We start from the raw sequence: 72,089 nt of genomic DNA, 5'->3' as shown, positions 1-72,089 counted from the left end.
ATATGTGTCCCTTCTCTGTACTGAGGCCAGTATACAGCTGGACTCCAGCAGTTCCTGATGGTCAAAGCACTTAAAGACATTCTGATTCACACAGGATCCCACACACAAATCACTTGCCATCAAGTTGATAGAGCTTGGGTGACGAATGCAGCACAGCTCTGGCAGTCTTATGTAACCCAAATTTGCAAAGTGATTGGACAGTGAGTCATAACAGAATGGAGTAAACCTTGGCCAGCTGGAAACCTGATGAAGTCATAATATTTGCTATACCCACTGACCCCAAATCCCTTTGCATTCTTTCATTTTTTTAATTTATTACTTTTGTTGAGACAGGGTCTCATGTAGCCTAGACTGGTCTCAATTTCGCTATGTTTCGGAGGAAGACCTTGGACTCCTGATCCTCCTGCCTCTGTTTCTGGATGCTGGGATTATAGGCGTGCACCGTAACCCTAGGATTCTTGAAGTGCTGGGACTCAAACCCAGGCAAGCACTCTACCAACTCATCTATATCCCCAGTACCTTTATTTCATGTTATAACAAGCTAACTATGATGGAGTGCTTGCTACCACTCTGCTCTCTGAGTTAAGTATTAATGTGATTGCCTTTTACAGGGAGGGGGCTGGTGTGAAACTAAGTTAAGAAAGCTGCCCATGTCCGAAAAGCTATCTAGTGATGAATTTAGGTTCAAGCCATTTAGTTCCAGAATCCACGTGCTATGACTGAGGCAATATATTTTATAGAAAGAAACAACAAAAAGTTGGTCAGTGGTTTAAGATTAGTTTACTCCATCTATTTTCCTTCCCCAGCTGTGGAATCACCAATACCAGCAGTGGTTAAATGCTGTTATTTAGCCAGTGTCTTCTTCCTGCTTGGCTGCTATATCCTAGCCAGCATTGGTGGGTCCCTTTCTATGTGTGAAGGCTTAAGTCATTTCCCATGCACTCGCTCACGTCACCACACCTCAACTGCAGTTATCATTTTCTATACCAGTTTTACAGTTGTGAAGATCGAGACTGCATTGTTTTAGAGTGAATCTGGGTCATGCATGTAAATTCTGTGAGGCCAAAGGAAAACGTGGCTCTCCTGTGCTTTCTTGCAGAATATGGTCTAAAAAATGAGAAATGTTAGGGAGAGGGACTATCAGTCCCCACAGAGGCACTAGGGATGATGTCTGAAAGAAGCAAGCTTCGCTTCCCTGACAAACAGGTGCTGGCTATATAGAAGGTCTAAATCTCCAGTGGAACATTGGTCCATGGGTGGAATGGACAATGGTGGAACATTGGTCCATGGGTGGATTGGACAATGGCTACTGTTTGTGTAGATCACCCCCTGCATTCTTTGCTGATGAGACCAGCAATAGCACATTCAGTCATTCATTTGCCCATTCATTCTTTAATTTGACTCCTGAAATTCTGGCTGCTGCATTTACTGGAGTCCTTGACTCTGCCCTTCCCAGGGCAATGCTGCTCTGTCCATCTTTGGTCCTGCAGGCTCCAGGGAGTTCTCTAGGTACCCCAACCCCTGGTTTCGTAGGTGGCTTAGAATCAGATTCTTTGTTGGCCGCCACTATAGACTTTATAATTATGCCTTGCTGAATTATAAATTTGGAGGGATATTTACATTTAAAAAAGCCCGCTAAAGCAACTCTTTACCCTGGCTAAGAAACACTGCCCAGAAAGATGGAGAAAAAAAACTACCTTATGTATATTTAAAGATTCCCAATCAAAATATGACAGTTCTGCATGCATAGAGTTCAATAAATTATTTGCAATGAAAATGAATTGGTCTCCTTTACATCAGGCACAGAAATAATTTCATTTACATGATTCTGCTCTTCTTAGAAGGAAATGCTCTGAATAAATAGACTTATCCTGGCTGTGGCCTGTCCACTAAAGCTCATAGTCAACACAAGGTCAAAGCAGGCCTCAGAGATACTTGCTCGTAGGTATACATTATTGGCTACAGGAGGAATGCTATATCAAATTAATTTTGAAGGCTAAAAAAATTGAAAATAAAACTGGCCAGAGGATGTAGTTTAGTTGGTAGAGTACTTACCTAGCATGCACAAAGCCCTGGACTCCATTCCCAGCACTGTGTAAGCCAGGTGTGCTAGGCTGGGTCAGTAATCTCAGCACTTGGGAAGCAGAGGAAGGGAATCAGAAGTTCAAGGTCATCCTTAGTTACATAGTGAGTCTGAGGGTAGCCTGGGCTATGAAACCCTGTCTCAAAATGTCAAAACAAGGCCATTGAGGTGGTTCAATGGGTAAATATGCTTGCCACCATGTCTGATGACCTGAATATGATCCCTGAGACCTTCCCAGAAGGAGGGACCTGACTCCTACAAGTTGTCCTTTGATCCACACACACATGCCATGGCACACTTGCCTCCCACCATAAGTTAAAGTTAAAAAAAATTAAAACCAGGAAATATACCTAGGTTCTAGATGATAACAGCAATGCACCGTATCGAACATATTCAGGTATTGGGCATGCAATTGGGTACAAACAGCAGCACTGTGGCAGGGTCACTTGCTATTGCATAGCCATTGAATCGCCAAGACAGGCCATGAGTGATAACTGGCAGGTGTCTCTTCAGATCTGGAGCATTTAAAAGCTTGGTCTGTCATTTCTCTTCTGCTCTCTCTGACTACCTGGAAGTGATGTGCTAAGAACGCCAACATGGTGATGTCATGTCCTCAAGCAATCTTGATGGCTGAACCACTATGGAAAGGAGGGTCTCCAGTCCACAGACAACTTGGAATCAGCTAACAATCCTTAGATGGGATTAATGTTTTTCTTCTTTCTCTCCATTTTTTATTTAAATTAGAAACATGATTATTTTACATGTCAATCCCAGTTCCCTCTGCCTCCCCTTCTCCCCTGCCCCCCCCTACTAACACCCTGCCTATCCCATACCCTTTCTGCTTCTCAGGGAGGGTGAGGCTCTCCATAGAGGGTCTTCAGAGTCTGTCATGTCCTTTGGGATAGGGCCTAGACCCACCCCCTTGTGTCTAGGCTCAGGGAGTATCCCTCTATGTGGAATGGACTCCCAAAGTCCATTCCTGTGCTAGGGATAAGTACTGATCTACTACAAAAGGCCCCATAGGTTTCCAAGGTCTCCTCCCTGACACCCACATTCATGGGATCTGGATCAGTCCCATGCTGGTTTCCCAGCTATCAGTCTGGGAACCAAGAGCTCCCTTTTGTTCAGGTCAGCTGTTTCTGTGGGTTTCACCAGCCTGGTCTGGATCCTTTTGTTCATCACTCGTCCTTCTCTGCAACTGGATTCCAGTTCAGTTCAGTGATTAGTTGTGGGTGTCTGCTTCTTCCACCAGCTGCTGGATGAGAGCTATCAGGTGGCATATAAATCAGTCATCAATCTCATTATCAGGGGAGGGCATTTAAGGTAGCCTTTCCTCTGTTGCTTAGATTGTTAGTTGGTGTCATCGTTGTAGCTCTACAGACATTTCCCTAGTGCCTGATTTCTCTTTAAACCTATAATGGCTCCCTGTATTATGGTATCTCTTATCTTGCTCTCCTCTATTCTTCCCTCAACTCAAACTTCCTGCTCCCTCATGTTCTCCTCACCCCTCCTCTTCTTCCCTCCCCTTAAGCTCTCAATTTTCTCAGGAGGGAGATCTTGTTTCTTTCCCCTTCTCCGGGGGACCATGTATGTCTCCCTTAGAGTCCTCCTTGTTTACTAGCTTCTCTGGTGGTGTGGATTGTGGGCTGATAATCCTTTGCTCTATGTCTTAAATTTATATATGAATGAGTACATACCCTGTTTTTCTTTTTGTGACTGGGTTACCTCGTTCAGAATGGTTTCTTCTAGTTCCATCCATTTGCCTGCAAATTTCAAGATTCCATTGTTTTGTTTTGTTTTCCTGAGGAGTAGGACTCCATTGTGTAAATGTAAAGATGGCATTAATGTAAACCATTGAGAATTTTTAAATGTTTACCTTTTAGACCACTGCCTGGTGTTATCTTGAATACCCGGTAGATCACCCAATTTTCTGGCCTGTGACATTATTGACATTTGGGGACAAATAATTCATTGTTGGTGGGGTCTTTCCTGTACATTGTGAGATATCTTTGGATTCTGTCCACTAGATACACATCACATGTCCCTCAATTATTAGCTGTGTAAAGAGAAAATGGCTCTAGACATTTCCACATGTCCCTTGGTGAGGGGCCGAGGGGGGATGTCAAAGTCACTCCTAGTTCATGAATGAGCTTTGTAGTCATTCTTTTATTTCTACCATCTTCTTTATTTTGGGTAAGACATTAATATCACTTAGACCTCCTACCATGGCATCCCATAAATGCTAGAGTAGACTAAGATACTACTGAATGCTTGGACAGATTATAAGCTGGTTGTAGGCCTTTTTTACTGCAAGCAACAGAAACCATCTCCCATTGATTTATGCAAGGGGAAAAAAGATTTTTAAAAAGTGATGTAGGACTATTATAGAAAAAGAGGGCACAGAGCTACCAAGGCTCACAGCAGTAGACTTTGAGGTTTGTCCCTTGCTTTCAGTAGCCTTTTGCTTTAGGCTTCTGTGCTTGAGTTAATTATTTGGGAGGCAGAGAGATCAGTTTCCTCAGTCGGACACTCTAAGTTTATAGAGGCTGTGACAGCAGTGGCAGAAGTAGTGCCTGAGATCAACAGCAACATCAACAGCAGATGGGTGCAGGATGGTACTGTCCTGTACAGAAAGGAGATGGTAGCATCTGAGAAGGATGGATGGAAAGGGAGGTGGGGCAAGCAGAAGAATACACCTGCTCAAGGCATGGTTTCTGAGGCTCTGAATCGTGGTGCGGATGCCTGCTCTGTTTTCTGCATGTATTTTGAGGACCAAATGAGATAGCTATGAAAGCAGTAAATACTAAAAACAAGCCTGGAGATACCAGAAAGGAATGTGCCATGGGCTTGTAATAAGCAGGTTGTTGCCATATGATGGCAAGAGGCAGGACTCTGGGCCACATTAGAAATTTCCTTCCAATGTGGTTCTCACCACAAGTGTCCATTTGGATGGAGTTTTGTGAGACCCAGGCTCTCTGAGACATCTCCAGGAGCAGTGAAGAACATAAGAAACTGTCATCTGCCTTCCCATTGTTAGGACCCCCAACATTAGACTCAAGTACCAGGCCGTGGAGAGGTCAGGCCACATAGAACAGTTCCATTTCCTCTCAGCTCTGAAGCCCCCTCACCTGTTTCTTCTTCCCTCCCTGTTATGACACAAAGCACATAAGTGTGAGAAGAAAAGGAGAGAAAGGCACGGGCTAGTCCCTTGGGACAAAAAAAGAGTAGAAAGAAAAGCACAGAAGCCAACAAAGGAAGCTAATTTAAACTTGACTCTGAATCCTGAAAGCTGCTGCAACTAGATGAACTGTCAAGAACATCGAGCTCTTTGGGAGAGAGGAAAAATGGCCCAATGAAAGATGAGAGAGGCAATAGTATGTGGCGCCTCGCCTATCGCTCACCTTACCCCAGGGCAGAAAGACTGGACACCCTCTGTGAAGCCTGGCTCGTGAGAAGTGCAGAGCATATTTGAGATATATATACCTGAGATATATTTGGCTCACGATCTATTATTTCTTGATGATGGTATAATTAGATAAATGAAAGTGCCTCTCATTTTCTTCAATATAGGCAAAGCATAAATCAAGCAGGCACCGCTTTTTCCAATTCTGAAATGTATTTACATTTGTTTGCAATGACCACTTCAATTCAATTGTGCTCTGTCACTCATCTGTAATTCTATCAGTCCAATTTCAGGTACATAAATCTCCAGCCCTGGGGAGGACTTGCTTTGTGACTCTGCTTAGTTGCAGAGGCAGATGAGACCATCGCCTGAAACTGCATCAGGGGAACAGCAGCAGACATCACATGGGCAGTATTGGATCTATTTCTCATGGAGGCAAAGAACAATTGTTAAAAGAAATCACAATCAAAATACATGAGGGACTGGGCCTTTGGGAACTGGGATTGGAAGATGCGGCCTCAGGCCTTCAGTCCCTCAGACTCACACAGGAGAGAAGAAAAACAGCCCAGTGAAAGATGAGAAAGATAATAACATTCGATCCATAGCCTCACACTCATCTTACACTGGGGACGCTGAACTTCTGCAGCGACTCATTGCATGGACGAATATTGAAGACCAACTTCGATCTACATACTCAGATATGAAGGTAGATAGGGTGTGTTCCCAAAGAGTTCAGGGTTCAATGGAGCAGACTAACTTTAACAATTCTATGTCTGTGGAGGCAAAGGAACGTTCAGATTTGGGAAATTACACTGGGGAGGGACATAGAATCATTAGGATTATTGGGGATGACCCTAGAGGAAGAGAGGGTTTAGCTCACCAGGAGAGGGATTTGTGGGTGGGGTAGAGAGAGTTGTATGTCTGGGCCTCAGATGGTATTGAATATTCTGTGAGATGGAGTGAGGGGCAGGTAGACTGGGCAGAGTCTTAGAGGTCAAGTGCAGAGTTTTCACCTGTATCCCATCACAGAGATTTAAGCAGGAAGTGGTACAATGGTACAAGCTTTCATTTGGAAAAAGTCATTTTGTGTTATGGGAAGTGCCATGGTGGCCTGATACAACAGCTATTGTGGGAGGATATAAAACTGCTGATCATTTGGAATTCAGGGGACAGGAGAATTCAGCAGCAGCAGCCCTGGCCTGGCCTGGGTTGGGCAGGTGAACCAGACAGGGTAAGACTGGAGGTAAACCTACTTCCAAAGCAGCAGTGAGTCCCATTATGGGCTTCACAGGCTTACCTGCCCAGGAGGTACCCAGGGGAGACCCAGGAAGTTGCTTCATCTAGTGGAAAAAGTCCTAAGAACCGTGTACTATCTGGATGACAGGGTTCTAGACTTTGTATTCTACAGGGATATATTGATATGTAGCTTTCCCAGAATTACTTACTAAAAGATGGCGTTTTCTCTGATGTATGTTCTTGGCATCTTTATCCCTAACTGCATGAATTTGTCTCTGTTATTTGTTCTATTTGTTCTAGTACATTGATTTGTTTGTCTGTTCTATGGAAATCCCATGTGTTTGGGCCACTAAGCTCTGTAGTTGAGGCTTTAAGTCACTGTGACACCTCTAGCATTGTTCCTTTTGCTCAAGATTGCTTTGACTATTTGGTTTTTTTGGGGGAGGGAGTCCCTAGTTTTATCCTACTTCTAGGTATTTATTCAAAGGAAATAAACACAATATGTCAAAGAAACATCCACACTATGCACCATTGCCAAGAACCTGACACAGCTTATGTTCCCAGCAGAGCTGAGTAAATAAAGAAAATGTGCACTATATCCACAGTGGAATACTATCCAGCTATGAAAAGAGTGAATTCTGCCATTGTGAATGAATCCAGAAGATATGGTATTTGGAATAAGCCAGACCCAGATAAATAAATACCCAACAGTTTCACTCAAATTTGTGTAGCCTAAAGTTGCTGATGTAGAAGTACCAAAAATAGTGGTTTCCAGGACTGGGAAAAGGTGAAGGAGGAGAAGGTGATGGCTAGAGATTGCCTACTGGGAAGAAAACTTCGGTTAGACAGGAGGAATAAGTCCTGGTGTTGTGCTGGACAGTGGGGTGACTGCAGCTCTCACTTTCACTTTGCACTTTGAAGTGGCTGGAAGAGTGGACTTTGACAAGGTCTTCACCACAAAGAAATGCTAAATGCATGAGTTAGTCAATATGCTAATTGCCCTGATCGGATCTGTATACAACATGCACTTGTGTAGAAACATCCTTCACTCTGTAAATAACTGGAACACTGCCTGTGTCTGGAAAACGGGAGAGAACAGGGAAGAAAGGAGCCTAGTTTTGTCAATCTCTGTTTTGCGTCTCAGAGAAGCCAGGGCCTGCCCTCCACTGCCTTGCTTCTGATCCACTAATTCTTTTGTTTCATTGTAGACAATGCCAGTGATGGCTACTGTTGAAGGGTGTTCCAAAGAGAAATCATCTCATTCCTATGTGTGGTGGGCACTCATGAGGAACGAAATCCAGGTGACTTCTGAGCTGACCATTTAGAAATGCCTAAAGGGAGTTTAGACTCAGAGCCTGTGTGAAACTACCCAGAAAAAGTAAGAGAAAAACACTGGGAGGAGGAAGCATCTTGAGCAAAGACACACAGAGAGGAGCATGGCTTGTCTCTGAAATAGCTGTGTGGCTGAGAGGTTGGGGGTAGGACGTGAGAATACTGACCCGTGAAACTCAACCCTAACACTCCCTAGCATTGTGATCCAGGTGAATTCCCATCTTTCACCATGGCTCTGTTTCTTTACTAATAAAATGAGACTAGGATCACCTACATTGTAGAGACATTATGAATATTAAATCCAGCACACAGTTGGCAACATTACAGCAACCAAACATCATGATGCAAACAGATGATGAGCCCACGTGATCAAGGTGTCAAACAGCAAGCTTCAGAGCTGCCAAACGCTAGAGACTTTCCAGAGAATATGTTTTCAATATTGAATGTCATTTCCTGCTGTATATTTGAGTGGCTTGAATCCTTTTCAACTTGCTAGGACATTAGAAAATGCTCTAGGTACTTTGTTCTGCCATGAGTGGAGAGTCCTAGAGATGTTAATCAAGTCATATGGGTTGCTAGTGTTTTTCAGGTTTTCTATGTTTTACTGATTGCCTGGTAGGTTATAGAGAGAACAGAATTGAAGTCTCCAACAGTTATGGATGTGTCCACAGTTTTTATCACTCCGGACCTGAGATGATTAGGATTGTCAACTTGACAGAGTCTAGAACCACCGAGGAGACCTCTAGTCACATCTATGAAGTTAACTGAATGGGAGGACTCACTCTAAAGGTGGGTGGTACCATTTCGTGGGCTTGAGTCTAGGACTACATGAAAAGCAGGATGTGAACCTGAGAGATAGGTAGCTCAGTGGGTAACAGTGCTTGCATACAGGCCCAATGACTGGAGTCTGATCCCAGATCCCCCATGGTAGCATGAAGGAACCAACCCTCAAAAGTTGTTTTCTGACCTTGACACACATGCCCTGCCCAAAATGCATTCATATGCAAATCCACAAATTTTTAAAGGGAGAAATTGAACTTAATACTAGTAGCTCTCTCTGCTTCCTGATTATGGCTATCATTCAACCAGCTCTTCTTCACAATCCTACATCCATGGCATCTCCACTTCGATGGGCTACACCCTCAGTGAGTCCAAATAAACTCTTCTTTCCTTAAGTTGCTTTTATTGGGCATTTAATTGCAACAACGAGCACAGTAACTAGTAAGATTTCTACCAGGGTTTAAGTCTTGTGTTATCTCTGATTTTTTGTGGCAATAGTGCTAAGATTTTATTTTTATTTAAAAATTTAAGAATTGACTGATGGGGAATGTACTTCTGTGTATGTTTATATTATTGATTGTTGAATAAAGTACTGTTTGGCCAATGAGGCAGCAAGTTAGATGGGACTAGGAGTCAAAGAGGATTCTGGGAAATGTAGTAAAGAAGTGGTGATCCAGGCAGGGGGTGACATAGCAGGGAGACTCATATTTAAGGAAGGACAAGCAGGAAGTGGCCCTTTTCCCCTCTGCTCTTCCTCCAGATTTGCCATGTGATCCACCAGCAAGGGAGGATGCCAGTGGAAGGCGTCCGATAAGATAAGTCTTATATATAGATTTATAATAATTAAGACTGAGCTAACAGATGAAAATCCTACTCATTGGCCAAGCAGCATTTATACCTAATCTAAGTCTCTATGTATTAATTGGGCCCTAACTTGGCGAGCAGAACTCAGGCGGCTGGCAGAGACCACCCACGCGGCGGTAGGGCTCCAGCGGCTTTTGGTGGAAAGATTTATCGTAACAATTGACTTTGAGAGCTTCAAAAATTGATTTGGAATTCTACATGAGTATGGTATTTACATCACTTCTACTCCCCTCTCCTCTTACAACTCCTTCTATGTCCCCTTCCCCCTCTCATGACTTCTTTAATTATTGTTATTTATATATGAATACAAGTCATTTAGTCCATTTAGTGTTGCTTGCATGTGTATGTGTTTAGGGCTCACAATTTGAGATTAGGTAACCTCTGGGGGAGCTCATCCCTGGAGAAGACCGAGTTGCAGGCAATGACTGGCTACCATGAGAGGGAGAATGGTGTTCCACAGAGAGTTACTATCTTTTTGATGGATTAGTCCAGATGTCACTATAAAATTACTTTTTAATACGTGGCACTATCCTTTGCTCTAAAATCTACTTTGACATTAATAATGCCAGTCTAGCTTTCTTTGGTTAGCATTAACCTGCTATACATTTGTCCTATTCTTTTATTATTAACCATTTGGTGTCTCAATAGTTAAACATTTTTTGTGTATATATTACCTAGTTACATTTTACTTTTTATCTTTGGGGGCCTGGGTGTTGAGACAGGGTTTCTCTGGGTAGTGCTGGCTATCCTAGAACTTGCTCCATAGACTAAGCTGGGCTCAAACTCAGAAATCCACCTGCCTCTGCCTCCTGAGTGCTGGGATTAAAAGCATGTGTTACCACTGCCTGGCTATGTTTTACTTTTTAAAATCCAGATTTGTAACCTATACCTTTTCATTGAGTATTTAGGCCATTTATCTTTAAGTGGTCACTCAACTGGCTGGGTTTGTCCTTTTGTTCCAACTGTTCCTTGTTTATTTGTTTCTGTTCCTGTTCCTTCATTTCCTGACCATCTAAAAAGTCACTCCAATATTATCAGTATCTACTTTGTTAGCTTAGTAGAATTGTTTTGTTTTCCTAGTGAGTATTTTAAAGTTTATGGCATACAGATTTAGTGCCATGCCTGACTGCCATTGTTAATCCCACCGATACAGAATATGGCCACTACCATAGTTTAAAGTTAAATTTGAAGCAAGCTTTAATTAAATACTGGCCAGGTAGATGGGCTCTGGTCAGGTCGCTCTCTGATTCCCCAGAAAAATGGCTTCATGTCACCGTTTACAGCTTAAATATTTCCTATCAAGTCCAATCAGGGGCAAGCATACATCCTGACATACCTCTAGCCTATAACCAATCAGACTGAAGCATACATCCTTATGTATTTCCTGCCTGTCAACCTCCCTCCCACATATGATCAAGCACATCCTGTGCAGACAGGTCAAACGAACTTGTTTAAGGGAGTGAAAACATGTGGCTTGTTATCTCCCCAAAACAATAGTTTCCAGAATTTCAGGAACTGTCTTTGGGCAAAGGGCTTACAGATCAGAGGCATTTTTGTTTCATGGATCTCTAAGGCATAGTAATTAGAACTTAAAATGTGACTCTGGCTCTTAAACCTTGCTGCTCATCATGATAGTCATGGACTTAATCCTCTGAAACAGTAGGTCCCAAATAAACAACCCTCCTCCTCTGGGTGTGGCTTTCCCCTCTCTCCTCCACCCTTCTCTGGGCAGTTGTTGAGGTTCACAACTGATCTGCCCTGGAGATTTTTTTCTTTTAAACTCTATTAAAATTGTCCTTACATGTCAAAAATTATTAATTAATTAAAAATAAAGTTTACATTATACATACTGCTAGTTTGTCATGTATTTTAATTTTACTTATTACAGTATTATTTTTGGATAAGTCACCAATGGTGTTGAAGATAAATTAAACAAGTCTCTCTCTCTCTCTCTCTCTCTCTCTCTCTCTCTCTCTCTCTCTCGACATGACTCCTTCTGATGCCCTGTACTTGTTTGTAAATTCTTTCTCCTCATTCCTGAAGGACTTCTTGTAATATTTCTTACACAGTGTGCGTTTGCTGGCTACATGTTCAAGCTTTTGTATGTCTGAAAATTTATTTCATCTTTGCTTTTGAAAGGAATTGGTTGAATTTTTAAATTTTATTTGATGTATTTTATTTTATACTTTAAATGTGTTGCTTTACTATTAAGAATTTGCTTACATTGTTTCCTACAATAAAAACTTATCTATTTTTATCTTTAATATTTTATATTTCATCTATCTTTTCTTCTCTGGCCACATTTGGGTCTGTCTTTATTTCTAGTTAGGATCAGTTCAATTATGATATACATCGTCCTTTTGTCCTACTTTCGTGTTTGAGATTTATTGAAGTTTCTGGACAGTCTTTATATGTTGAAAAATTTTAGTCATTATGGTTTTGAATGTATTTTCTGCCTTTCTTTCTTCCTTTCAAGGTCCCGAATGACACACATCATAAACTTTTCCCTGTCCACTGATGCTTTGTCATCTGAGTTCTCTGTTCTTTTTGGATAGGTTTTTACTGTGGTGGCTTCACTCTCATTGATCTTTGCTCCAGCAGTTTCTAGTCTGCTCTTTACCCATCTGGTGTATTTTCATTCCAGATGTTTCAGTATGCCCACCCCAGCAGAGTTCCATTTGTGTGTTTCTTAAATGTCTTCACTATTTCTTGGCAGCATTTGAACATGTAGCTACTGTTTGACAATTCTAACATCTGTTCCAGTCATAGGCTGGTTTCCATGTATTTTTCCTCACATACATACAACGTATTTGGGTTTCTATAAACTTTGCTGCATGTTTATGGCATGATGAAGTTAACTGACTTGGAAAGAGTTTCATGTTTGCATGTCTTACTTCTGGGATATTTTTAGGTGAGCCATGCTCACTCTAGGGTTACACTTCTGTTGCTAAGGTAAAGCCTTCTGTGTACTCAGAATGATTTGAATACTGGGGTTTTACATTCTAACAAAGGGGGACAGATATATCCCTAAGCCCTGCAAGCACTGTTATCTCTCATTTTCTCTGCTGGCTCTTTCCTCAGCCTCAGAGGGTTTCTGCATGCACAGGTCCTCATCCGTGCCCAGCTGGCTGCATGCAGGAAACAACCAGAATGTTTGGACTTACCTCTGTGTGAAACTCTATCCCTGTCACTCTGTCGTTTGAACTCTGTCTGCTTTAACATTTATGGACTCTGGGCTCCATCTCCTCCAGTCATGGACTCTACTAGGCCCCATACCCATTCCTATGCAGTAGTTGAGGGACAGACACCCCAAGCAGTAAAAGGCAACAAGGTGAGGCTCCTTCTATCTTTGTACTGTCTGTCTGAGCTCAGTGTCCTTTACTGTCTGGTGGCCAGTGACTTGAAAACCATTATTTCCCAACTCTTATCCAATTTTTTATTGGTGTAGATAGGAGAGTAAATCTTCCGGCTAATAAATGTTGGCCCTAGTGGAGAATCTAGCCTGTGGAATTTAATCTCCATCTATAGAGAGAACAGAAACACCTAAAAAGGGAACAATGCTCAATCCCATGTATTGAGAAGTTTAACCCAAGAATATATTGTGAAGGGCCGAAGGTAGAGAGACAAGGAAACTCCTGAAGGCATTGAGGACCTGGAGGAGACATATGAGAAACTCTTAAACCTGAGTGTGGAAAGTTTCCTAAAACAAAATGCAAAGGGCTGGGGCTTCCCCAGTAGAAGTACCATGCCATGGTGAATTGTGGCATTCTGTGTGTGCCTGGCAAGGCCAAATGAAGGCTGAGTCAAGGCAGAGGTTGTGTTTCCTCTGGTGTACCCTGAACAATTTCGCCCTCAGAACAGGGAACTGTGAGACCCCTAGGACATCCCAGAGCCCCATGTTGAGTCTCCTGGCCAGCGAAGCTGTGGACTCACATAACCCCAGAGACTTCCCAACGGCTCTTCTTGTCTGGACAACATGTGCGCATGGCTCCCATGAGAAAACATGATGTTTTATTCATGTGCACTCAGAAACTTGGTGAATAGCAGAGGATATTTTAGGATTTTAGAAGGCAAAGCTCCCCATGTGCTTATCATAAAGCCTTTGAGTTCTTAAGTCACTTTGGAATGAGAATTTTTTTTTTTGTCTCAATCCAGCTGAGAACTTTACATTTGGACGTTATGTTCCCCCAAGTTACTGGCACTCTTAATGCTGAGATAATACATTTAGGATAATAAAGTAAAGTAGGGACTGAAAAGGCACAAGGCAGGGTCCACTGAATGAGGCTCAAGAAAATGTACTATTGCTACTTGGAATGTATTGAGCTTAAACAGAATCTTTGTAAACAAAACATGGGGAATGAATGCCTGCTCAGAACAAAGGTCAAAGAATATTAACGAGTTTGTATCAGAGAATGGTTACTAGCATGCCCTGGAGGAGAAGCTCCAGTACTAAAAGATGCTCTTTGTGATGAGAGATGAGGATGGTAGGGCATGATGGAAAGTAGCACTCTACGGTTGTGCTCAGGGACGGGTGACTGAGACTAAAGTCACCTGGAATTCCTTCAGGTTTCAGAATGACTTATCCTCTCTAGGAGACTTCTAGAGAAGTAGAAGGAGTTGAACACTCTTTGACAGAATGACCTTTGACCAACAAAGCATAGTAGCCTTTTGAAAAAGCTTGAATGGGGATCGGAAAATAACCTGACATTCCTTGAGCAGTCAAACTGCTGGATAACTGGATCCATTGTAAGGACACAGAATCAGGTGGGTGAGCAGGAGGAAGAGCAGAGGACCAGACAAGGCATGAAACAGTCAAAACCAACCCCTCCAAATCTCCATGATATAGAAAATGAGCTCTAGTTTTTCTCTGAGGGCATGGCATCATTGTCTGGCTTCCAGTGACTAGAAAACCACTTAGCACTTGTGAGGCATCTTGTTGACATCACTATGATGAGCTGGCTCCATCCCATCTTGTTTTACTAGAAGGATACTGACTCCCCTTCCTACACCTAATGATACTCTTGGAAGAATCTTGTTTGAAAGTTGGCATGGCAATGATGGTAGTGACAGCCCTGGCTGCTCAAAGAGCCCTCTGTTCCTTGGGGAGCTTGTTCTACTGCTTATCATCCTAGTGAAGTATCACCCAGAATCATTTGCTCCACCCCTGTCTCATGCGGTGATACATGCTGGGCAGTCAGGGCTCATTTCTAATGTGGGTTGGAGCAAGGATGCTCGGAATCTTCTCTGGGATGGAAAAGCAATAGGAGCAGGGAGAATTCTGCTTCCTGATGAAGGTTTTTGCTATTCAGCTGCTAGTTGAATAAAGTTGAATGGAAGAAGCCACCAGGGCAACATGAACAGTAGCATTAGATCCTAGTTGTGATTTTGTTAAATACTCACTGAGGCCTGTTTCATGATTGATGCAGGGTTTGGGGATTAATGGTTTGTTTGTTTGTTTTTAAAGTAGCTTAGTAATTACAGACACTTGTTTTTTATTCAAACACATTCTTGGTCATATGAATTAGAGCTATTATCCAATTCTGTTTTAGCAGTTCTATAGAAATGACAAATGACCCATATCAGAAAAGCATCAGCTGATGGAAACTGTCCACTCACAATTTCACCAAGACAAGAATGGCAGGGGTAATGGCCGTAGCTGTTTCCTCCTGCCCCTCTTGCTCCTTGCATTGCTTTGTAAGCAAGCATTCCCTTGCATCCTGGGTATAAGGGTGTAGTTCTCTTAAACAGTAGGAGAAATATAACAGAAATAGTTCACTCCTCCCATGGCAGGTTATTCTTTGTGAATTGCATTTCTTGGGGAGACTAGAGATCTCTAATTTTGGAGTGGTCAGCTGGAAATAGTCCTGTAAAGGCAGGATTGGTCAAACTTGTGACTGAGCAAAACAAAAGTGTAGTGATTATTTACATCATGGTCTTAGCTTAAGATCTGTGTGGAGATGCAGGGACTATGGGCCCAGGATTTTTTTTTTTTTTTGATACTCAAGGAAACACAAACCTTCTTAGGTGTCCCCAGAAAGGATATGTATAACGGAGGAAAGCCACAGATTCATTTTCCCCCTGGGATCACCAAAGACCATGAAGTTGGCCATATTTCCCAGGTCTCATCATTTCCTGAAGTTGGCTCCAAGCCAATTGTTTATAAACAATGACTATGAGTGAGAAAGATAGGTCTTTTTCTTCACACACACACACACATGAATATACTTGCCCTGGAAGCATTTAAGTAGTATTTAGCATGTAGACAAGTCAGAAAGTTTGGGAGATGTCATAATACTGAGCACAGGAGTTGGCCAACCTGTTCTGTGAATAGCCAGGAAGAATTTCTTTAGTGTTTGTAGGAAATACAGACTCCTGTAACTGCTCAACTTGGCCACTGAAGTGCAAAAGTGGCTTTAGACCACATGTTAATATGTGACTGTGTTCCAATAAAACTTTATTAACAAAAGCGGGTAGCAGCTGGATTTAGCCTGTGAACCCTAATTTTCTGAGTTCTGATCTAGTTCTATGTCTTCAGTAAGAAAACTGACTGTCCTAAACATCTCTGTGGGCAGATTAATTCTTTCAAAAGAGCATGCTAATTTGCATTTAACTCCCACATGTTCCAAGTGTGGAGAGAGAGCCAGGTATGATGATGACATAGGTTTCCAGGAGACCTGCACTCTGACATCATCGCTCCCAATAACTGATAACCAGTGTTCCACATATATCTTGTTTCTGCCCACCTAGCTGAACTCCAGAAACTAAAGAGAATGTTGGAAATTCCCAGAGACAATTGTGACTTCTAGTAGAATTAGGGAGCTTGGAGACATTTTCCTGAGCCTTACGACCGTCTTCTTGTTTATGTCAATCTCACTTCTCTCTACACCTTAGTCACTGTTTATCTTGACTGTAACATTATTTTAATGTCCTCTCATGAATCACATTCTTTTGTCTTTGAACCACATCTTTTATTGATTGATTGATTTCATTTTATTTTATGTGTCAGGGTGTTTCACCTGCAGGTACATGTGTATACCATGGGTATGCCTGGTGCCCACAGAGGCCAGAAGAGAGTGTCATATTTCCTGAAACTGGAGTTATAGATGATTGTAAACCTCCATGTAGGTCCTGGAAATCCAGCCTAGGTCTTCTGAAAGAGCAGCCAGTGCTCTGAACCACTGAGCCATCTGTCAAGCCCCTTCAACCACAATCTCAATGCTGAATATTCTCCAGTTCACCTTTGTTCTGGTGGTAGAAAGTGAGCTATGAATAACTGTAGGCAATCTATAAAAGCTAAAGCCCTACTCTTTCCACGTACTTGAGTTTGGTCTTATGAAAGATAGTATTTTATTCACTTGGCTATTATAATATAATATAATATATATTATAAGCTCCAATATAATATAATATAAGCTCCACTCCAATATAATATAATAGAAGCTGAAATTATACTGCAGGATTCCTTTGGCTCATTTGATGTCTCTTTCATCACAAACTACACAGAACCAAAATGTTATTAAACCCAATTCTGCTGTTGATTTGTTTAGGGATTGTCTGGTCACAGGAACAGAAACACCGCTGAGCTAACGTGAGCAGGAAACATCTTGAAATTTGTTGGAGGAAAACTGGACAGAAACCATAGAAGGCCAACTGGGATCTGCAGGGACCCAAATGAGGAGCTGGTACACTGGGTCCAAATTACTTTATGCATCTTCTTGGGGCTCTATGTTAGGCTGGTTTTTATCCCTGCATTTCCAAAGAGTCCAGATGTGGTTCTCGGCTCCAATTTTGAGGCTGCTTTCCATGCCCCAAACCAGAGCTTCTTAACTAGGTCCTGGGCTGTGTAGGCACCAGGCACTTCCAAATGCTCAAGTACTCATTCAAGCACCCAGAGAACTCCTGTGTCCCTTCTCTGGGCTTTGCACCAGCTTCTCTGAGAGTGGCATTTAAGTAGGTCCTTTACTCTCTGCTCCCATATAATTGGTACTGAGAAGAAATAATCAAAACAAGCAACAAAACAGCAAGGTCCATACACTGTGGGGCAAAATTATGGATAATTATACTTTACTTAGTCCTAGTGACCTAGACTATGTTTTCTGTAGAATGAGTTCAGGGCAATAAATCTTTTGGTCTTCCTCCTTTCTAAATTTGGGACAAACAGAAACCTCAAGCTGGAGTTGATAAATTATGTCCCTGGTGCTGATTCCTTAAGTGCCTGATTGTCAATAAACTTTTACCATGATATAACCATGCTCATTCGTTTATATATTGATTATAGCTACCTATTTTCTTTTATTGCTTTTGGTTTGTTTCTTCTATGTTTTCACATGACCACAGCCATGTTGGGTAGTTCTATTAAAGACTGTGTGTCTCACAAAGCCTGAAATAGCTACTGTCTGACCCTTTCAAAGTATTTGTATGCACATGCACTAAAGAGGTGAGATGGTAACAAATTTTACCTGAATAGGTCCCATGATCGTGTCTGATGGATCTAGGATCAGCAGACACGCAGTGGAAGAATTGACATTGAAGAAATCATTTAGCACCTCACGCCCAGACCCTCAATGTCTACACTTACTGAGTGAAAACCAGTACATGAGAGTCCACCCAGCTATGTGACAGATAAAATGCTTTCAAGACAAACTGTTCAAACCGTCTGGCAAGAAAAAACTATGCAGCTCGGGAGGATAAATTATGACCAAGCTGTAGGTGTAGGTAGTAACAATGTTCACTGTGGGCTGAGCAATTGCTTCTTGAGCTAGCTGCAACCGCAGAGGAGTTCTAAGCTGCACTCTGACAAGAAGCGAGACAGAAAATGTTCATGACAAGCGGTAGGAATATAAAGCTTAGGTGGCAAAATCAATGGTTCAGAAAAGGGTTTTAAAATGCTGTTAATTTTATGTCTAAAACTGTTTTCCCTATATGTATGTTGGTACCATGTGCTTGCAGTACTGCCAGAGGCCCAAAGAGGTGATTGGATTCCCTGGAACTAGAGTTACAGATGGTTGTGAGTCATCTTAATCCCTGAGCCGTCTCTCTAGCCCTCTGAAAAAGACTTTGGTACTTTCGTGGGATTTCCAGTTTTAAGGAGCAGTCCCTTGAGACTTGCAGGGAGAGGCCAGCTGGACTTCCACGAAGTATAGCCACTGCTTTCCTTCTTTGCACTTTGTTGTCGTTGTTTGTTTTTGTTTTATTTTTGAGACTGATGGTCTTGAACTCTAGTTAGCCCAGTTCTATCTTTGGAATGTCCTGCAGACATGCACCACTGCACCCCATTTCTACGAAGTACTAAGGATCAAAGCCAAAGCTTTGCACATGTTCTGGCAGTCACCTTACCAGCTAAGCTGCATCACCAGCCCCTTATATTGCCCTTTGGAGAGGAGTCAAAGGAAGCGGGGTATCTAGGAGAGTGTTATCTTATCCACCACCTCCAATAATTTATCATTTTTGAATTTTAATTTAGTTAAATTTTATTTTATTTGCATTGGTGTTTTGCCTGCATGTGTATCTATGTGAGGGTGTCAGATCTTGGAGTTATACACAGTTGTTGGCTACTTTGTGGGTGCTGGGAATTGAACCCAGGTCCTCTGGAAGAGCTGTCAGTGCTCTTAACCACTGAGCCATCTCTCCAGCCCCATGACTTTTCTTTCCATGCTCTTCCCCTAACCAAAGGGAAGTGCCCCATATCCAATTTTTCAAGCTTTCATTTCAATTTGACTGGCTTCCACCATACTAGTCAAATTTTCCAAATGTCTCTATACAGTAGTTTGTCTTTTAAATGGTGTTCTACCATTTAATTTAACATTTGAGGGATAATGTTCTCAGTAATATCACTGATAATGATGTTAACCATAAACTGGTAGCATCATCTGCTGAAGACCCCCTGTAAACATTTGAAATGCCTTGTCTCATTTATCCCTATATTAGCTCTAGAAAATACAGCTATGAATTCAGTTTTTACTTGTAAAGAAGCCAACAATTAAAGCGATTAAACAGACAACTTAGTATCCACTCTCTGGGTATACCTGCCTCTGTGCTGGCTGCGCTGTGATGAGCAAACTGTTATGAAGTGTGAGCCTGTGACTCGAGTATAGCAGGCCAATGATGAGCACACAGCTACGTAAGTGTACATATTCAGTGTGGGGAGAGCGCTTGCAAGGCGGTGTTCAGGGTGCTGTGAAGGAAAGTGAAAGGCCCAGGGAGCGCTTGGCTGTCTGGCCTCTGATGTGGTCTGAATGTGTGTCTCTGAGGTCTGTATTCTTATGTGCCTTACCTGTATGTTTTTTCTCCCCCAGAGGAACAGCATACCCCGAAGTTCGATGGGACTTTGGGAGCTCCAGGCTAGCCCAGTGCATATTATGAGGTACCTTTGTCAGTTATATCTAGGTTAACGTCCTAGCCTGCCTCAGGCATAGAGACCCTACAGTCTTTCCCAGAAGCCTTTTCTATTATTGTTTTGTTCTTGTTTTTAGCATATCCTTCCCTCTTTTCCTCCCCCCTTCGTCTCTCTCTTCCTTTCCCCTCCTTTCCTTTTCCCTCCTCCCTCCTTCCTTCCTGTAGTTGTCCCAACCCTCGGGACAGCAACCTAGAGCAAGAAGTCCAGGGAGGGGAATGGAGACAAGAGACTCGAGAGAATGACCACAAGACAGGATCCTGATCAAGTGGCCAAGTTTATTTTTTCCAGGCTAGCTTATATAGTCAGTAGTATGGGGTAAAGGGAGAAGAGGCCAAGAGCCAGGTGTTAGTTTAAGCAGAATGTTAGAAAACTATAGAAAGAGGATGTTGGCAGGGTAAAAAGTTCATGGGTGGTGGGGAGAGGGAGGGCTACCTAGGTGAGTGGTGGGAAGAAGGAGGGTTACCTAAGTAAGTGGTGGGGTGAGAGAGGGTTGCTTAGGTAAGTGGGCCTGAGGTTGGAACAAAGGATTGATGTATGGGTCATGTTGTTCTTTCTGAGTGCTCATGCTTCTAGAAGCCATTTATAATCAAAAGGCAGATCTATAATTATGTGGCTTGCCAAGTTTGGCCTAAAGGTTCATACCAAGCTGTCTCGCTCCCAACACCTTCCTCTCCTCCTCCCTACCTCTGTCCCTCCCTCCCTTTCTTCCCCCTTCCTTTTGTTGTTTCTTCCTTATGATTTGCATTCTTTTATTCCCACCAGTGGATAGCATATGATCAACTCAACTGAGCAAATATTTATAAAGATGCTCCAAGCTTAGCTGGGTGGTATGAATATACTTGGTTTAAAATCAATTTAAACTGGACAGAATCCATGTCCTGAAGAAGCTGGCCCCCTGGCTGAGCTGAGAGCCACGTAAATGACTCCCATAGTCCACAGCTAGGAGAAGCAGACAAAGAAGGGTCCCTTCCTTCAGGTGACTCTCTGAATGCCCAACACCCCAAAGCTTCTAAGGGATTAGATTATTGATTCTGTTGATTCCCTGTAAAGCTCACCCTGACGCCTGACCCAAACTCTCCCCCTGAACGAGTAATAACTAGATCCTGACTCACTGGAGCTTTGCCCAAAGGTCAGGTGAGTTTCTGCAAGTCACAGTCCTGGAATGATTTATTAGCACTGTTTCCAGTGTCAGGAATATCAGGTTGGTGAGCAGGAAGGTGATGGAGGGAAAGTTCATGGTCGTGTGTGGTCGACTTGGTCACACCATCAATAGCCCCAATATCAAAGACTGCCATTCACCCCATTGGTGCTACAACAGGGACTCGGATGGTTATCTTGGAGGAGGAAGTGATTTGTGGCCGCCTGCACAGACAGACTCATTCCATCACCAAAATGTGCACCTTTTCACTCTCCTGCTCTAAATCTCCATGCTGTTCTGACATCCCATGCTCTCTCTTCCTTGTGATATTGGAACAAATGAACACAGACGGGGTGGCTTAAAGCAATAGATCCTTATGTTCATGTTGTTGTAGAGTTGGGGGTCTAAATCAAGGGCTTAACAGTGGCATAACTCTCTGAGGCCCAAGGAAAATTCCTCTTTACCAGTTTCTACCAGTTGCTGGGCATCGTTTCTTGACTTCACCTACATTACTCCAGTCTCTGTTGCATGCTGGTGTCTTCATATTGTTCTCTTGTCATTATGAGGACTCTGTTCACTGGATTTAGGAACCATCTAAAAATCTATTACAGCCTCAACTTCACTTGGTCACATCTATACATATCTGATTTCTAAGGTAAAATCACATTTGCAGGTATTTTGGGGTAGGTTAGATATAGGTTTTGTCAACACAAAAATTACAGCTCTTGTCTTAAAGAAAATAAGAGTTTATTTCTGGAGCCATATTGTGTGGCCATGGTCCAGGAACATGGATTTAGGTTAGCCCAAATTCCATGTTCCAACGTGGAAGCACTCTCATAGTTTTACAGAAAAAGAACATCATAAACCAAGGCAGGTTTAAAATACATTGCTTTGTATATTAGAGAGGCAGTTACAGAGGGGCAAGCTTTTCTACAGATCTAAGGTTCTGTGTGATGGTGATCTTAGCTTCTGGGTTGGTGGAAGCTGGGAGTCTGCTAAGTTAAGAGTTTCTAAAATATTTTTACCTATTAGTTAGTTCTGACACAGAGGTGGGTAAGGGGTGTGTGTGTGTGTGTGTGTGTGTGTGTGTAGGATGGGGAAAGGAGACTAATACTAGCCCAGGATAAAATCATCAGCCTCTGGACTTGCAACATCCCAAAGAGTTCTGCTCACAGTTTCTAAGGAACACATTCCTACCCAGTACAAACCTCTGCTCCCCACATGTGTCTAGAATCCTCACATTCGCTGTCATCTCAATACGACCACTCTGGCCCAGACTATCATGTTCTCACTACTAGGTGACTTCAGACCTCCACAGCCCCACCCCCAGACTCCTTTCCTGCCTTCCATATCACTTTCCACCTGCAGCCAGACTAACAGGTTGTATATTATGGTGCAACAACAGTGCAGAAACAGCACAAGGGCTCTCCCATGGCTTCATGCAGCATTCTCCATGGCTTTCCTGCAGCTACATAAGACATGCTTCCATCTTCAAATGCCCAGTTTTCCCTCCGGTCTCCATTTTTGGTATTTGCTATGGCCCTTGCCTAGGACGCTCTGATCTTTGCAAAGCAGTCCTCTTCTGTTATCAGGGATCATTGAAACAAAATGTCACCTTTCCCATTCCTAATCTAAAACTTCTAATCGGTCTCCAATTCCCCTCCTCCTCCTCCTCCTCTTGTTTGAGAATTTCATACCTCCATACAATATGTTTTAGTTAAGACAATTACCCATCTTTTAGTTTGTTTTTTAAATATTTTCTCTAGATAGTCCATTCTAGTCTCAATCTAATGGCAGTGCCCTTGCCTCAGATTCCCAAGTGCTAGAATTAAAGTTGTGTGTTGCCACTTCTGGCTTCTCCCACCACACTGCTACTCCTTGCTGTCTGCATCATCACTGTGGTCCCTGGATCACCTTGGTCATGTATCTTTTATAACTATACCTGTCCATCTCCACATCCCACTCAAATATAAATTCAATCAGAGAAAGACCCCATCTTTCTTTATCCTTTGTGTCCCCAGTACTTGAGCAGTGAATACTTACAGTACATGCTTGAAAGTATCTAGATGGGCTGGGCATTGGTGGTGCTCACCTTTAATCCCAGCACTCAGGAGGCAGAGGCAGGCGGATCTCTGTGAGTTCAAGACCAGCCTGGTCTCCAGAGCGAGTGCCAGGACAGGCTCCAAAGCTACACAGAGAAACCCTGTCTCCAAAAACCAAAAAAAAAAAAAAAAGTATCTAGATGGAAGTATGAAATGAGGACATGCTCTTAACTCGGGGAAGACAGCTTTAAGCAGGTAGGTAAAGCTTGGTTATCTGATCTTGTAGCCTACAGGAGATTAAAATAAAGTAATTACAAGAAAAGATACTGTTAGCAGTGAGCAGATAGTCCTTATTGGTAGGAAGAAACCTGAGAACAGAAACAAATATAACCAGAGTGACAGACAGAAAGTAATGAAGGGGCTCTATGGAGGGGCAAAACGCCTCACAGCAAGAAAGCAGGTACAATAATGGTGTAGAAATGGCATTTGCCGATGTACAGCCTTGGTCTTATCAGCCTATGTGTACAAATGGAGCTAACTGAGGGGAGAAGACTCAGACCTCTTGCCCATGTCCTCCCTTGGCTTGGGCAGTCCTGCCTGGTTTATCTTCATCTGACCTCTATTTCTGCTTTCTATTGCTGTCTCCATCTGCAGGTAGCACTGAGATCAGTGGGCTCTATGCCAGTGTGCTCCCTCTTGATACCACACACACCACTCTGTTAGATCCCCAAAGTCCTTCTTTCTAGCTCCCAATTCCTTCTCTTCCAGGCAGCATTCTGTTGGTTAGATAGTGGTGGGCATAGCTGCCTTACATTCTGACTACACATGCAAATTCACTACTTTTCAAGAATTCTGAGTCCTACGCAGGTTAACATCTGATGCATCTTATATACACTAGTGGCACACAGACCTGTGACACAGATACCATTTTGTCCTTCTTTGTGAGGGATGTGGGCTTTTGACCCAGCCTAACCCCTTTATAGCTATGCTTCATGCTCAGCTTTGTCACCTAGATGCTGAATCACACCATCATCCATCTGTCCTTCCCATCCCATCACCTGTCTGTCCTTCCCATCCCATCACCTGTGTGTCCTTCCCATCCCATTACCTGTCTGTCCTTCTCATCCCTTCACCTGTCTGTCCTTCCTATCCTTCATCTTTTTGATACGGGATCCTGTGCACAGAAGCACTTCCATTCTTTTCTGCCCCATGAAAGACCTTCTTTGTTGTTGCTGTTGTTTCAAGATGTGGATTACAAGTGTACACCACCATACCCGGCTTGTGCAGCACTGGGAGCTGAGCTCAGGGTCTAGTGCATGCTTGACAAGCACTCTACCACTTGAGCTACACCCCATCTTTCAAGGTCTTCTTCAGATCACCTCATGCCATTACACATTCAGAAGCATCGTCAGGTGACCGGTTCCATAGACTGAACCCCAATTTGGAGTTTGAAGGGGTCCTTTCACCTGTGAATGGACAATATCTTAACTAGGGTGACTTTACAAGAGGACACTTGATTTCTATTCCTGTGGAAGTTTAGGGGGAGAGAGGTGTGTATGTGCTTCCTGCCTAGGTTTAACTTAGCTAGTGACACCAGAGATCCAGACACTTGCAGTCATCAGACACTATCATGGTTTCCCTCCTAGTGAGTATTGTCATTTTGACTCAGCAGTGGATGCGGCTCTATCCAGAGTAGAAAATGAGAAGCCACCATCCCCTTCTCATCTCTTCTTAATTAGTTTGGATTAAAAGCAAAATACTATCGCCACCCCAACCCCTGTCAAAACCACCCAATCCTATGTCAAACTGACCAAATTTGGGTCATATGTGCAGACCATAGCAGCAAGACCCTCTGGGACAGCTAGTGCCAGGCTTTCTCACTGGGGGCAGAGGAGGCAACCTCATAGCAAGGAGGCAAGAGAGCGGGGAGAGAGGCCACACTTACAGTGTTTCTGACTCTTGTTGCCTGCTGGTACCACATTAAACCATTGTGGATGCTCAAGAATGTTGAACCTGAATGGCAGATGTTGTGATTGAGCCTCTTATGCATAGTATAAGCAGCTGGAAAACAGCTATTGTGTTTTAGAAACTCTTCTAACTTATTAGTAACCCTTAGTAATTTATTCTAGACGTTTCTAAGTTGTTTCTAGATGTACAACTAAGAATACATGAACAATGCTTAATATTGAAGCAATCTTTAACATTTCTTTCTTTAGAGGATCTGAGGCTCAGATGAATGTTTCAAAGTCATATGTGGCTTTTCACAAAATGCCAGTAAGTGATGATGGAAACACACTCTATGGCTCCAACTTCCTCCCTGGAGCAGCTATAACAGACCCCTGTTACAGTAAGAGTACCTCCTCTGCCCTTTCCCTGTGTGTTCTACCAGGAGTTTCATCTGAGAAATGGAAACATTGACCCCAATAACATTTCATTATAACCAGGAGGAGTCATCGTGGCCAGTTAGAGAGCTTTGTGTTTAACCTTTATGAACACCCGGCCAAGTAAAGCGAAGCTCTGCATGGGGCCGTACAGTCTCGTTTAATGTCTTGAGACCCAAGGCTTTTCTGACCTTATCCTGAAACATTATAAAGGCATGTTTTCTAAATGTTGTGTACAGGGTATGCAGAGGATATCAGATTCCTGTCAAAAAGCCTCAGATCATCTTCAAACAATTGGTGTTCAGTATGAGCTCCCTAGAATCATAAATATTTACAAGGATGACATTTGATTTTTTTTTATGAAGTTAGAGAAGATATTTTAGCTGCCACTTAAGGCTTTAGAAAGAAATTTGCTGATGCTTTTGGTGATAAATGTGTTTGTGGAACTCCTTTTGTCTGATTGCCCTGTTGGTAACTTTTAGGGAAGGTCCTTCCTGTGGCAAACACAAATGTCAATAGCCTCTTAGGAAATTCTCATTTTTTTTTTAGACCATGATCAGAGGCAATTTACATTTCAGTAGCTGGGCTAATGCCACAGTGCTAGTGAGTGGAGGAACTGATTAACTCCAAGGGGTCTGATTTCTGAATCTTTGTTCTGAATTGCCACATTGACTTAACTATTTGACTAAGTATATGCAAATTCCATTGTGTTCTTCCCCCCCCCCCCCTGTGTGTTGTGGTTCAATGCTCAGGTGCTGAGAAGTTAGGAGAAGGTGGACAGGGGATGTCCAAGAGTCACAGGACCTTTTCTTGTTCACAGTGGGGGCTTGGCTTAGTGGGACACAGCGCTTTTAAAGGGGCATTGTTATGAAGAATGAAGAGCCAGCCCTATGCCTTACCTGATGTCTACTGAGTATTTCCCAACTTGTCATTTAGCAACTCCATGTGGTCATATTCTAGTGAATATTACACCAGAGGCATGGTGAAATCTGTAGATCAAGTATCTTCCCCACCCACTGGGCAGCAAATATTTACTAGTCTATCGCTGGAAAAGAATGCAAATCATCAAAAATCAGTTTTGACTTGACTTTCAGTCCTATCAGATGCTGGCACAGTCAACACCTAGCACCTAACGGACTTCCTCCTCACTAGTCAACTCTGCTCCATGCTGTTTCTGGAGACCCTGCTCTTTGAACTCACCTGAGTCTGAAGTAGATGAAGGGAACCTACTTTCCCCTGGTACCAAACAGGTTTAAACATTTTTAAAGTCTATTCAAAATCACTGTTAGTATTAATGACTAATTCTTTGTGTTTCCTGTAACTAAGCTAAGATGTGGGGGAGGAGACATTGTGAGGTTCCATTTGGCAGCCTTTGAACCCTCTCTTCTTGTCCTAACTGCCTTAAGCAAAAAAGAACATCAGTTTCAGCCAACTGAGCCACCCTCAAGCCTGCACCCGCCACCTTGAACCCTGCATGGATGCTTTGAGACAATTATCCAAAGATTGCAGTCATTGGCTCTGGCTCCTGAAGACACTGCCTCCATCATGTGTGTTTGAATCAGTTTGCACTATAATTTTGTCTATCATAAACACCTTAGCAAGAGGGGAGCACTTCCCCAGTTGGAAGAACTACTGAGACTGATGCCGAGGGACAGGGCTCTAATTAATTTTAAACACAAGTCTTAATGATGTGATTGGCACTAAGAGGCAAGGCCCTGATGGCCCGAAGACCTTTCTTCAGGCCCTGTAAGCAGACTGTTTGGCTTGGAGGTGCTCTCCCAGGCTGCCTCTACTGATTTGCAACATCAAACCAGATAAAAGCTTCTTGGAAGAATCGATCCTTGTCACTCGGTAGGGCAGACAGCACTAGAAGAAAGAAAGCAATGGCAGAAATGACAGAGAGCTGCAGAGGCAGCTGCTAGGGCAAGAACAAGGGTGAGGGTGGTGACTATGGTTTGACAGCTGAACAAGCACCAGTCTTTTGGGGGAGGCTTGACATCCAATGATGATGCAGTTTCCGTGAGCAATGCCAGTGCAACCTGGAGACCTGATGTTTCCCAGCCTCCAGCCTGCAATCCTTAGCTCCTGAACAGTCTAACTTGTGTTCCCAGCCACCAAGCCTCAGCCTCTAAGCATAGAGCATCCACAGCTCCTGTTTGACAGATAACCTAAGATGTACTGTCCTGTTGACCTTCCAGGAGGTCCCCAGAGATGATTCTGGCCTTGGATTCTAGTGCTGAACTCATAAACAGCCTGTCTTGTCTTTAACAGCAAGTTTCCAAGCCCCACATTCCTAGACTGCCAGTGCAGAGCATCCACAACTTCTGATAGATAGCTATGATCGGTACATAGCCTGTCCTCTGTCATTCCCAGCAATGCACTGGAGACCCTGTGTGCCTGCTGGGATCCCACCTACTGGCAGCAATCCCAACAGAGGCAAGTCATCCCAGCAGTGGCCATTAAGTTCTGGAAGGGGTCAGGATAACAACTGGCCAGTCTGTGTGGTGTGTGTCCCCCCATACCATGTGTGTATGTGTACAAGAATATACAAATATACATAAACATATGTGCAGGTCAGAGGACAACTGCAGGTGTGTTTTCTGATCCTGTGATGCTGTTCACCATTTATTTATTGAGACACAGTCTCTTACAGGCTTTGAGCTTATTAAATAGGTAAGGCTGGCCAATCAGCCAGTGAGTCCCAAGGATGTGTCCATCTCCACCTTCCCAGCTCTGGGATTATAAGCATGTATTGTAACAACTGGCTTCCTATGTGGGTTCTGGGGTTTGAATGTCAGTACTTTACCAATTGAGCCATCTCTCCAGCTCCCTGGCACTGTGAACTTTGTATATTAGAACATCATATTGTAATGCCAAAGGTTGGGCATGCTTATTTGGTAGGCAGAAAATGCTTCTGCCCAAGATACCTACTACATGCTGATCCTTGAATCCCATGAGCACATTACAAATCATAGCAAAGAAGTAAAGGTAGGAAGTAGAGACAAAATTACCAGTTATTTGATCTTAAGAAACATGTTTCCAGGGCTATCTGCTTAGACACAATACAATAGCAAGTTTCTTATCTTAGAAGTGGAGAAGGGTGTATCTTAGTTGTTATGATAAAATGCCCTGGGAAAGGTAACTTAGGGAGAAAGGGCTTATTTTGGCTCAGAGTGCAAGGTCTGTCACAGTTAGGGACTTCAAGGCAGCAAGGGCTGTAAACATCTGGTTGTATCTAATGCCCAATCAGGAGGCAGAGAGATGGATGCATGCGGAGCTTCTCCCTCTCCATTTTATGCATCCTGGAATTGAATCCTGTACCATGGGGAATGGTCCTGCCAGACATCAAGATGGCTCTTCCCATATCAAACAGAAGCAGGATAATCCCCCACACGCATGGCCAGAGGCCCACCTCCTAGCTGATACAGATCCTGTCAAGTTGATGTGATACTATCCATCACAGGGAGTCAGCAAGAGACATCGGATGATATGACCTGATGTTGAGGATGAAGACGGTCCACTGGGCAAGCAGGCAATCCCCAGAAGCTGAAACAGGCCAGAAAGCAGGCTTCCCTGTGGAGCCTCCAGGAAGGACCAGCCCTGCACTCCTCATGCCACCATGGTAGATTTCTGTTCTAGAGAACTGGCAGATAACGACTACGTGTTACATCATTTGGGTTGTCACAGCAGCAGTCACCAACTCATACGTGCTAATCACCTTGCACTCATGAAGAGCAACTCTGCTTTCTTTTTTAACAACTCAGAGTTTAAGATTCCCTTCTCCAAACATTTCTCCATTTTTGCTCTTCTGTCTTAATGAGCTGCTTAAGTATTCATTATGTTCTTCAGTCTCTGGCTTCCCACACGCATATTTCATTTCCTTCTAATTATGTGAATTTTCTAGCAGAGTTGCTGGCACACGAAAGGTACCCTCTAGAGCAGTGGTAGTGGCTCTGATTGCCAGCACGCCAAAGGGCAATGTTTATTTATCTATGTTTTTAACCCTCACACAACCTGAAGCAATACGTCTCTCAAGAGCAGTCTCCTATGAATCGTTTGTGAACTGAAGGCACATGGACAAAACCAAAAAGAGAATTCTTTCAAAAACTCGGTGAGTTTTAATTAAGGAAGTCTTTAAATTATCAATGAAAATGACTCAAACCACCCTTCTTCTTCTTCTTCTTCTTCTTCTTCTTCTTCTTCTTCTTCTTCTTCTTCTTCTTAAAATGTTAAGACATCATTACATATGCCTTGTATACCCTGCTTATTTCTTTGGAGAACTCAAGTGTTTGATCTCTGCTCTTTTTCTGAGTTTTCATTTCAATAAAAAGGAATCCATTTCCATCAATTGTGTTTCAAAGCAAACTGAAAACTGCCCCTATCCTTTAGAAGATGAAATGAATCCATCACTACATACAAATTGTTTAATTAATAACGGCTTCTAATTTACATTCGGCAGCTCGAGTTTGTATTTCTTAAGATGGTATTGATTTTAATTTTCTTTTCTTCAATATTTTAAAGGAACAAAATGTCCTCATAACTCCAGCTGTAATAGCTATTCCTTCTCTAGAGTCTTTGTTGCCTCTTGAACTTTATTTGTAAGATCTTTGTCATTAACATGGGAACCTGTCATATTAAGAGCTTTCGAGAACTCAGAATGTAATTAAACCTTGTAAATAGCAACTCAAGCTTTAGAGTAGAGTGAGCGTTTGCCTGCAGGCTCCCTGGGAGTGGACCCAGGTTCACTTTCTGCTTAGTCTGCTCTGGGCTCTTCCCTGTACTGCCCCTGTATGCTGATGCCCAGTTAGAAGTCATATGCACACCCTCTCCTGGTGAGTCAGCTGGGGGTCCTTCCCCTAAACTGTCCTTCTGCTGTGAAGATACATGGACCTGGGCTTTGTTTATAGTTCGAAGTCTATTCCTGTTTCAATCTCTATTTGTTGTGGGTCTGTTTCAGTTGCTGGTTTCTTTTTCCTTCAACTTTAGTGATTCAGATGTATCTAGAATTTCATTTATTTCTTTTCCATTTCCCAAATTATTTGAACATAGGTTTTTAAAAGTATTCCTTCATTTTTTTTTCTGAATTTCTTTGTAGTGTTTTTCTCTTCACCTCTAATTTTATTAATTTGGGTCTCCTCTTTCTTTCTTTTGGTTAATTTGACCAAGGGTTTATGTGCCTGTTAGTATTTATATCAATTTGAAATAAGCTGGAGTCATCTGAGAGGAGGAAATCTTAATTGAAAAACTGTCTCCATAAGATAAGCAAATCTGTAGGGCATTTTCTTAATTAGTGATTGATGGGGGCGGGCCCAGCCCATGGTGAGTGAGGCCACTCCTGTGTTGGTGGTTCCGGATGCTGTAAGAAAGCTCACTGAGCAGCCCATGAGGAGCAAGCCAGTAAGTGGCAATCCTCCATGGCCCTTGCATCAGCTCCCACCTCTAGATTAATCCCAGTTTTTATTCCTGCATTGGCTTCCCTCAGTGGACTCTGGCTTGGGGTACGTAAGCCAAATAAGCCCTTTCCTTCCCCAGTTGCTTTTGGTCATGGTATTTCATCACAGTATGGTCTGCTGAACATATGCACATTTGTTGGCATTTGGGTGGAATATTGTAGATATTTGTTAGGTCCATTTAATGTATGAAGTAATTTGATTCATATATATATATATATGTATGTATATTTTTGATCAGATGAGCCCTCTACTTTCAAAAGTTGGGTATTTAAATCATCTACTATTATAGAATTGGGGTTAATTTGTGTTTTGAAGTCCAGGACTATGCTTTTTTTAAATCAGATACATCAGGGATTGATGCATGTATGTCTAGGATAGAAATGTGTTTGGAAGGTGCTATGCAAGCTCCCCAGTGAGAAAAGTAATCAATAGTCCCATGAAACTGTAAAGCCTGTGAACTACAATAACCAGCCCAGCAAAATATCACCAACGGTGTAATAATGACACTAATATCATGGGGTAACCAAGAGCTGTCTAACTGGATTTAAGGTTGATTCAAAATGAGGGAATTCATATCTGGTACTCCAAAACTAGTAAGAACAACCTCCAGCTAAAGAGGTTCTAGACCCTAGAAGAAACATGCTACTGTCACTTTGCTAAATTAGCATACCTCCCAAGTACATTCTCACTACTCATTTTTCTTAATTTTTAAGATTTTTTTTTGATGTATATGAGTGTTTTCCCTGAATGTCTGTGAAACTCTTGCATGTCTGGTGCTTGCAGATACCAGAAGAGGGAGTCAGATCTCCTGGAATTGGAGTTATAGATGGTTATGAGCACCATTGTGGGTGCTGGGAATTAGATCTGTGTCTTCTGAAGATCAGCAAGCATTCTTAACTACTGAGACATCTAGGATTATATTCCTTGTGCTCTCCTGAGTATGTTACCAAGGTCTTTACACACATCCCACAAGCTCCTGAAATCTGGTCTTAAATCATCTCTATTTGATAGATTACTAATGTTTGGAGAAAAGAAAGAACTTTCCAGGGGTTGCAGATGTATATGTATATGTATATGTATATGTATAAAATTCTTATGTTTATTTCCTTAATTTGATCAATCCACAGGCTCACTAGAGAGAAGCTGGCAGAAATTTCAGTCTCTCAGAAAAAGAGATTGCAAACCTGTACATTGTCTTGGAGCCATTTCACTGAGCTGCAATCTGTTCCAATGGTGGCTAGAACATCATGTCACCTGCTGGGGTGAGTGGTCATGATTTTATTGATCACTATTTATGCTGGGTCACTCACCATGTAGAGCCCTGTCACACAAGGTTGCCCACCTGACCTTGGCATCTATGCCAAAGAAATATAGTCTATTGTATATCTGAAGTACAAGTTCAGGCTGTTTATCCTCAGTTGTCATTTCCCTATTGAAAAAAAAATAGGCAAAGAGTCAATGAAAATAGCATGCTGTTAAACAACATGAGAGAAGAAGACTCTAAGACACTTAACTTTGTTAGAAATTAGACACATAAAACATGACAGTTTGACATATGAGCAACACAAATTGGACTTGGTGAGTTTTGCTTTGTAGTTTTTTTCTTTTGGGGGATGGCACAACAGTGGGAAGGTCGACCTGGGGGAATGGGAAGCAAGTGTGATCAGGGTACATTATAGTAAATTCCCAAATAATTAATAAAAATATTGTGTTGGGGAAAAACAAAACAAAACACGACAATGTCTATGTTTGTGCTGCCTGCTGCAGAGGTCACCAGACACCCTCTATAGTCTAAAGAAAGGAAGGCTGATTAATGGGTCTTGCTAGCCAGAGTAATTGGTGTTACAAAAGCCACAGCTTCAGTCCCATGAGCATAACAGATTCCAAACCTGAAAAACTTGCTACTCATTCCTGTCACTAATGAAGGTCATAAAAGTTTTGAGTGACTTTCCAAAATTTATATCTTACCTCTTCTTTGGGTTGGTTAAAGAAGTGAAAATAAATCAAATTGCTAGTTTGGCAAGTCCTTGAAAAAGATGTAGAAAATATGAAAGACAGGAACTCAGCTACAGAAAGGTTATTTTTATTAATATTTTAATTTTATTAATTCTTTGAGAATTTAATATAATGTATTTTGATCATATTCATCCCAACACCCCTTTCAAATCTTTTGAGATCCACTCCTACTTCCTTGATCCCCAATTTTTTTTTAACTAACCCATTGACTCAGATTTATACTGTTCAGATACTTCCATGTGTGAGACTGTTCACTGAAGTATGATTGACCTACCTGAAGCCATACCCTTAAAGAAAACTGACTGTTCTTCCTCCAGAGGCCATCATCTGTTGGTAGTTCCTCAGTTAGGTTGGAGCCTCATGAACCACATCCTATTTCATGGCAAAGTACTGGTTGGCTTGATCTTGTACCAGTCTTGTGCTCGCTGTGTGAGTTCACGAGGTCAGCAGTCCTATCATGTCCAGGATGACAGGAGAGAGAGAGAGAGAGAGAGAGAGAGAGAGAGAGAGAGAGAGAGAGAGAGAGAGAGACTGGGCCTGAAATGGGATTTTAATACTTCAAAGCCCACCCCCAGTGACACAACAGGGATCCCTGGGGATTTCTAGCTAGCCAGCATAGTCTGTTTGGTGAGTTCCAGGCAAGTGGGAGACTCTACCTCACATCCATAAAATGGATGGAAGCTGAGGACCTGGGGCTACTCTCTGTCTTCCACACGTATGTGTAAATGTGGTGCATGTGACCTCTTACACACATGCACTTGCACCCCACACACACAAATCATGTATAAAAGACAGAACGGAGGAGAACTTAATGTGGAGATAGATTTACAAATAATAAAAAAAGACAATAAAGAGGACTGTCTTAGAAGCATACCTCATACCCCGGAGCCATTTCCAGCTCATTGGAATATTCTGACTCTAACCACCTTCACCCAGGGCCCCATGTTCTTATTTTTAATCTACATCTTGCTCAATCCCTCCATTCCCACCATCCAGTCTCCTGCCTCAAGTAATATCTGTCTGTCCCTCTGTCATACTAGTAACTCTCCCATTCTTTTGCTCTTGTGTTGAAATGGCACATGTTCCGTGAGTTCTACTGATCTCTTGTTTCAAACAGGAAGCTTCTTCTTTACCTTGCTCCAGGTTCATCTTCCCCTGTCCTGGTTTTCCTTGTGATGGTTCTCATTATCCAGTAGCCTAGATTCCATTTACGTGCTGTGCTTGGTGGTTGCCGTTCCTAGTTGACATGTAGCCTCTCACATCGCAGGGATTTTTATCTGCTGATTCTCAGACGTATCACAAATGGCTCCTGAATATGGAAGGCCCAGTATGCATTTTCTGGATGAATGAGTATATGAATGGATGCATGGACATGCACGTTGCCACGGAAGCAGGCACTATTTTTATTACTGAAATTTGACTTTAGGTTAGGAATTTTCCAGACAGATGGAGGATGAAGAGGAGGAGGAACTGGGCTGCTTTTCTGGTAGAGGGGGCAGTGATTATGAAAGCACAGAATTCCAGAAGAGTGAATTTAAGAAAGCATGCTTGTTTCAATGACTCTTTTATGACATCTTCGTGTCTGTCCTCAGACTCCTTATCTTAAATGACTCATTATATTCTTACAAAGTTTGTTTTGTAGAAATTGTGAAATCGGAGTCATGGATGCTCTGTCAACCACATTCCTATCAGAACTTTGAGGTGTGAAAGCTGAAAATGCAGGTTATCCTCATACAGGTAGTTGGAAACATGACATAAATACGCTGCTGTAAGTGCTAAGCTGGGAAGTTTGGGATAGAGAGTTCCAGATGTGTTGACACTAATGGCACTGCACAGGAAGAGGAGATAAAAATGGCATGGAGGGTTTCTCCACCCTCAACTGAGATGTCTTGTAGAGTTGAACAACATCCACTCTGAATCTCAGAGTCATGTGAGGGGATGTCACATTGTATGCTATATTGACCTTCTACACCAGGGATCCAAATGTACAGATAGTATAGTACAGTCTAAGTTTCTTATACAACAGTAAGTGAAGATTCAAGGATTCTTATGCCTGAAGGTTAAATGGGGGCAGAAATAAATAAAAGGTGTGATGTGGTATGGTAGAGAAAGCACTATATTCTGAGTTCTGAGTCCAGAGAACCATCCAATGATCGTGACCAAATGGCTTCCCTTTCCTGAGCTTAGGTTGTTTTCGTAATAAACAATAGATTTCTCAGGCTAAGAGGACGGCTTAGTGGGTACAGCACTTAACTTGCAAGAGTAAAGGCCCTCGTTGGGATTCCTAGAATCCACATAAAGAGCCAAGTATGCTGGCACACACCTGTAAGCCAGTGCTTTGTGATGGGGCAGAGTCAGGAAAATCTCTGGAAGCTCATGGGCTGACTGGCACAGTCTCAATGGCCAAAGTTTCAGGCTAAAGAGAAACCCTGTCTAAAACAAAAGGTAGAAGATGCCTGAGGATCAATACTTGAGGTTGTCCTGGGATCTCCATGCACGTGCCGTGCATTCATGTACATACCCACCCCCACCCTCACCCCCATGCACATGCACCCCCCCAAAAACACAGAAAATAAATAAAACTGCAAAAGGTCTGTTGTACCAATAAGGCCCAACAGAGGTGTACAAAACTTGTTGACAACACAGAAACCTGGAAGTTATGATTCAGGCAGTCACGCACATTTTGTAAATTAAAAAAGAAACTAAATCTAGGAAATATTAGTCAAAATGATAGACCATGAAGATTACATAAAGAGATGGTGGTGCCCCGAGAACACCATTTTATATTCTCTAAGTTATTGATGAAGTTGGTATTCTTTACAACAACACTGGTTCACTTGGGATAGAAGAAGGATGCCATATGCCTTGCTGTGGAATGGAGTCATAATTCATTACCGTTAAAATGAGATCATTAAGATGACAGATTGCCAACATAAGGAACGCAGTCACAGGGCTCTAGAAAAATCAACAGTTCATGGGACAGCCCCCATGGGTAGGAACGGTTGACTGATAATGTTTTTCTGTGTTCTTTATGCCTACCCTTTCCAAAGATATTGGCTGAGGAAAAATAAGAACAGCAGTGTTTAGGAGAAAGAAAGAATGTTTCCTCAAATGACCTGTTATTGACACTCTTTTGGCTAGATACCTTGTCATTATCTCTTGCCAGCTGTCGCCCAGGTTTCTACCTTCTGGGGCTCTGAGGGAAGTAGAGTCTATTGAGAGAGGATGGCAGAGCCTGATTCACTCTTTTTTTTTTTTTTTTAGTTTCTCGAGACAGGGTTTCTCTCTGTGTAGCTTTGGAGTCTACTCTGGCACTCACTCTGGAGATCAGGCTGGCCTCAAACTCACAGAGATCCCCCTGCCTCTGCCTCCCGAGTGCTGGGATTAAAGGTGTGTGCCACCAACGCCCAGCCTGATTCACCCTTTTAAGGATCCAAATAACAACTCTGACATCATCAATCACTCCTGTTTTTATTGCCTTTCTAGTTGATGCCATACTATATGACAAAAGCCACTTAGGAAAGGAAGAACTTACCTTGGCTCACAGTTGTTGGAGGGTGCAGTCCATTATGGTGAAGTCACGGCAGCAGCAGCAGCAACAGCTTGAGGCAGCTGACCACATTGTGCCCCACGCTCAGGAAGCAGAGAGTGATAAATGCCAATGTACTTGGCTTCCTTCCTTCTTTTTATTCAGTCCAGGCCTCCCCGGCATGGCATGGTGCTGTTTAAATTCAGAGTGGTTTTCCCACCTCAACTAACCAAATCACAAGCCTCATGGATGTGCCCAAAGGTTTGCTTCTATGATGATGCTAAATCCCATTAAATTGATAATCAAAACTAACCATCACACACATGTCCACCCCTAACCATGCATGAACAAGATTTAGGAAATGTTTTTACAGGTACTCAAGGAGGAGTATATTAACAAACAAATGCGAAGCATTCCTTTGGAGTCCAAGAATAAAGTACACTGGGTTTTAATCATGTGCGTCTCGCAAGGCAGTGACTGACAAGATTTGTGCATGAAAGATTCCTTTGGAGTCCAAGAATAAAGTACACTGGGTTTTAATCATGTGCGTCTCGCAAGGCAGTGACTGACAAGATTTGTGCATGAAAGAGACAAATCACAAATGGAAGTGCTTTGTAAATTGTAAGGTACCAGAAAAAGTTGGTCATTTTTAATTTTCCCATTCCAGAAGTATTTATAGACCGAGGGAGACAGTGTATGTCTAAAGTTGTTCCGTGGATGGTACCAAGAACTAGTAATTGTGCAGAATGAATGGAGAGTGTCATCGGTTTCCAGGAGAATCAGAAATTGGTGCTGTTTTGTCTCTCCTTAGGGAAACTGAATACACATGTGCTTTAAGGCCCAGCACTCCAATTTCAATGGGGATGTCTGACGTCCTCAGAGCCTGGGCAAAGATATTTATCATAACATGGCTGACAACAACAAAGGGCTGGAGATGTGTGAAGCAGCCAGGGCAGTAAGAGGAATGGGTAAATGTGGCAAGCAGACAGCCTGGAATGCCTCACAGCAGGCACATGTATTCTCCTAGCTACTAGCCAAGTGAAGGGCAAAAAGCCCAATAGGAAACAACTTTGAGGTTTCAAACTGTCCATGCTGGATGCACCCTCCTCCCTTCCTCCACCTCCATTAAACCCCCTCTGCCTGCCAATCAGGATGTAGGGTCTCAGCTACTGCTCTAGTGCCATGCTTGCCTGCCTGCCTGCCTGCCTGCCAGCTGCCATGTTTCCTGCCATGATGATTGCTCATGGATTCACCGTCTGAATCTGTAAGGTAGCCCCCAATTAAATCCTTTCTTTTATGAGTTGCTTTAGTCATGGTCTCTTCAGAGCAATAGAACAGTAACCAAGACACATACTTTGTGTTAAATTGTCAAAATTTGCATGTATTTACATTTATGGGAAGTTTAAAAACACAAGTCTAAGAGATTTAACCTGAGTATTGATGTACATAATAAAATTAAGAAGTAGATTAAGATGGAAGGGTAAAGGTAAGAACACAGTAAGCATTTGAGATATTGGCTGCTTGCTAGGGGGTGGGGTGAGTAAATGTTGAGGCACCTTGGGGATGCCATGATATTAGTTATCTACAGTGGGTAGTAGGCTACCTAGTATTCATAATTTGTTAGCCCTAATACTCTTTATATTTGAGAACTGATAAATCTCCAGCAAGTAATACTGAATGGAAAAAAGTCAAACAAGACACTCATCACATCCCATTTGTGGAAAAACATCCCTGAGTGAGTGGCATATTGTAAAGGGATGCCCCTATTGTTGATGATGTCATACAGGTAGGAATGGGTGTGCAGACAGTGCCTCTAATGTCAGTAACATCATGTAGGTGGAACATGCATACAGACGGTATAAAGGGGATAGGGTAGGGGTTGGGTGAAGGGAATAACAAAAGAATAGCTTATTGAAACAGTTGATAAAAATGGTCTGCTTGTGGCTGTTTAATGTTCCCTGGACTGACTCAAGGTAGCTAATCATATCATTCTGTGAAGTTCCAAAGAGGAAAAGAAATTTCCCTGGAAGCTTGAGTGCTGAAAACAGGACAGTTGGCTTCCCTGGGAGAAGTGTGTGTGTGTGTGTGTGTGTGTGTGTGTGTGTGTGTGTGTGTAGGTAATGAGGAAGCTACAGTGTTTTTAATAATGTAATTTCAAAAGACAGGTAAGACACCATCATTTCTGCCACGTTCTATTTGTTTTAAGCAAGTAAGAAGAACAGCCCACACCCAAAGAAAGGAGAATCGGGTGCACTCTTAGAGAAGAGGAGACAAGACTGTGTGGACACACTTTAAAACCTACATGAGGTCTCATATCACACACACACACACACACACACACACACACACACACACACACACGCATGAACACACACAGAGTGACACAAAGTCAAGAGGCAGAGAATTAGAAGAAATTTACCTACACCTTAGACTCAACTTTCTGCGGTTGTGACATGCCCCCATCATCTACTAAATGCACACTGGAGAATCACACAGTCAAATTACAAACAAAAAAAATCACAAAAGTCTCATAATCGTTTAAAGTACATTTATGATTCTGTGTTGCACTATATAGCTATTCTGGGTCATGTTTGGACAGCCCTGGTTTAAAGTAAAATAAATATATGAATTAACTAACTTTGGAGTATTTTTCCTATTACTTTTAAAATTAAAGTTAGTAACTCTCAGTATATATTTTTGAGATTTATTTTATAAGTGTGAGTATTCAGCCTGCATATATGTATGTGCATCGTATGAGTGCCTGGTGTCCTCAGAGGTCAGTAGAAGATGTTGGGTCCCCTGGAACTAGAGTTACAGATGGTTGGGAGCTTGTTGGGGGAGGTCCTTCTGTCTATATGTTTGTCTTATTGGTTGATAAATAAAGCACTGTTAGCCAATAGGGAAGCAAGTTAGGTGGAACTAGGAGAGAAGGAGGATTCTGGGAAATGTAGGAAAGGGAGAGAATTGCCAAGAGAGAATGCATAAGGCCATCATCCTCGGTAAGATAAGTCCTTATAAAAAATATATGGATTAATAGTTATGGTTGATAATTCAGACTGAGCTAACAAATAAGAAATCCTAGCATTGGCCAGCAGCATTGTAACTAATATAAGACTCTGTATGTTGTTTGGGGGCCCTAAAGCAGTGGCAGAACCCAGGAAGCTGGCAGAAAGAATTATTGTTATAAGAGCTGCCATGTAGGCACTAAGAACCACACTTGTGCCCTTTTAAAGCACAAGTGCTCTTAACCACTGATCTGTCTCTCCAGTTTCAAGTCACTGTATTATTAAAAGCGTTTTGAGTAACATTTCTTTACTCACAGTTCAAAAATGCTGGGCCTATCCTGAAAATGAGTAAAAACCTTGTGCTCAGGAATACCAGGTCAGGATACCCCTCCTCCTTCCCCCTCCTCCTCTCCCTTTCTCCCTTCCTTCCCCCTCCTCCTCCCCCTCTTCTTCTTCCTTTATCCTCTCCTTCTCCCCTCCTTCTGTCTCTTTTGCCCTCCTCCTCCCCCTCCACCTCTTTCTTTCTCCCCTCCTCCTCTCCCCTCTTTCTCCCCCTTCTCTCCCTTCCTCCCCCCTCCCCCATTTTGCCCTCCTCCTCTCCCACCTCCTCCTCCCCCACCCTTCTTTGGTGACGGAGACCCTTCATTTAGACACATTTACATCTTAGAGAGGTCCTCATTGAGAGGATGCCATTAACCAGCAGATCACTGGGAAGCAGAATCAGTCATTTCCCATAGGCTAGAAACTGCTGCTCACCTTTCTCCATGCCCTCTACCATCATCAGCATTCTCTCCTTTTCTTATTCTTTCTCAGGGGCTTTCTTCTGTTCTCCAGACCTGCTGCCCCTGTGCACTCCTCTTCTGTGACCTGTCACGAGAGGAGCTCATTTCCTTTCACAGTGTTAACTATCACACACGAACTAATATCAGCCAAGTGCACTCTACAAAGCCTAGCTCTTCCCAGGGGCTCTGGCTCTACACACATAGATGCCAGAACTTTCTCTTCCACCGAACACATCTAAAGTGTAATTTTTACCTTCTCTGCTGTTCCTCTTTGTCCCTATCTTGCCAAGCTATTCTACCAACTAGTCCAACAAGGGAACAGAGTATCACCCAAGCTTTTCTGTGGCTAATTTCAAATGACAGATTTTATTTAGAAGAGGAGAAGAGAACCCCTGGAGGCTGAGCATGGTGGCTAGCAGTAGCCTCTGGGCATCTTGAAACACACGAGCAGAGGCTGCTGGGCTCAGTCTGGTGTCCAGCAGAGGCACAACCATGAAGAGCTGTTGGGCTCAGACATTGTACCCCAGAAGCACTAGGCATTTTTACTTTTTTAATATTTTAATTTTGGGATCCCTACTTTAAATCTTTTTTATAGTTATTTCAAGTTGCTTTAGCTCTTTTGTGGAGCCAGAGAGATTTAAAATATGACTGATGCTTCCCAGGTTCCTATACAGCAACAAGCCACCTTCAGTCAGTGTCACCATGCTCTCCCCGGCTCACTAGATATTCCTAGACATTTACTGGGCACTTGCTATGGACTCGGTGTTGTGCAAAGCTCGTTTGATAAGGGCTCTCTCATGGAGTTCAGTCTAGTGGTGAATTACTGAGTAAACTGAGGCGTAGAGAGGTAATGACTTCCCGCCACGGTAGAAATAGTGCTTGGGAAGGTGTGATGGGGCTGGAGAATGGGCAGGGTACAATGCACAGGGTAAACCCTCCACTGAGGAGCAAGGCTACACATAGAAACACAATACAAAATTGGCTTACAAAAAGAGTAACAATGCCATTAGTTTCACCAGGACCAAATCCACATCTCAGTGAACTGATCTATTCCCAGACAGCATTTTTCTACTTGTCCCCAAAGCCCTGAGGCATGCCACAAATCTACTGAGACATAGTGACTCTGTAGGAAGCTGAAAAATCAAGAAATACCTAATCCCAATTTTAGTACTGGGAATCATAATAAAGTATTTTAAGTACATGAACCTAACTCTACAGCATATCTGTGAAACTTATACATATGGAACTTTAGAAAACTCCCTAGTCCCTGACCCAGAGAGTTTTAATGAGGTATGGATACCAAGGAAATAGACATTTGTCTTTCATTTTACCTGTATACATTATTTTGACTGTTCTAGGGAGAAGTGTCACTTGGGCATATTTCATAAGCAATCTAAACATGCTAGAGATATTGACAAAGGAAGCATGTGTGGTCCTGTGTGCACATCTAACCACAAACACAAACTTGTGTAATGTCTGCAAAGCAAACACCATCCTTTAGACAAGATCAGAGCCCATGTCCCACAATTCCAGGAGGCAAGGGGTTCTTTTTGCTGACCAAAGGCAGTGAATATTATCAAAGGAACTGAGTTTGAATGCGGAAATGGTAATTTCCCAGCAAGCTAAGTAGGAAGCCACTCAAGGATACTACTGGCCTTTATGCTGCTACATATCTAGACTGAGAGGAGAGCCCTCCATGGAAGACGTACTGCTGAGGACCAAACCAGTGCAAACTTCATCCACATATAGGATGCTGCAAACAACTCCATCACTTTGCATTGTTAATCGGCTGCTCATTTTGAGTGGTTCTTCACCTCACTGAGGAGGCTTTTCTCCTTCCTCTGGGCATTCCGCATGCTTCCTTTTGGATGAAGAGGCCCCTACTCCATCATTTGTTTACCCATTTGAGTGGTAGTGGTTCTGTTTTACATGAATATACATCAGTAGGTCCTTGGATGCTCCTTATATGTTAGACTCCATTGGGAGCCAGAGCATCTAGTCTGGTTTCTTCTGGAGCCTTCCCTACAATAACTATCCATTCATGGAGGGCTTGAATGGTGTGCATAGTTTACACTAATCTTTCACTTTTGTTGTCATCTGTTAACTCCAACAACTGCTGAGCCCAACCCTTAATTAACTGCCGTGAAGCATCTTTGATTGCTGATGAGTCTGAAGCTTCCCTGCAGCTGAAACGCTGGGTCACAGCTCCCATTTGTTCAGGTCCGATCCTATCCACCAAATGTTGTTCTCGGGCTTCTTTTCAACCAGCTCGATGCCATTCCCAAAGAGGTAGTGGTGTTTGTTTGCTTGCTTTTGGATATTGATCCGTGCAAGTGTGCTTCTGAGAGGAGGGTGAGCCCACACACTAATGTTGGCAAAGCAGGCAGAGACCTTGGAGAATGTCACCAAGTTTCTGAATCCACCAGCCCTGGAGCTTTGTGAGCCACTTTTATCTCGTAAGATAATGAATTTCTTTATTGATCAAGTCATTAGGAATTAAGTTTTCTATCTCTTCAGCTGGAAAAACAATGTCAAACTCATTTGTATCCACAATTTTAAGTGCACGTTGATGCACTGTTTTCCAAGCTGTGCCAATTTATACTCTCTTCAGTCGAGTATTAGGCTGTTTGCTTCCCTCACACCCTTGTCATCGTGGGACAAAGGCATTTTGAATGCTTTCCCAGTTGGATAGGTGAAAACCATCTCTTGTGTTTATATTCCCATGATTGCAGGGACAGTAAAGAGTTGTCATACTTATTCTTCTCATAGTAGATGAGGCAATTAACAGGACTGGCAGTCAGCATGATGCCTGCACAGTAGCCACCGCTCACTGCTCTCCTTAGATGGGTCTGGAGTCTTCTGGCTTAGGCTGTTGATGCCTCTGTAATCTCCAGGTGCTGTTGCACATGGTAGAAGCTATTTAGGGGCAGAGGCTTTGAAACTGACCCATACCTGACAAAGTAAGGAGCTTGTGCCTGAGTTTTGTGCCCTTGGGTTCTTTTGGTTTGCTTGAGAAGTGTGCTCCATGGCTGCCATTTCTATCAACCCCAATCAGTGGTGTAAAGCACCAACAGTGCTGACACAGGGTTCCTGACTGAGGACGTATTAAAAATTCATCCAAAGTAGGAGAAGTGTTCAGATGCACCACTGCAGGGCCAGGTGCCTGTCTGGGTAAAGATGATTAGCTGAAGCAGGTTAGCCACTGTCACCTAGCCACTGTGGCATTATGCAGTGGAGTGACCCAGACTTAGAAACACTATTTCTGATGAAGGCAGTACAGACACTAAGAGTTGGCACAGTGCACAGTGTCTGTCAGTTTCCCAAACAAGAACTGCCAGAATTTTTGCTCAAAGTCTGCCATGGGTTCCAAAAGCAGGCAACAGAGTCAGAGGCAGCCCCTTCTCTCACTGTTAGGAGTCCCATAAGAAGACCACATTACACAACTGTCACATATATGCAGAGGGCCTAGGTCAATCTCATGCAGGTTCCCTGGTTGTCAGTTCAGTGTCTGTAAGCCCCTATGTGCCCAGGTTAATTGCTTTTGTAGGTTTTCTTGTGGTGTCCTTGACCAAGCCTCTGGCTCCTATAATCCTTCCTCTTCTTCCTCCTCCTCCATAGGATTCTTCAAGCTTCCCCTAATGTTTGGCAGTGTGTCTCTGCATCTGTCCCCATCAGTTGCTGGGTGAAGCCTCTCTGATGACAATTGGGCTAGGCACAATCTATGAGAATAGCAGAATATCATAAGGAATCATTTTATTGACTTGTTTTTGTTTTTGTTTTTGTTTTAATTTTGCCATCTGTATTTGGTTCTATCCTGGGTCTCTAGGGTATCTTGTCTCTGGGCCCTGGTTCTCAGGGGTAAGCTCCCTTTCAGGGTATGGGTTTCCAGCTGGACCAGTCTTTAGTTGATCACTCACACAATTTCTGTGCCATCTTTACCCCAGCACAGTTTGTAGGCAGGACAAATTGTAGATTGAAGAGTTTGTAGCTGGGCTGGTGTTCCAGTCTCTTCAATGGAAGTCTTGACTGGTGACTATCTCAAGCTCCAAATCTACCATTTCTGGGAGTCTTAGCTAGGGTCACCTTCATAGATTCCTGGGAGATCACCCTGATACTCAAGCCACACAAAGATCCAACAAAGAAAGAGAGTTACAGACCAACTTCTCCCGTGAACATAGATGTAAAAATACTCATTAAAATGCTTGTAAACTGAATGCAAGAACATATCAAGAAGATCATCCACCATGATCAAGTATGCTCCATCCCAGAGATGCAGGGATGGTTCAATATATGATACTCTGTCAATGTAATCCACCATATAAACAAACTGAAAGAAAAAAAAAACACATGATCATCTCATTAGATGCTGAAAAGCCTTTGACAAAAATCCAACACCTCTTCATGATAAAAGTGTTGGAAAGATCAGAGATACAAAGGGCATACCTAAACATAATAAAAGCAATGTATAGCAAGTTAGCATGAAATTAAATGGAGAGAGACCTAAAGCAATTTTATTAAAATTAGGGATAAGACAAGGCTGTCCACTCTCTCCATATCTATTCAATTTAGTACTTGAAGTTTTAGCTAGAGCAATAAGACAACTTAAGGGGATCAAGGAGATATAAATTAGAAAGTAAGAGGTCAAGGTATTGCTATTTACAGACAGTATGATACTATACATAAGTGATCCCAAAAATTCTACCAGGGAACTCCTACAGCTGATAAAAAACCTTCAGAAAAGTGGCTGGATACAAAATTAACTAAAAAAATCAGAAGTCCTCCTAGTTACAAACAATAAATTGACTGTGAAAGAAATCAAGGAAACAATACCCTTAACAATAGCCACAAATAATATAAAATATTTCAGTGTAACTCTAACCAAGCAAGTGAAAGACCTGTATGATATGAACTTTAAGTCTTTGAAGAAAGAAATTGGAGAAGATATCAGAAGACAGAAAGGTCTTCCATGCTCATGGATTGGTAGGATTAACATAGTAAAAATGGCAATCTTACCCAAATCAATGTACATATTCAGTGCAATCCTCATCAAAATTCTATCACAATTCTTGATAGACTTTGAAAGAGCAATACTTAACTCCATGTGGAAAAACAAAAAACCCAGGATAACTAAAAAATCCTGTACAATAAAAGAACTTCTAAAGGTATCACCATCCCTGATTTCAAGCTCTATTACAGAGTTATAGTAATAAAAACCACATAGTATTGACATAAAAAAAAACAGGTAGATCAATGGAATTGAATCAAAGACCCACACATAAATCCACATACCTATGGACACTTGATTTTCAACAAAGAAGCCAAAAATATAAAATGGAAAAAGAAAGAATCTTCAACAAATGGTGCTGGTCTGACTGAATGTTGGCATGTAGAAGAATGCAAATAGATCCATATCTATTGTCCTGCACAAAACTCAGGTCTAAATGGGTCAAGTACCTCAACATAAATCTAGATACACCAGACCTGATAAAAGAGAAAATGGGGAATATCCTTGAACTCATTGGCACAGGAAAAGACTTTCTGAATAGAACACTGTTAGCACAGGGACTAATAACAATTAACAAATGGGACCTCATGAAACTGAAAAGTTTCTGTAAGGCAAAGGACACTGACAAAAGGACAAAACAGCAGTCCACAGAATGGGAAAAGATCTTCACCAAAAATATTAATTTCAAAAGAACTGGAGATATATCTCAGAGGCAGAGCACATGGCTTCATTAGATTTGCAAGGCCCTACATTCAATCTCCAGTACCACAAACATAAAAATTAATAACAGTAATCTCATGGGATTTGCATCCTGTCTTCTCATTGTGGTGGAGAACTGAAGCCTCTTCTTTAACTGGGGGTTCCTAATGTATTGTCTCCCTCAGTGGCTCTGTCAGCGTTCATGTTCACTGAGCAGCAAAGGCTGTCTTATAAGAGAAGCCATCTATAGTAATTGATAGTGAGGGGGCTGTTGTGGGGGTAAAGGTGCGATCAGACAGTTGAATGCTATGGCTACAGTACACTCTCACCACACAAAGGTCAGTGGGAACTTAAACACCACTGAACAAGCCTTTGCTTGGTGTGGTAGTTTGAATGTAATTGGCCTCCATAATCACATAGGGAGTGGCATTATTAGGAGGCAAGGCTTTGTTGGAGTGAGTATGATCTTATTAGAGGAAGTGTGTCACTGTGGGAGCAGACTTTGACATTTCCTATGCTCAGGATACTGCCCAGTGTCTCAGTTGACATCCTGTTGCCTGCAAGATGTAGGACTCTCAGCTGCCTCTCCAGAACCACGTCTGCCTGCATGCTGCCATGCTTTCCACCATGATGATAATGGACCGAACCTCGGAAACTGTGAGTCACCCCAATGAAATGTTTTTCTTTATAAGAGTAGCTGTGGTCACAGTGTCTCTTCACAGCAATAGAAACCCTAAGACAGAAGTTGGTACCAGGGACTGGGTTATTGTTGTGATAGGCCTGAACATGTTTTTGTTTGGAGGAATTTGGACTTTGGTACATTGGATTAGGAAAGTAGTGGAATGCTTTAAGTACTGCTTAATGGGTCATATTAGTAGGAACATGGAAGACGGTACTGAGTGTGATTTGATGAACTGTGGTGAACTCACTCAAGAGGTTTCAGAGGAGAATTCTTGAATGTTGCCTAGAGATTGTTCTTGTGATATTTTGGTGAAGAAAGTGGCTGTCTTTTGCCCTTAAGTAAAAAATTTTGGATTAATTCTGTTGGCAGAGTAAATCTCAAACAGCCTAGTATAGACTCTGTTGAATTGTTATTAGTGGTAACTGTAATGAAGATTTATAATGAAAAGGAGCGAGCTAAGCAGGATAAATTACAAAATGAAAATTTTGAGGAGAAAGGAGCCCAGGAAGTAGAATAGAGCTAAATTCTGTGTTCTAGGAGATAAACAGATTAAGAAATGGAATGGAGGGAGTGGTGACCTCAGAGCAAGATCTCACCCCACTAAATTTCCAAGTTGTAAAACAGAACTAAAGAAAAGCTTAGAGGCAGGTGTGGTGGGGCACACCTTTTAATACCAGCACTGGGAAGGCAGATGCTGGCAGATCTCTGAGTTTGAGGCTAGCAAGTCTACAGAGCAAGTTTCAGGACAGCCAAGCTTAGGCAATGAAGAACGGAAAGCTGGTGAAGATATAATTGAAAGAGGGGGCCATGGTCCAGCCCCAATAAGCAGCAGAACTTGGCAGCTTTGGCCACATGGTTCTGACTTCAGAGTTAAGGACAGAAGAAATGGATTATGGAATTTTCATCTGCCTGAAGAATGCCAGGCATGTGTCAGGGATGTCCCTTAATGGAGGCCTAGTAGAGAGAGACCATTGTATGAAGTTGTGAAGTTGAAGTCTGGATTGCCTTGGAGAACCCAAGATGTTAGAGATGCCAGACATGGGATACCTGCCAAGGAGAGTTGCTATCAAGGAGTAGAACTATCCCAGGAGAAAGAAGTGTGTTGCAGTCAACAAAGCTGAATGGAATTGGAGATCTGAAGAGCACTTTGCCAAGGAGATGCAGAGTTTGGAGTTTGCCCAGATGGTTTTTAGTCTTGCTTTGGTCCAGTGTTTCCTCAATATGCTTTCTTCCCTATGGTAATGGTAATGAATATCCTGTGCCATTGTATGTTGAAAGTATGTGGTCTGTTTTTTTATTTTTATTTTAGAGGGGATTACAGTTAAGAAAATGCATGAATGGACTTTTAAACATTGTTGAGACTATAATAGGCTGTGGGGACTTTTGAAGTTGGACTAAATACATTTTACATTATGATATTGTTACAATCTTATGGGAGCCAGTGAGTGGAATGTGGTAGTTTGAATGTAATTGGCCCCCATTAATCTCATAGGGAGTGACACCATTTAGAGGTACAACTTTGCTGGAGTGGGTATGGCCTTGTTAGAGGAAGTATGTCACTGTGGGGATGGGCTTACCACCTAGTATCTCAGTTGACTTCCTGTTGCCTGCAAGATATAGGGCTCTCAGCTACCTCTCCAGTACCATATCTGCCTGCACACTGCCATGCTCCCCACCATTGATAATGGACTGAACCTCTGAAACTGTAAGTGAGTCACTCCAATTAAATGTTTTACTTTATATAAGTTGCTGTGGTCATGGTGTCTCTTCACAGCAATAAAAATTCTGACTAAGACACTTGGTAAGAAAGATGAAGAAGGACATGTCAGGGAAAGGGCATCTACAAAGCACAGGGGTGAGAGAATATCTCTTGCTTCAGAAGCTTCTGTTATCATGATATTCTTGGTGGGCAAAGGACCAGGTAGAGATAATGGAAATGAAGGTGAAGAAGGGGCTACATCACTAAGGATATGTGTTACATTCAAAATCTAGGACTTTTAAGGACTCACGCATGCTGGGCAAGGATTTTTTCTGCTGAGAAATATCCCTACTTCCTATTTATTTATTTATTGTTGTTATTTCTATGTATGTGAATGTTGTATATATACATGTTCATGTGTGTGCCTATGTGTACATGCATGGGCTGTCTGAGGTTAACACTGGGTATCTTCCTCTGTCACTCTCCATCTTATTTTTTTTTAAGACAAGATCTCTAACGGAACCTAGAACTCAGTGCTTCAGTGGCTAACTGTCCTGTGATGCCCAGGGATCCACTGACACCTATCTCCCACACTGTCATGCCTGGTGCTTTAGATGGATGCTGGAGATCTGTCCTGGTTGATTTTGTTGTCAACTTGGAACACTTTGGAAGAGGGAATCTCAGTTGAATTGTAGGCGTATCTGTGGAGCATTTTATTAATTGCTAATTGGTATAGGTGAGCCCATCCCACTGTGGGCAGAATCTTTTCTGGGCAGGTGAACCTGAGCTGTATAAGAAAGGCAGTTGAGAAAGACAAAGGAAATGAGCCAGAGAGCAGCATTCCTCCATGGGCTCTGTTTCAGTTCTTGTCTCCAGATTCCTGTCTGAGTTCCTGCCCTGGCTTCCCTCAGTGACAGACTGTGACCTGTAAACCAATCAAACCCTTTGATCCTCCAAGCTGTTTTGGTCAATGTTTTATCACAACATTAAACCAAGTTAGAGCAGAATGTAAACTCAGGTCTCATGCTTATACAGCAAGCACTTTGCCAACTGAGCCATCTCCCTGTGCTTCCCACAACCCATTATTTTTCTTTTGTGACTTTTGGTTTAAGGTAGTATTTAGGCTAGCCTTGAGCCATGTAGCCCAAAGCCTTCAAGTATCAGAAGCCACCAGATCTGCCTCATCATTTCTGTCTGCTTTGTAATAATGTTAATTTGTTATGGAAAATATCGTTAAGCAAAAATAGTCAGCAATTACAGGCCATCCTTTCTGTGCAACCATGTGCAACTTTTAGCCTTGATTCCTCTTTATTTTTATGTGTGAGCAATAAAATGCTGTTTTCTAACTAGCCATCCCATTTTATGATAAATCTCAAGTATATTTTACACAAACAATACATTCCTGCTCCACCTTACAAAAATGGTACAGAGAAGAGTCTTTACTTGTATAGATTAGAGCAAGAAGTGTTGCTCAAGCCGTTACAATCATTTCCTGTTGGAAGAAGCTCTGCTGAATCACCTTTTGTATTAGGCTTTGGCATGAGATAGCTCATTTCCATAAATTTCTGTAAGTGAGTTCTGTATATCAAAGGTCAGGAACAAAAAGGCCAGACCTTCTGTCATACTCAAGCCCTTCCCTGTCATCTCTGAAATATACTCAGAAACAGAACTATTAATGGATTCTGAGAACTGAGTTCAGTGTGTCCATCTATGCACAGTGTTATTTTAAAGTCTAAGATTTTAGCTTAAAGAGGTGTGTGTGTGTGTGTGTGTGTGTGTGTGTGTGTGTGTGTGTGTGTGTGTGTGCAGGTGTGTGCTTCTAGCTTATTTTTTTTTCTTTCAGATTTTTTTATTTGAATTAGAAACAAGATTGATTTACATGACAATCCAGTTCCCTTCTCCCTCCCATCCTCCCCTACCACTCCCCCAACTAAAACCCTACCTATCACATATCCTTTCTGCTCCCCCTGGATGGTGAGGCCTTCCATAGGGTGTCATCAGAGTCTATCATATCCTTTGGGATAGGGCCTAGGCCCACCCTGGTGTGTCTTGGCTCAGGGAGTATCCCTCTATGTGGAGTGGGCTCCCAAAGTCTCTAGCTTAATTTTTATATAGTTCTGTTACAGATACTTTGAAAAAAATCATTTTCCTAGCCAAATATTTGAGTGTAGTTGCAGATTTAGGATGATATGTTTGTCTATTCTTCTATCCCCTATATCTCTTGACACAACTCTCAGTATCCACTGGTAGAGCAAACCCTCAGATCAGAGGCTTGGTCTATGTGTTGGTTAATTTTTGTCGACTTGACACAAATTAGAGTCACCTGGGAAGAGGAAATCTCAAGGAACTGCCTTCATCAGATTGGCTGTTGGGCATATCTATGGGGGCATTTTCTTGATTAGTGATTGATGTGTTAGTAGTCAAGACCACTATGAGCAGTGATATCCCTAGGCATGTAGGCATGGGCTGTGTAAAAAAGGTAGCTGAACAAGCCAGGAAAAAGTATTCCTCTGTGGTCTCTGTTTATGTGCCTACCTTGTCGGGTGCCATCTGTATTAGCCCCATGTAGCAGGGCCATATGTCGAGGACTGGTGTCTTTGGGGCTGTGATTGGGTCCAGCTGAACAGCTCTGGGTCCATTCCTGAGTGGGCGAGTATGGATGAGGGGAGGCTAGCTATAGGAGTTAAAGGAAAGATGGAGACAGGATAATATCAGGAGAACTGAATCAGTTAATACTGAATGTGCCCAGTTCATTCATGCATTAATCTTAAGTAACTATGCAAAGGTGGGAACGACAGCAGAAGACTTTCATTATCATGTATAAAGGGCAAATAGCAATTACCTCCCTTAATCCTAAAGACACTCCATAGCTGCACATACTGCTCAGCCATCAGGTGCTCCTTAGCTGCAAGTATCACCTAGCCTTCAGGATGAGCGTAAACTTGCCTGGATCCAAGTCTATTGTTATATAGATAGGAGCCATTCACCACTGAGGCTAGGACATCCTACAGCCATTAAGCTAATATCTCAAAGACAATCGGAGTGACTTGGCAGGATGGGATGGATTTCCAATATATGGGCACCGAAACTACCTCCAGATTCCTGCTTGGTTTCCTGTCCTGACTGATGGACCAGGAAATGAAGTGTGAGCTGAAGAAACCCTTTTTTCCTTCAGGTTGCTTTGGGATATGGTGCTTATCACAAAAATGGAAAGCAAACTAGTAGAGTGTAGAAAGAGCCCTGGATGTGTGTGGAACCTCTGTTGATCAATGAGATGATCAGATGGACAACCTGGCCAGTATGGGAAACAGAAGGCATGGAGGCAAGAGGCCTAGTATGTGGTTTCTGAGAGAGCCTCGGGCTTGAACCAATACTGAGCCAGAGAGACAGTGACTGGAGACAAAGGATGGAGAAGAAGGAGACAGGGTTGTCAGGTCTGTCTCAGCTGGTCAGGAAGAACAAGGCAGAGCAGTGTTCCAGGGTGGTGGCTGGGCTTCTTTTCTGCACATGACAGATGATCAAGTAGGAATTATGGTCTCCTCTCCCATTTCCTTTTCCTTCGGCCAACAGAGAGCTCACAGGTCAGCTAGTGACCTGTCACAGCATAGGCATGTCAGGAGAGGGTTGCTGACTTGTGATTCAGGTCTGTTTCTGGGACACATCTCAATATATCATTGGATAAGCTATCAAAAAATCTAGAGTAAGTGTTAATATGGGAAACTCCTTTCCAATTGGTGGCATGTGCCTCCAAACCAGAGGGAAGGTGAACTAAAGGGACCCCACAGAAAATGGGGAGGAAGGATTGTGAGGGCCAGAGGGGCCAGGGACACTATAAGAACACAGCCCACAGAATCAACTAAGCAGGGCTCATGGGGGCTCCCAGAGACTGGATGGACAATCAGGGAACCTGAATGGGTCACGGCTGAGTCCTCTACATATGTTATGGTTGTATAGTTTGGTGTTCTTGTGGGACTTCTAACAGTAGGAATGGGTTGCCTCTGACTCTTTCATCTGCTCTTGGGACCCTTTACCTCCAACTAGGTTGCCTCATTCGGCCTTGATATGAGGGTTTGTGCCTAGTCTTTTATTTTTTTAATAAATTTCTTTCTTTCTTCCTTCCTTTCCTTTCTTCTTTCTTTTACATCCCAGCCAAAATTTCTCCTCCCTCCTCTCCTTCCAGTCCCTCCCCCCTGTATCCCTCCTCTGTTCTCACCTCCAATCCACTCTTCATTTCTGTTCAGGAAAGGGCAGGTCTTCCCTGAGTATCAACAAAACATGACATATTAAGTTGCAGTAAGACTAAGCACCTCCCTGTGTATTAAGGCTGGGCAAGGCATCCCAGGATAAGGAATAGGGTCTACAATTTCTGAAGAAGACTTTCATTTTACCAGAAGCCTAGTTTTATTGCAACTTGTTAGGCACATTCAGTGGCTATCTCAGGGAAGCCTGCTCTTTGTTTTTGAAGGGAAACAGAAGAGGAGTGGATCTGGAGAGAGGGGAAGTGGGCTGAGACTTGGAGGAGTGGGGAGGAAAACTGTAGTAGGGGTAAATGTATGAGAGAAGAATAAAAAAGTTCAGTTTTTACAGGGGGGTGTTAGGCTGTGACTGGAATTGATGAACCTCTAATTTTGTTGACACCTTTTAAAACCTAATTCAGCCAAGCTCTTTTTTCTTCTCTTCTCACTCCTATTACCCGACAGTTCTTTTAACTCTCTGACTTTAAGCCATAGAAGAGAAGCATTGGAAGCCAGCACTTAGTCAATGGCCTCAGCTTATTTTCAGTAAAACTTCAGATCCTCTTACTTGATCAGGTGCGTGGGAGTTGCTCTGTCATTTCCTTGGGTCTTTTAAATCTTGGTCTGTCTTCTTTTCTCTCTCTTTTCTCTGGTTTCTGAAGCCAGCACTGGGCTAGCTTGAGGCTGAGACTGGGAGGCGCAGCTGACTGTCCTGAGGTAGGAAGAGGAGAGTCTATACTTTCTTTAATTAAAGGATATTTCCTCTTTCTCAATGTTATCCTTGAGTTTGTTTGAAAAACTGCAGAAGTTAATTGGATTTTCTCCCATGAGTATGCAAAAGAAGATTCTGTCCCCTCCTCCTTCCTTCTGTTCCTGCCTCCCTCCCCACTTCTCCCTTCCTTTCTCCCCTCCCTTTCCCCCTCCCCCTCCACTTCCTTTAGTCCTTTCCTTCGTTCTTAGAATGCCTGTTCTGCTCTCTTCGCCTTCCTTTCTTCTTTCCTTTTCTTCCTTCTTTCCTTAGCACCTCCCTCTTTCTGAAGTGGAGGTAGACTGATTTCAAGAACACACTCAGTATTGTGTGAGCTCCTTCCCCAGACAGTGGCTTGTAGCTTGGCTGGGATCCTACAGGGAAAGTGTGGTGACCCCTGATGCTTTCATTTATTTATATCTGTTAAATCATCTGTTGAAAACTAGCAATTCATTATTCATAGTCTTTAGAGCCAGGATTTCTGTGCTTTGTAACCACACCCCAGAGATGGTTCTAGAAAATGTAAGTCACTGCCTAAATGGCCCACATTCTGATGAACTGATGGCTACAAGTGATGGACATGCGAGACCTTTCAGTGGTTTCCCTGTGTAAGATGGTCACCAGAAGGTAAAGTGAAATAAAAGGCAGATTTTAAATGGGAATTCATGGAGCCCTGGGGATGGCTCGGTAAGGGAAGAGCTTCCCATGCAAGTGTAAGGGCCTGAATTCAACCCCCTTCAGAATCCATGAAAGAAGGTGTGGTGGCATGTACCACTTTGCCTGCACTGGGAAGGCAGAGGCAGGAGCAGTGGCTGAATGACCCTTCCACAGGTTGAAAATCAGATAGCTTGCATATCAGATATTATTTTAAAAACCCATTAGAATCCCAAACACAAAGGAAAACAGACAAACAAACAAAGCCCACACTTATGGATGCACTAGAAGGTCTTGAACCTCTTGTGCTAGTCTTTAGAGATGCTTCCTTACAGCATGTGGACCCATGGCCACTCTGAAGACACTAGCATTTTGATTCACAACAGTAGCAAAATTACAGTTATGAAACAATGAAAATAGTTTTGAAGTAGCAATGAAAATAATTTTTATGGTTGGGGGTCACCACGACATGAAGAACTGTATTAAAGGGTCTCAGTATTAGGAGGGTTGAGAATCACTGGACAGGAGACTCCCTTCAGCTTGCTGGTCAGCCAGTCCAGAAGAATCAGTGAGCTCCAGGTCCAGGGAGAAAGACTCTGTCAAAAAAAAAGGTGGTGTGTAACTGAGGAAGACATCTTACAATCTTACATTGACCTCTGGCGCGCGCGCGCGCACACACACACACACACACACACACACAGCAAAAAGATAAAGGAAAGAACTAAAGTAAGCAGTGACCAAGCTGGGAAGGGTTAAGTGCAAAGCCATCCTTTGGCCCCTTCTCTTCAAACCCCTCCTGAAGCTTAGTGATGGAATATTTGGCTGCTAGCATTGCTGTACACCCGTACACGGTGGAGGGACTAGACATGCTAGACACAGCTTAGGAAACACACAAGCAGCCCTTCCTGGCAAAGACTGTGTCACCAATTAGAAGCAACCTTGGAATCATCCCATCACTAAATTTATCTTGCAAACAATTAATTCCTTAAAATGGGAAAGAGAGATTGTGCAAAGTGGCAGAGCTTTTTAAAAATATTGCCTTGTTATAAAGACTTCCATTAGTTACCATCTAAATTAAATGGAAATCTTAAATAAAAAGAACCCCAAATTATTTAAGATAACAACTTTGAAAAAAAAATACCCATCTCCAATTACTTAAAAAAAAAAAAAATTTCCTGAGCAAGCAAAAAGTGAAAGGCCATTCAGAATCTGAAGTAAGCTAAGTTTTCCTGGGCTAGTCCTGGGTCAACACAGATCTAAATGGCTACTGTAAACGCTGGTTTGCCAGATTGATGGTGAAAACCTGTTTAATGGCAGTCAGTGCACACGATAGAGGCATGCCTGTGAAAACTTAGGAAGTTAGTTTATTTCTGGGAGGATAGGCTGTATGTTGAGCATCAGCTGGGCCCCAAATACTGTTGCCTTCATCACCTGGTGGGAGGGAGAGGGAGAGACGGGGCTGCTGCTAAGTCCAGCAATGAGTTATAGCAGGGGTTTCCTGTTATGGGAACTTGCCAATTTGCCCTCATGATGCACTCAATCTTCCAAGGGACTAAGCCGGGCAAGTCTTATTCTTAAAGCTAATTAAATCACTGAATTCTAGCTTGTCCCAGCCGTTATCTAACATAGTAACCCTCTGAAAGTTTGAGGAAACAAAATGATAAGGCTAGAATGGACCAATAAATCTACTCTTTTCCTCTTAAAAACAAAACCAAAAGCAAATTTGTGGACTGGGGCTCTAGCTCAGCTGTCAGGACACCTGCCTGGCATGCATGAAGCCCTCGGTTCAATCCCAGCTTCAGAGAGTGGAGGTAGGGAGTTCAGGGATTCAAGGTTATCCTTGACTTTGTACTCAAGAGTGTGTCTGTGGGGGGGCAAGCCTGGGCAAAACAGGAAATGAGGTAGGGATGGGGGTTTAAATAAAAATCTTGTTCATCATATCCACCTTCCAAACATGGGTTGGAGAGATGGGTCCATGGTTAATAGTATTGGCTGCTCTTCCAGAGGACTTGGGCTCAATTCCCAGTACCTACATGGTAGTTCCCAACCATCTATCCACTTGGAGTGGATCCAATGTCCTCTTCTGACCTTTGAGAACACCAGGTACACATGTGGTGCACAAACAAACATCCAGGCAAAACATCCATGCACATAAAATAAATAATTATTTAAAAAATCATTAGAATCCCAAACAAAAAGGAAAACAGACAAACAAGCAAAGCCCAAACTTGTGGATGCACTAGAAGGTCTTGAACCCCTTGTGCTGGTCTTTAGAGATGCTTCCACACAGCACGTGGACCCATGGCCACTGTGAAGACACTAGGGTAGATTTTCTTCTCTATTTTCTAAATTCACATTCCTTCAAATGACTAAACTACAGATTAATGCTGCACTCTAGCCATAACTAGACATGCAATCACATGCATTTGCTCTCTTTATTGTAATAAATCATGGATGCCCAAGGAGCAGGGAGAGAGCAGTTTCCTTCCCTGCCTCTAAAGTACTCATGCAATGGCTTGGAATGAAAATGTGTGTTAAATATCATCATGATGATGAGACGAGGGAGGTGTGATAAGCCTACAAGCATTATTGATAGAAACAGTAATTTGAAATGTTCACTTCAAGTGCAGCCAGCTTGGAGATGGGAGTGAGAAATTAAGAGGAATGGGACTTTTGAGTACCCATTTGAGCACATTTGGAAAACACTTGAACATGTGCAGCAGCAGATTCTCTCTCTCTCTCTCTTTGTGTGTGTGTGTGTGTGTATGTGTGTGTGTGTGTGTGTGCTGGCATCCATGTCATATATGGACATGCATGTGTGTATATAGATGTATGTGAGTAGAAATATACATATATGCAAGATATATATATATATATATATGCAAAATAAATGCAAAGATATTACTTTATGAGCCTCAAAGCCTCCAAATAATTCTCTTTGCTGAATTGCAGCATAGAGGAAGGTTTGAAATGAATCCTGGACTCTGTTTCATCTCCATCAGAGTTGGTTTTTGTGGTGGTGACGTGGCCAGGCCTGTCCTGACCTACAGGGCATCAACCTGGGGCAAGAGAGTCAGGGATAGGGAATGGGGACAAGAGACGCAGAAAGAATGACCATAAGACAGGATTCTGATCAAGTGGCAAACTTTACTTTTCTCAGGCTAGCTTATATAGACAGCAGAGCAGGATATGGGGAGGGGTAGAATGGGTTGTTTGTGCACCAGGTGTTAGTGTAGGGTAGGATATTAGGAAGCCACAAAGAGGATGTTTGGCAGGGTAAAGAGTTCATGAGTAAGTGGTTCAGGAAGGCTTGCCTAGGTGTCAGAGGACTGGGTCAAGTTGTTTTCTTTTCTTGAGCTGAGGTTCTAAGGAGCTGCTATGTAAATGTTAATATACAACTATGTGGCTGGCCAAGAATGGCCCAGGATCTCATGCCAAGCCCTGAGATCTTTGGCTCCCAACACAGGCTAACGGTCTAGTTATTGATCCAACAAACATCTGCATGTTGCTGGAAAGGCATTTTGTCAATGTGAGCCATATCCAGGATGCCTTGCCTTGAAGTTAGGAGACTGCTTTGGGACTGTGGAACAAAAGAGCTCTGATTGGTCAGAGGTCTGGGTAGCCAAATGGCTTTCCTAGAGAGGGTAGAATCCTACTCAAGACTGTAGCCTCAGCTCCTGCCCAGTTTCCAACCCTGTGGTGCTTCATTTCTAGACTTTCCAGGGCCCACACTCACATGAGACAATTCCTTAGCACAAATCTCTGAATAGTATGCATATAATATGTTTGTTTCTATATTTTCATTTTTATCATTGCTGTGAAAAAATACTTCACAAACACAACTTACAGAAAAAAAATGGATTTATTTTGGTTCACACATGGTGGGGGAGTCATGCAACAGGAATGTGAAGCTGTTGGTAGCATTGTGTCCATAGTTGGAAAGCAGGATGAATGGTGATTTACTCAGCTCTCTCTCCCTCTCCCTCTCCCTCCCTCTCTCTCTCTCTCTCTCTCTCTCTCTCTCTCTCTCTCTCTCTCTCATGTGTGCACATGAATCTGTGTGCATGCAAGTGCATGTGTATGTGGTTTTGTATGTATGTATGTATGCAGTACATATATGTGTTCATGTGAGATGTGCATGTGTGTTCAAGTACATGTACACATGTGTACATATATGTGAAGGCCATGGGTCAGAGTCAGATCTCTTCCTCAATCTCTCTCCACCTTAGTTTTTGAGGGAGGGTCTCTCACTGAATCTGGAGCTCACTGATTTAGGTAGGCTGGATGCCTGGGCAGTGAACTCCAAACACCTACCTGTCTTTATCCCACCCACTGCCCAGATTTGGGTTTCTGAACCTGACTTTTCATGTGAGTTCAGACCTCCAAGACCATGGTCCCCATGCTTGTGAAGCCTGCACTTTACCACCTGAGCCATCTCCCTTTGACTTAATCCGTAGCCCAGCCCATGTGATGGAACCACACACATTCTGAGTGAGCTTTCCTCTTCAGTTAAACCTCTCTAGAAAAAAACTCCCTCACAAACATGCTCAGGGGTGTGTTTCCACGGTGACTCTAGATCCTGTCACCTTGACAGCTGAGGCTAACCATCACTGTGTGTCCTAATAGGTTCTCTTCCACTGAGAATCTTGACTAATGCAGTCTCTTCCTCACACATTTTCTGATTTGAGTATGACACCTCAGTAGCCTCACCTGATTCATATTTAAAATATGAACTTCATTAGAGAAGAAAAAGCTGAGGTGCTTTTTCTTCAGAGATCCAAAGCTGGGAGTTTGTGGGGTTTGCTTTCTGAGAGAGAGTAGAGATATGACCTGAGCAGGAATTAAATACCCCATGCATAGCTACAAAAATAGGAGAAGCCATGTTGTTTTCAATGAAAATACATAACTATGACAGGGCCTTTGGATTAACTGTGAGGGCATAGTTGTACATTTGCTACCATGAAAACAAGAAAGGACGGGCTCAGCAGCAGCCATCTAAGATTAGCTGGTATTTTAAACAGCTGTTTGCTGACTGCAGCTATGGATTGTGTGGATTTGCCTGGCCATTGGCTTTCAGGTGGAACATGGGAAGAAGGCCATCCATACACACTCCCATGCTGACCCCTCCACCACACAGTCCTGCTGTCTTCACACTTGTTCAGTAAGTTCAGGGGGACACTATTGCTGAACCAGTCATCTCAGGTTGCCATGACAGGTACCCCAATGAACAGTTTAGACAATGCAAACTCATTCTTCCCCCCAGTTCTGAAGGCTGGAAAGTTGAAATTAAGATGTCAGTGGTCTGAGTCTGTTGAGGCTTCCCCTCCTGCTGCTAGACTATGCTTTCATGCTGTGGTTTTCCAGGGATGGGGGCGGGAGATAAGTATAAGTTTTCTCTCTCCCTTGCATCATCTACTAGATCATCTACTAATGTATGTATGTATGTATGTATGTATGTATGTATGTATATGTATATATGTATATATATATGCCTATATACATGTATGTGCATACATGCACATGCATGTGAGTGTACATTTGTGTATGTGTGTGTACAATCATGCATATAGGCATGTATGTGTGTACAGGTATAAATATATGTGTGTGCACATGCATGCATGCATTTGTGTGCATGTGTGTGTGCATGCGTGTGTGCATGGATAAGAAGGCCAGACAACGACCTATGGTGTTATTCCTTAGGTGCTGCCCTCCTTTGCTTTCCTCTTGGCTCACTTGCCAGCAAGCCCCAAGGGATCTGCCTGTCTCTGCTTTCTCAGCATTGGGATTACAAACATGTGCTACCACACCCTGCTTTTCTAATGTGGGATCTGGGGTTTGAACCTAGGTCTTCATTCTTGCAAGTACTTCACTGACTGAGCTACCTTCCAAGTTCCCTGCCTCTTTTTTGAATGACACTAATTTTGTCTGGTCAGGTATTTCTCCCCATGGCTTCACTTTGCTCTAATTACTTTCATAAATGCCCTGTTTCCAAGTATGGCCACTTTCCCATTGCTGTGATAAAATTACCATGACTAAGGAAACTTATAAAAGGGAATGTTTATTTTGGTTTATGCTTCCAGAGAGATAAGAATCCATCATGATGCAAAGGTGGGGCAGCAAACAGCAGGCACAGTGGCAAGAGCAGGAAGCTGAGAGCTCATATCTCAACTACATTCACAAAGAGGAAGAGAGGGAGGGAGAGAGGGGAGGAGAGAGAGAGGGAGAAGGAGAGGGAGAGAGAGAGAGAGTCTGGAAATGTTGAAAGGCTTCTATTTGTAAAACCTGCCTCCAGTAAGTAATGTGTTTTCTCTAGCATGGTCATAACTCCTAATCTCCTAAACCTTCCCAAATAGCATCACCAAGGGGCAGACCAGAGCTTATGGGGAACATTGCTCATTTAAATAACCACAGGCTCAAACATATAGGCTTATGGGCACACAACTCAGTCATGTCACATACAATGAAGGTCTAATGACAGACACCTTAGGTCTAATCATCAAAGCCTTCCTCTAGCCTGAAGTACCTCTTCCCATCTTCTTCTCTGGCCATGCTGCAGTTCTGATAACCCGTCAGGGCTGGACTTTCTGAAGAACATCTAAAACTCACTACAGAGCAGAACTTACAACTAATTAGTTCCCCCGAGCACTAAATAGTGCCAAACAAACAAACAAACAAAAAGTCTACATTCTCTCTCATGTGAGTTTTACCTTCCATCTGGTCGCTACTGTGGACGAAGGATGAAGGATGAAGGATGAAGGATGATGTAGAAGGCCTACTGCAAGGTTTTCTCTCTCCTTGGAAACCAACTGGACCGCTCTTAGTGTCAGGATGAATCTGAAACACTAACCCTCCAGGAAAGGCATTGGGTCCCTGTAAATGCAATGATACAGAGTGCAGGCACAGGGGACATCAATGCCATGTGCTACCCTAGATGTCAAGGGGGAGAGGTAGTGAGGACAAAACTCACTGGCCTATGAGCACAAGCGTCAGAGGAGAGTACAAGAGCCAGGTGTCGGGTTGTGAGAGCACACAATGCCTCCAGCTGTGATCCTGGGACACTTAAACCTGCAATGTCTAAGTGGAGGAGGCAGCATGAGACATTAAGTTTAGCTGTTAATAACAGTCTGATGAATGGTGTCTTGGTAAAAGAGTTTACTTTTCTCATCTAAGGAGGACTCTATCAATGTGAAGTTCAAGAGTAGGATGCTGTTGCCGTATGACAGTCGGGAAGGGAGGGTCTTGTACCTTCCTATTCTATTTTTCCCTTAGAGAACAGTTTTCATCATGTGGTCACAGGCCTGCTGATGGAACTGTAGCCAACATATCCAATTCTAGGCCCAAGGAAAGGATTAGAGCAAAGGCTGATTATCAGTTCTATGCTCCTCCTCATTCTGTGCCACTTCCTTCCTAGGAAATTCTCGGAATTCCCTCCTCCTCCTATCATCTGCCCACCACTCCTTCCTGCTTTCTCAGAATTCCCTACTCCTGTCATCTTCCCCACCACTCCTTCCTGCTTCTGTGTCATAGACCAGCATGGAGTTATTGAGCAAAATGTGGCCGATCTTCATGGGATGCTGACCCACCGTGTTCTTTGTTAGCAAGACATGCTGTCTCTAGAGCAGATGCTAGGCACTGGGGAGGCAATCACTGTGTTTGGGGGGAATGAAATGAGGGACTTGCCATATTGTCTTCTTTCCCTCTGTGATGTTATCAAAACAAACCTTGGTTTCCATGGTTTGCCAGGGATAAGCCTCTGCCTATTTGTCTCAAAGTTTTCTTTATTATTTTTCTTTTGTTTCTTTCTCCCTCCCTTCTTTCCTTTTTCTTTCCCCTCCCTCTTTCCCTCCTTCCTCTCTCCTTTCTTCCCTCCCTCACCTCCACACCTTTCTGTGTCTGCCTTCCTAAATGGCAATTTCTCAGAAATGTCCTGAAATCTAATCATTCCATGTCCCTGTCTGATAATAGACTTCTCCTGGACTCCTTCTACAACATTTCTAAGGTCACAATACCTGTTTCTCTGCTGTGAGGGCATTAGGAGATGGGGATCTTTGGAGTGCTTAGGTCATTCAATAGGAGCCTCATAAATAAGATTAGAGCCTTTATAAAAGTGGTCCAGAGAGTGCCCTGCCTCTTCTGCCAAGTTGGGATGCACCAGGAAGGTGCCGTTGATGAGGACTGGCCCTCACTTATTCCAGACCTCCAGTGCTTTGACTTTGGACTGCTGTGAAATAAATGTCTATTGTCTCTAAGCTGTCCCATCTAAGATGCTTTGTCATGGCAGCTTGAATGGACTGTAGACATCGTTTTGTTTATTTGTTGGTAGACTGTGACACACACACCCTCATCATAATAAAAGCCCAGGTGCATTTTGTTCCTTGGCAGTAACATTTCAAATATTCTTTTGGAGCATACTTAAAATGGAAAAGTGTGTGTGTGGTGTGTGCATGTGTGTGTGTGTTTGTATATGTGAAGGCCATACAACCTTGGGTGTCATTCCTTGGTTTCTGCTTACCTTGTTTATTGAGGCAAGAGCTATCTTTGGCTTGGGGCTGGCTGATTGAGATTAGCTGGCTGAGAGTGAGCCCTAGATCTGCCTGTTCCCATCACCCCAGTGCTGGGGTTATATGCATGCACCACCATATCTGGCTTTTAAAAAATAAATGTGGGCTTCAGGGAAGGGATAGAATGAAGGTCCTCATGCTTACAAGAAAACTTTACCGACAGAATTATCACCCAGATCCATGAAAAACAATGACTCTTAAAAGACTCACTTCATTGTCAGCTACTTCATTTGTGACAAGCCCAGTTAGCTCTGCCCCAAGCAAGCAAAAACCCTGGATGTCCCACATGTTCCATGATGCTCAAATTAGAACCTCAGCTAAGTTTCAAGTTAGCACCAGAAAGCTTCAATGAAAATCTTAACATGGCACAGTCTACCACATACCTTTCCTGAAGGATGTGGGGACAGCCTGCCTGAGGTCCAAGGAGAGAAGGATTCATCTCTATAGAAGGTGGTGGCCATTCCTGGAGGGCTGGAGACTTAGGTGAAGGCTAGGCTGGCAGCCAGCTCAGCAGGGCTGAGAAGCCACTGAGTCTCCTGTCTTGCTGCCTTCAAACGGGAAGAGGGCCACTTGACCCTTTAGTTCCCATAGGTCATCCCCTCTAGGTGTCTATTTACATTTGTTTCTGTTTCCTGAAACCCAGAGCCTTCATTGCAAAAATTGCTTGGTTTGAAAAGGAGTTGAATGCCTGTAGTTAAAAGAGTTCTACAATTTGAAGAGAAACCACAATGCCTTTATCAGTCAGAGATCCCTAGAGGACAAAACAAATAGTGTATGTGTGTGTTTATATATGTATATGTGTGTGGTTGCATGTATGTGCATGGTTTGAATGCATCCTCCCAAGTTTATGTATTGAAACTTAATCCCTGTGCAAGTATTGAGGGTGGGACCTTTAAGAAATGGCCCACCATCATGGATAGAATAAAATAGTGCCACTGTCATGAGACTGGTTTTGGATTTCTTGCCTTTCATCCCCCCACCATGGAGTAACACAGCACCAAGGACCTCTCAAGATACAGGTTTCTTAGCCAGCAGCTTCCCAGTCCCTGATCTGTAAGAAATTAATCTCTTAAACCACCCAGTCTCAGGTATGTTCTTACAGTAACACAAAAATGAACTGACACATGCATGCATATATTCATACACACATGCATACATATATATGTTCATACCACTGTTACGGAGGTCAATGCATTGGCTAACGTGGTGTGGGGCTGGCAAGTCTGAGACTCCCAAGCAGGAGTTGATGCTGTAGGCTTTAAATGGGTTTCTCTTCCTCAAAGACACTTCAGCGTCTGCTCCAAGGCCTTTTGCTGATTAGATGAGGCACCCACAGTACCCAGGATACTCTTCTCTTCACGTGGTGAAGACAGCTGTTAACCACTGTGAAGGTTGGTCTCAGTTATTAACTTGACTGCGCTAAGAAGATGTCTACGGGGAAATGCACTGTGTGTCCTTAGGGGCATTTCCAGAAAGGATTATATGTGGCACAGTGGCTATGTGGAAAGACCTAATCTGAGTGTGGACAGCAGGTTCCAGTGGGCTGGTAGATGAGACAAGGACTTAAACAAGGTGTGGTACATGTACCTGTAAGTCCCCCTTTTCCTGAGTGAATATGCCTACTGTTGCTGCCACCAGCCACCTTCTTTGGCTTTTCAGTGTAACTCAGTTGACAGTGACTGTCTGCAGAATTTCCAGGCATTCAGGCCTGGGTTGGGACTGCCTGGGCATACCATTTCCTGAGTTGGGGACCTGGGTCTCTGCTTCTCCATTGCCAAATTGGCCAAGTCCCTGTGTGTGCTGTTTACTCTTGGTTGTCAATTCTATGGGATTGAAAATTACCATGGAAACAGATCTCCGAACACATCTGTGAGGGAGTTTTTAGTATAGGTTTGTTGGGGAAGGAAGAACCACCCTAAACATGGGTGGTATCCTTCCAGAGGCTGGAATCCTGAATTGAATAGAAAGAGAAAGCAAGCTGAACATCAATATTCATCTCTCTCTAATTCCTGACTATAGATTTAATGTGCCTCAAGTTCCTGCTGCCATGCCTTCCTTGGCGTGATGACTGGACACTCAAACCATGAGCCAGAATTAATTCTTCCTTCTTTAAGCTGCTTTTGTCAGGTATTTTTCACAACAGTGATCAAGGTAACTAAGAAACTGTCCTATAATGCCATCCAGTAGTCTTTCTTTTACAACATGCACACACATTCTGTTGACTCTTTAACTAGATAACCCTGGTAATACTACCATCTCTACCACATGGCTCCAGAGCCATAGTTAGATCAGTGTTTGAACTCAGCACTGCCCCTTGCCATGTTGACACACAAAATTGTCCCAGAACCACCAGGAACTGTCCTGACTTGGCCCAGTGCTTTGTCTTCCTCATCTCACATGGCCTGATCAGATGTCCACAGGCCAAGAAGATGAGGTCCTCCCCACACTACTCTGCAGAATCCAGGTTGCTGGGTGCAATAGTAACCAACACAGAGCTATATCCTCCATGTTGAGGGCCCCATGGAGGTAGAATGTCACAGAGCTTTTGTGCTTCTTGCCTGCTGCATCAGAACCACTGGGGATGAGAACTCCAGCTCCTGGAACCACCATGTCCAGAATTAGAATAGCTGCATCTGAGATGACTTCTGAGGTATGTCAGATCCCAGGAAAGAACAATTTCACTCATTCTGAATCAGTTAAGTGCTTGGGGTTGTACAAGCTGCCGGATCTCTCTCCACCAGGGCTGGAATGTATTGTTTTAGGGTAATTTTCCTAGGATATTTATGCTTAATGGTTCCCTTTAAGCCTTTCTCCCTTTAAATCCAATTTCACAGAGCTAAGCGAATGATCTGAGCTCATGTAATTACGTGGAAGTCAGCCTCTTATATTCTCTCTTCTGGGTTGAGTGTGGGTGAGAAATAATGAGAGGAACCCCCCAACACCTACACACCAGCCGATTGGTCTCCACAGCTAGAACTTCTGTTGGAGAGAGTGCCTTTGGAGAAGGTAGCATGTCCTCATTGCAGCTCCCCTGTGGGATGATCCCAGGGGCTCTTCTTTGTGGAGGCTCACTCCCTAATGGTTCAAAGCTCCCTAGTGTGTGTTCTCCAGCATGTGAGCCCCATGTGCTCTGGTTAGGAGGTTCAGCCATTCATTTCTGTGACGCAGGCACTTCGGATGCACTTATCAAGTGTAAGTTCTGAGCCACAGTCTAAAGGAAGATGGAGAAATGGGTACAAATGTCACGAGAATGAAGTTCCTAAGCTCTGGGAGCTGCCAATTTCTGGAGAGATATCACAGAACAGCTCATTATGGAGGAACTAAGGAGTCTGTGCTAATGCTGACTCAGAGAGAACTGAGGAGTGGGTGATTCAGCTGGTGGAGAGGAAGTACTGAGGCAGCATCACGGAAGTCAGATGGCACCTTACAAGGGACAGTAGGAGAAAGGATATGTGAATGGAGGATGAGGGTCTGAAGCCATCGAAGACTATCATCCTTCAGTGTGCAGAGGTCAAGGTTGTTAAAGAGCACTGCTCAGTGTGTTCCAGTCATGTTACCCCAAAGACATTTGTTCTGACACAGAGCTGGGCAAGGTGTGGCTGTTCTGGAGAGCTAGAACTAGCTCAAGATAACAAGCCTCCTGGCCTGTAACACCAGGCAATGGTCTCAGCTATAATAAGGAGCCACACAGTGCCCACCTATAGTGGGAAATTACCAATACGGAGTCAGGTAGAATTATAAGGGTATTTAATAGGGAAAAGCCTTACTTACAGAGCGACCTAGCCAGCCGACGTGACAGCAGTCTGTACGAAAGCCCAAAAGAGAAACCGAAAACGAAAATGCAGTCACCCTGCGTCCCCTGACCACGCCCTCGAAAGCTTGCAAGGGCGTGGTCAGGCACACCTGTAGCCAGCCCCTAAGTAGGCGTGGCTACAGCTTCCCCTACACCCACCCACCTGCTCCAAAGAAAGCCATACTCCCAAACCCAGATACGTCACCTTCCCGATGTCATTTGAAACTCATGTGACCTCAAATGCTCCATGAATGCTGATCAGGTCATCAGGGCCAGAGGTCCCAGAGGCCACTAAAAGCAGCAGCATGAAGAAGGCCCATGCCTCTAGAGCAGTGGCTCTCAACCTGTGGGTCACTGTCCCTTGTGAGAGCATTGAACAACCCTTTCACAGGGGGTAGTCAAAGACTGTCAGAAAAACACAAATATTCACATTATGATTCATAACAGTAGCAAAGTTACAGTTATGAAGTAGTAACCAAAATAATCTTATGGTTGGGGTCACCACAGTGTGAGGAACTGTATTAAAGGGTTAAAGCATTAGGAAGGTTAAGAAGCACTGCCCTAGAGCCAGGGCATGGAGATAGTTTCTAACACTATCCATACTTGTGGTGACAGTTACAATGGTGATGCCTATATATATAGCCTCTGGTTTCTAGGTGCCAGAAGCACCTCCTTTGTTTGGTCAAAGCTCTCTCTTCCTAAAACCTTCATGTTTACCTTTTTGTGGTTAAGTTCACTTGTTTGTGTCTTGCATCCTATAAAGGTGTGAGGTATGTTAACATATAGACATGCAAACCACATAATCCAGAAGAGGGCTCTCTGCAAAAGTTGCCTAGCCATAGCAAACTTCATAGAAACGCATTTCGAGACAAGACTTAAGTAACACAAGCAATGGGTTTGAACTTCTGATCCTCCTGCCTCCACATCCCGAATGTTAGGATGACAGGCATAAGATACTTTGCCCAGCTTGGATGGTGCTGGAGATCAAACTCAGGGCTTTGTTTATTGCAGGCAAGCAATAAGCTGCCAATTGCTGCAGCTCCAGCTAGAAACACATTTCTGCAACCCTAGCAAGCATGCAGAATGCTCTCACTGTGGCTAGCTTGGTAACTTTGTGCACTGTACTATGAATGAAAACTCCCACTAAAAAGCTATGTCTGCAGAGACTGGCTGATTGGAATCACAGTACTGTGGAGAGATTGGAACGTCATAGGTCAGGAGGCTAATTATCTTAATTTTGGGCTAGTTCTAGCCTCAGAACAGCCATGTCTTGCCCAGCTCTGCTCAGAACTAACATTTTGTGACTAATAGATAGAAACCTTTGAAATCTATTAACTTAACAGACCATTAGCTTCCACCAACCAAAAATCTAAGGTCATCGGATAATATTTTAGACCTATGGAGCCACCCCCCATCTTGCTGTAACTGCCTCTCTGATGTAGTCAACAATGCACTTTAAATTTTCTTTGATTTATGACTTTCTTTGTTAGGTAAAGCTATAAAACTTCATGAAAGCATTTCCATGTTGGAACACAGAATTTGGGGTAACCTAAACCTGTGTTCCTAGCTCATGGTCACCCAAAATGGCTCCAGAACAAATTATCTCTCGTTCTCTTTAAGATGAAAGCTGTGTCTTTTACATCCGCAGAGCTCTCTAGGTATTTGCCTCAGCCAGGACTGAGCAAGTATAAATATGGCGGCCGTGTTACTCTTGCAGTTAAGGCTCTGTGGGTTGTGAAGAACAAGGAATCAACTGGAACTTAAAATTGAATGCATCAGCATATGTGATATTCAAGTCCGGGGCTGACCAGGCCTCTCAGCTCCATTCACCCTGTGCTGCTTTAATCCACAGTGGGTTCTTTGTAAATGACAGCCAATAACTCTAACAACAGCTCTTAGTTCCCCTTGTCCCCATCACTTCCCGTCCTAAGGATCCATCATTAACTACTATAGGAGGACTCAGACTTGGTTGCTTGAATCACGTAACCAACATGTGACCAATCACTGTTACCAGACACCCCAGATGATGTTCATAGATACCCATGGAGCAGGGAAGAAGGCACATTTTACAAAAGAAGAGTGTCACGTAGATGGCTCGTGACCTTTGAAATTCCTGGTTCTGTCTTCAGAAGTAGCAGGTGCCTCTGATATTGGAGACAGCATGGGGACATTTTACCTAGCTGTAGGGACTGGTAATCGTTCTGCCACCCTCCATTTCAAAACATTTTCTGCTCTTTCCATGGTTTCCAGTTCTGCAGGACACCCTGCCTCACACAGGGAGGGTTTTATTCCTCGGGTCAGTGCTGGGTCTGAACAGGGCAGGGCAGGAAGGCACTCTTCGTCATTGTTTTCCAATTGACTTCTCAGCTTCAGTCCTGTTAACCTAACAGTACCCCTTGGGACATTGAATAATGCCCACCACAGTGTTCCATCTACCTGCTTAATTTTCACTGGAGAGATTTATGTGTGAGGTTGGGCACATTATTACCCTTGTGTGGGCCCTCAGCAGTATTTGTGAATTAAGATTGATTACATGGGCAGCCACCTACACAAAGTGCTTAAAAGTCATTAGTTCGTGGTTAGCTTTAATCCGTTTGATGGATATCATCAAACAAAACCTGGAAGGGGCTCTCGGCTGCTTTCAGGGAGGGTGGGGGTGGGGCAGGTCACTCCTGCCCAGGTACCTGCCCAGGATGGATCACCTAGGGAGGGGTGTCCTCAGATGTGGTTCTCCATACCACCTGCGGCCTGAGCACTGAAGAACGAGTTTAAGGTGCAGATAACTGAACTCACCCAGATAGCAATGTAGGGATGAGGCCCGAGGCTCTGCATTTAAGCCATGCTTCCCTGCTCTTTCCTTATGCCACTAAAGTCTGTCCTTGAGTTTCCATGATGCTACTCTGTATGACACTCTTCCAGCAGGGCAAAGTGCAGTAGACTCTGCAGTGAGCTGTTTGTCCATATGAAGTTGTCTTAAGGGCCATGGAGGTGGCACGGGAGAGAAGGGCACAGGCTTAACAGCTTGAGCTTGACTTCCAGAACCTACATGGTAGAAAAACAACTTCAGCAAGTTCCCTCTGACCTCCACATACATGTTGTGGCACAGGCATGTTCACGCCCCATCCTCACACACACATAAAACGAAACCAACCTTTAGAAATACCCTTTAAAAGGGTCATTTAGCTGCATACAGATCCAGGTAACTGAAAACCAACAATGAAGACTGGGGGAGACTTTGTGTACTCATACCTAATAACACTGTAAGACTGGCCAAGCCCTGTTGGGGCTTGACTCTGTAACTGATGTAGTTTGAACTTTACCATCCTGTAGGATCACCCAGTCAGATAAGGGGAGGAGCCCCTAAAGCCTAGCATTAATCAAAATGATGCTTCTCAGGTTTGTGGCTGAATGAGAATCCCCCAGAGGGCTTGTAAAACCAAGATAATGGGCTTCCCCATGCTTCCAAAGGACCTGATTACCTAGTTGTCTGGGAGGAGCCCTGTTGTGATTTTAAAAGCAGCACTAGAGAGAAAGATGCCACGCCTCAGAGCTCATGTGTTTGTTTTGTTGTTGTAGTTTTTTTTTTTTAATTAAAGGAAAGGGAATGGGAAAGGGGGAGGTGGGAGACCAACCTCTGGGGAGAGGAGCAGCAGAAGAGAAAAGTGGGGGGACGGGGACAAAAGAGAGACAGGCAGAGAAGGAGAGAGAGAAAAAAAGAGGGAGAGAGAAGGGGGGAGGAGGCAGGGCCCTTTTAAAGGGAATGCAGTGAATGTCACAGGTGGTGCTCTCAGTGCCTGCAGTTGAGGACATGTCCTGTCAGAACCCCAAGGGCAGGTCAGTACAGATGCCTGAATACTAACAAGCCCAAGTTTTGTTATTTCTAAACACCTCATAGGCACCATAGGCTACCTTCCCCCGGTTACCTTCAGAGCGTTAAGGTAGAAGGTGGCCAACCTTCCTTCCTCATCACTTTAGCTCAGGATGGGTTTGTCTATCTTTCTGGAGCTCTGCTGGGGTCAGCAAGAGGATATAGTAATTCTTATTTTACTTCCTGCCTTTAGCCATGCACAACACTGTAGTTATTTAAACCCAGGGCATTTTTAGCCCTTGCACATAACAAACAGCCTTAATACTAAACAACCAGTCCAGGTGTGGGCAGACGTGTGATATCTGAGCTCCTGATCCTGGGTAGGATACCTTTTGGTGGAGGCAGGGGTAGAAAAGAAATTATTCTATACCCTAGATCCCCTGGCTACAACCCTAGAGGTTCAACTGACAAAAAACAGATTAACAAGAGTAAAATACATCCTATGCTATATATATATATATATATATATATATATATATATATATATATATATTCATTCAGGAAACTATCAAGGGTGGGTAATTCTAAGAGGAGATAAAAGTTGGGCCCTGTGGTGGTTTGAATGAGAATGGCCCAAAGGCCTTACAGATCTGAATACTTGGTCACCATGGAGTGGCACTATTTAAAAGGATTAGGAGGCTTGGCCTTATTGAAGGAAGTGTATCCTAGGGGTGAGCTTTGAGGTTTCAAAAAGCCCATTCCAAGCCCAGAATCTCTCTTTCCCTGCTGCCTGCAGCTCTGGATGTAGAACTCTCAGCTACTTCTCCATCACCATGTTTCCTACCATGATGACAATGGACTAAACCTCTGAAACTGTAAGCCAGCCCCAATTAAATGCTTCACTTCATGAATTGCATGGCCGTGATGTTTCTTCACAGCAATAGAACAGTAACTAAGACAGGCCTTATAAAACAGCACCTAATAAAGACTAAGAAGTTTATAGCAAGGGACAGAAGAAACATTGTTCATGCTTCCAAGGGTGGCAGACTATAAGAAGGTCAACATGTAAGGGAACTGATGGAGGGGAGGTCATGTGATGAGGTTTGCGGTGGAGACTCAATGCCGTCTCTGGGCTGTTAAGATCCTAGTGTCCCCTCTGGTGGTTTAGAATCAGAATTGCCTTGAAGTAAAGGCTGAGGAGCACAGAGGGCTTTTGTGGGATTTGCTTTTCCTGCAGTGTCCCCAGGTGCAGGTAATCTTCCTGTTAAAGTGATTCTTGGGGTGATCCATGTGCAGGCCATCCCCCCAAGATAGGCTTGCTCCCCACCCCTTATATCTGCCTGCTGGTCGCCCCTATCTCTATACCTCTGGGCTTCTTTGTTCAGAATTCTCTGTGACTAGAAATAACAGCATCTCCTCTTAAGATAAATAGCCACTGCCACTGCATGCAGTCTTCTTGTCCCTTGCCTAGGCTTCTTGTCCCTAGGCTGGGAGTCTGGACCAGATAGGGTAAGGATGTGCACAACAGAGCTCATGCTCTTTGAGGACTTTAGACCTCAGAACACCTCAGTGGTTACTTGAGAGAAGGACTCTTTTTTCTGGTGTGTGTGTGTGTGTGTGTGTGTGTGTGTTGTTTAAAGCATTGCTAACTCACTTCTCTACTTTTAAACAAGCTCTTGGATACAGCATCGTAATCCTTTCAACATAATACCAAAGCAGCCAAATTTTGATTTTGATGTTTCTTTGAGCTAAGATTCTTTATAAA

The 72,089-nt window shown here is 43.1% G+C and overlaps 1 pseudogene; it reads right to left on the bottom strand.

Moving 5' to 3' along the window:
* Nucleotides 1-42,255: 42,255 nt before the first annotated feature.
* On the bottom strand, nt 42,256-43,244 carry LOC113831509 (annotated as a pseudogene).
* Nucleotides 43,245-72,089: the final 28,845 nt, after the last annotated feature.

This window comes from Cricetulus griseus, chromosome 3 (assembly GCF_003668045.3).
Source record: "Cricetulus griseus strain 17A/GY chromosome 3, alternate assembly CriGri-PICRH-1.0, whole genome shotgun sequence".
NCBI classification, from domain to species: Eukaryota; Metazoa; Chordata; class Mammalia; order Rodentia; family Cricetidae; genus Cricetulus; species Cricetulus griseus.
The sequence above is the reverse complement of the archived record's forward strand: the minus strand, read 5'-3'. Positions and strand labels throughout refer to the sequence as shown.